General features: G+C 42.8%; 3 protein-coding genes across 4 annotated transcripts in view; 2 read left to right on the forward strand and 1 right to left on the reverse strand.

Annotated features, from left to right (window-relative positions):
- Positions 1-15,775, forward strand: part of NBEAL1 (neurobeachin like 1) — a 127,924-nt gene extending 112,149 nt beyond the window's left edge. For both annotated transcript variants that reach the window (XM_019553749.1, XM_019553750.1), the window contains 8 exons: positions 1,011-1,120; positions 4,308-4,480; positions 5,026-5,120; positions 8,225-8,341; positions 8,640-8,801; positions 9,324-9,472; positions 11,923-12,058; positions 14,262-15,775. In XM_019553749.1, coding sequence (XP_019409294.1) covers positions 1,011-1,120; positions 4,308-4,480; positions 5,026-5,120; positions 8,225-8,341; positions 8,640-8,801; positions 9,324-9,472; positions 11,923-12,058; positions 14,262-14,363 — 1,044 coding nt within the window. In that variant the 3' untranslated portion in view covers positions 14,364-15,775. The remainder of the gene's footprint in view (positions 1-1,010; positions 1,121-4,307; positions 4,481-5,025; positions 5,121-8,224; positions 8,342-8,639; positions 8,802-9,323; positions 9,473-11,922; positions 12,059-14,261) is intronic.
- A 6,807-nt stretch (positions 15,776-22,582) lies between these two features.
- Positions 22,583-34,898, reverse strand: LOC109322672 (alpha-aspartyl dipeptidase-like). The gene is made up of 8 exons (XM_019553753.1): positions 34,798-34,898; positions 34,171-34,259; positions 32,767-32,841; positions 30,710-30,789; positions 25,905-26,078; positions 25,165-25,224; positions 23,475-23,557; positions 22,583-22,792 (listed from the first exon to the last, which is right to left on the reverse strand). Exons 1-8 carry the CDS (start codon positions 34,896-34,898, stop codon positions 22,714-22,716), a joined length of 741 nt encoding a protein of 246 aa, XP_019409298.1. The 3' UTR covers positions 22,583-22,713.
- A 63-nt stretch (positions 34,899-34,961) lies between these two features.
- LOC109322671 (cytochrome P450 20A1) lies at positions 34,962-53,719 on the forward strand. The gene is made up of 13 exons (XM_019553752.1): positions 34,962-35,068; positions 36,939-36,988; positions 37,078-37,244; positions 41,669-41,814; positions 43,586-43,753; positions 44,709-44,787; positions 45,832-45,947; positions 46,288-46,342; positions 48,362-48,482; positions 49,627-49,738; positions 51,252-51,316; positions 52,760-52,849; positions 53,016-53,719. The coding sequence occupies exons 1-13, from the start codon at positions 34,997-34,999 to the stop codon at positions 53,176-53,178; spliced, it is 1,404 nt and encodes a 467-aa protein (XP_019409297.1). The 5' UTR covers positions 34,962-34,996; the 3' UTR covers positions 53,179-53,719.
- Positions 53,720-57,640: the final 3,921 nt, after the last annotated feature.

Genomic DNA, 57,640 nt, shown 5'->3' on the forward strand with positions numbered 1-57,640 from the left:
GATGATCTACTCAGGTCCCTTCCGACCCTAGAAACTATGGAACTATGACAACTCTCTTGTTTTTCTGAACTGTTATATTGGAGTATTAATAGCTGCAGTGCATTCTTTACTCCTGTAAGAGCCTTTGAGTGGGGGGGTTGGATTAGATGACCTCCTGAGGTTCCTTCAAGCCCTAATTTTCTATGATCCTTAATTTTTATCATTGAAAATCTATTCTGATTTATGTGCATTACACATGACTGCATTGTTCCTAAAATTAAATTTTGTATTGATAAAAGTATGGGTACAGTAATGGTCCTGATCCTAATGATGTTGGGAGTAAATAATTTGTTACTTTCTGTATTTAGGTTTTTGCAACTACTCTCCTTCCTGTAGCATCTGAGCATTTTCCGATTGTCTTGTCTTCCTTCACTTACATTTGCATAGACCAAATTAAGTACGCACATATATGACCTGTGCTTATGTTAGTTAGAATTTGTACATGTGCATCTAAACACTTGGTTCCGTTTCTTTCAGGTTGCTGAAAAAGTACTGCAGTGCATTCAAATGAGATTACTTTCACACTGACTCAGGAACAAAAATGTTATTCGGAGTATCTTAAATTTGTCATAACTTTAAATGTTAGTTATTACAACTGATTTTCAAAGAAAAGAAAACACAAGAATTAAATGGCTGTGAAATACATATGTAAATCATAAGCCTTCTTTCAAGGCTGCATCTCATGTGCTAATCTAGAACATATACTGTTCTATGTCAGCAGTATATGCAGCATAAATCAGAATTGCAAGACACTGATTGCTGAGAAGAAAGGGAAAAAATACAAAAAGATAAATGGTAATGCTTCATCCTACCATCGTGCTATCCACAGCTGTGAGCTTCATTAATTTGGTGGTGAACTCTCAAGGGGCCTATGTTAGCTCATATGTAAGCTCTCTTATTGAGATAGATGCACCAAGAAGAATGTTTTTCACAAATACAGAACTTAATTTATTTCTTTCAAACTTTTTTAGGTAACCGTAAGCCTGAATTGCATTGTTGGAACCCATGGGTGGCTACCTTATGATAGAAATATCTCTAACTATTTTACATTTCTCAAAGATACAACCGTGACAAACCCTAAGTAAGTAAAGAGGACAAAATGTGCTGTAGTGGTCATCCACTATAACAAAATATTTTGACGATAGATACTAGAATAATAGTTTGATAGTAATTTGGTAGCACCCCTTTGATTTCTTGAAATGTTATTTAACAAGTTAGCTCCTAGAGTGTATTGTATATATTTTTTTAAGAATTGTACATTCCCTAATATTAATTCACAGTCCTGTTCTAAAAACAGAGCAAATGACATTGCAAGATGTCATACAGTTCCGCCTTTGTTCTCAGTCAGGTTTGCCATTAAAATATTTTTTTCCCTAATTGCCAGCCTTGCAAAGTCTCCCTGAACTGTGAGTTAAGCTGGGCTCATTCCTTGCCATGCATTATGATCCATAATAAAGATTCTGCAAACCTGCCCTTAGTTATGTATGTGCCTTCCATTGGTGCCTTATGTTCTTATCTAACGCATTGGGTACTTGCTGCCACCGGAGACGGGATGCTAGGCTAGATGGATCTCCGGTCTGTTCAGGGTGCCAGCTCTTATACTTTTATGTTCAGCGATGCCTTTAGTGTGCCTTTAATGACTTGTGTGCAGCTTCTATTGCACTTACCAGTTCTGCACAAGATACGTGACTGGAATTTAACAAAGTAATTTGTTGGCATTGGGTCAAGGATGAGAGTGACCACTATTTTTTTCTCTTAGGCCCTTTCTACACATGCAGATAAAGGCACAATGGGAATTTAATACATGATTCATACAGTCACGCCTGCTGCCAAACCACTCATGCATAGCAGGAAGCAGTTGTGGGTTTGTGCATTAGATCCCGTCATACCTGTGGCAGGGCACCTTTTGAGCACTTTAAGGGCTGAGGCAGGCAGCTGCTAGGTGCCTGATGAGGGTGGCCATTCTCAAACACAGTCCAGCCAGGCAGGGCCAGCAGTTATCTGCTTACAGCTGAGGGAGGATCACCATCCAGCTCCACTGTGGTGTGCAGCATTCTGGAGGTAAGAGCAGGAGCTAGGAGGATGGCTTGGAGGCTTCTCATTCTGGGAGACCTAAAACTGCACCCTGTTGGGGATGGGTGGCTTGGTGGGGCTCCTGGTGACATGGGAGCACCCAGGAAATGCCAGGCCAGTTACCGCCCTGGTGAAAGGTGAGTATGGGATGCCTCCTAACCCCAGCCCCACATCCATGGTGGAACTAAGACTGGACAGGGGGAGCCCAGACTCCAGGTGAGCTCCGAGGCAGGGCATGGGCAGCACTCAGGCTCATCATAGAGTCCTATGGTTGCAGAGGGGGAGCCAGAAGGAAGTTCCCAAGAGTAGTGGTCTGGAGAGGGGGCGTAGTGGCCTGGAGAGAGGCGAGAGTAGTGGCTCTGGTGAAGGGGCTGAGAGAGAGAAGTGAGAGAACCCAGTGTGGGGTTGCTGGGACTACAAGCTCTGGTGGGGAATGAGAGTCCTATGTGAGGCTCCAGAGCTCGGGTCCCTGGGTCAACTGCTGAAGAAATATCTGCAAGGCATGGGACACGTAAAGGGGAGGCCAGAATGTGTACTAAGGCCCTGGTGATCAGGAGGGCGAAGAAAATGGGTAGCCTCCCACCTTTGTAACAATTTTCATATTTTTTCTATCAAGGTGTGGCAGGTGAACAAGGCAAGAGGTTACGCCAGAGGCAGGTGGGCAGTTGGCATAGACCTGGTGAAGATGCTACCCTGTTACAGTGCCTTAGTGTCAATGCAAGGGAAGCCTGATCTCAGGTTTCTGCTGCATTGACAAGAAGCAGGCTTCCAAAACTGGGAACCCTATGCACCCCAGTTGAGGGGCTCCAAGCCATGGGGTTGCCCCCCCCCAGGGCTGGAGGAACCCCATTGCAGCAATTTCCCTGCCCTAGGGGTACAGGGAGGGAAAATGCCGGGGCTGGAAGATTGCTACAGAAGTAATCTCCCTACCCAAAGGTGCAGGGAAACTCCCTGAACTAGAGGATCACTGCAGAGGCAATCCTTTCACCCTGAGGATGAGAGTAAACTCCTACTTTGCAGATATAGCTGATCTCCAGGTAATTGTGCAGTTAACTAGTCAGTTGTGCAATACCTGTAACATGTAGAGAGGGCCTCAGCTTTATAGTGCTAACAAGAGTGAAGGGTAATTAAAGTTGTTGTCTTTTAAATAACCAAAATGACTGAACACGCAAAAGAAACAGACTTCTTGAATAAGTAATTGCCTTTTTAGTATTTTTTTCACAGGAGAAGAACTCCTTAAAGGAAAAAAAAAAAAAGAAAATAGAATGGCTTTTTTTCTATGAAAGGAAGATGTTTGTCTTTTTACACACATTTGATAACTTTGCTCCTTTTTTCAGTAAATCGCACTATATGCTGTGTACACATTATATAAATCACAGTTATCTCAATTCAGAACCTTAATTCAGGTAAAATATCATGAAAAGGATCAGGGTCTGGGGGAACACCTGTTCACCAGAGCATCCCCAAGAGACAACAAAGTCAAATGGTCATAAACTCCTCCAAGACCGTTTCAGGCTGGAGGTAAGGAAGAACTTCTTTACTGCCCGAGCCCCCAAGGCCTAGAACAAACTGTCTCCAGAGGTGGTGCAAGCACCTACTCTAGACTCCTTTAAGAGACATTTGGATGTTTATCTTGCTGGGATTCTTTGACCCCAGCTGACTTCCTGCCCCTGGGGCAGGGGGCTGGACTCGATGATCTTCTGAGATCCCCTTCAGCCCTAATGTCTATGAAATCTATGAAAAGAAAGATAGTAAATTCATGCCCTCCATGAAAGGAATTAGAATTTTGCTATTGAAATCAGTGGGTGCATTTATACATGATGCTTTACTGCACAGCAGACTAATTTCCTATGAAGTAAAGCACCAGTGTCTGCACGTGTGAGACAATTAGGGCCCAGTAGACTAATTTACTGTGCTGCCAGATAGTCCTGTCAGATACAAGTAGTATCTAGCAATGCAGTAAATTACTGCACTTAAATGCATACATTGACAATGTTATTGGGATTAGTTTACCCAGGTTCAAATTGAGCCAGAGTGTGTTCAGTCCCATTAATTGCATGTGTAGACTTGCCCAGTGGCATCATGTTTTCAGTTTGTGTGTTGGTTATTTACTGGTTGCTTTTGTTCATTTATAAGCATGTGACAGATCGTAATATTATCAGAGGGTACATCTTAACTGTAAAATTTATTTGTAGAACCCAGCGTAGCATGAGTGGCCCTTTTGCTCCAGGGCTAGAGATCACCTCCAAACTATTTGCAGTGTCCCATGATGCGAAGTTGCTGCTTAGTGGAGGACATTGGGACAATAGTATCAGAGTGACATCACTTACAAAAGGCAAACTGATAGGACAGCATATCAGACACATGGGTAAGTTAGGTCTTAGTTTTAATTTATGAAATTAAAACTTGTATAAAAGTTTTGTAGTGAGTAGGTTTAATGCTTTGAGCATTACAAGGCTCATTTAGGTATAAGAAATACTAGGCCAGTGTGTTTGGACAAGGCAGGTTGGACACAAAGGAATTACAAGATATGTTATATATAAGAATTTGCTAATTTCTTTTATTTTTACAACTGCCTTTTGTAGGTTCAGTTAGGACTAATGGAAATACTGTACAAATATTGATAGGACCATTTCAATTAAAAACAAACTGTTGGATAGGTTAATGATGATTATATTTAATGTTTTTTTTATTCCAGGCTGGAGCTCTTTTACAAAGCCCAATATACATCTTTTTCAGTTGTCAGAATTTATGCAGTGCTCATGCTGTGGTGGAGTTTGCAGTTTTGTTTCTATTTGCCCACTGCTGGCACAGTGTACAGCAGCTCATGGCTACTATATGTAAAACTAGTCTTAAATGCTGATAAAACCTTTACCTTCATTTTGCATTTCAACTTTTTCCTTTCCTTTGTAGATATTGTGACCTGCTTGACTATAGATTTCTGTGGGATCCACTTAATTTCTGGTTCCAGAGACACTACATGTATGATATGGCAAATAATTCAACAGGTGGGTTGCTCCTAAATACTACCAGAAGCTACCTTTTGACAGACAGCTTTCTTCCCTAGTGCTTACTTTACCACCATACCGGTTCTGTAAATTCACAGGTATAGTAGCATTCCATTAAGGCTGATCATTTATTTGCTGTCTCTGTCATGCTTTAGGGAGTCCACTACAGATTATAAATTCAGTGATTCTATTCACGTCATACAACAACCCTGCAAGTAAGAAAATATTATTGCTATTTTACAGATAGGAAAACTGAAGAAGGTGACATGTCGAGACCCATACTGTTTGTGTCAGAGAGGATTAGAATGTGGTAGTTTCTGATTTGTTAATCTACTGATCACACAATGCAGATATCCATATTTTCATTTACTCAGTGGGAAATTCTGTCTTCTCAAGAATTATCAATAAGAGCAGCAGCATCCTTTCTCCTTGACACTAAACAAGTATCTTACTTTAATAACTGATTTGTGATTTTAAAAATGGCAAGCCAACTTAAGCTACTATGTTTGCATTATATGGCCGTGCATTATACACTTAAACACAGAAAGAGACAGCAGGTTCTTATTTAAACGGTTGAACCTGCAAAGGAGTAATGTAGGAAAGACTGAACACAGGTTGTAAGCTAAAGTAAAACACAGCTAAAACCACAGGTTAACTTTGATGTACCTATAAGGTAGGAGTGTATTAGTGGGTAGTTACCATGGAACAGCTGATGCATGATAAATCTGTGCACCCTTGCACCTTATAGTTAGAGGTTCTTGCTCCTCTGCTCAGATTGATTGCCATGTTTGGGATCAGGGAGGAATTTCACCCCATGGTCAGACTGACTGGGGATTTTTGCCTTCTTTGGAGCAGGGTCATGCTCTTCTTCTGTTGATCTCTAGGGTCTATTTTAACAAACTATTCCTGTGTTTGCAATGGCAGGACATAAACACCTTTCCCCCCCTCCCCCCCACTTTATCTGTGGCAAATTAGAGTGGTCTTGATGTTTTGCGGCATTCTGTCTGGTAGTTGTACAAGAAAGATGTTTGTCCTAAAAACTTTGCAAACAATTGACTGGGGTGGTTTAGATAGGGATGATCCTCCTTGAGCAGATGGTTGGACAAGATCAGCATTTCTCAACCCACGGGTTGCAACCCAGAAGTAGGTCACAAGAAGGTTTCAGAGGGTTGCAACTCATGGATTGAGAAATGCTAGTCCTGGGAAAGCGCAGAGACTGTAGCAGGGCAGAGTGGCGGGGGAAGAGGGCAGGAGAGAGCTGTGAGGCATGGCTGGATGCTTATGAGGGCAGGGTGCTGGGAGACGCTGCACAGTGGGTGGAATGAGCTGTGATCTGGCTGCCTGGTGCAGCATGGCAGCCCCAGGGGCTGCCACAGTCCTCCCCTCCTCCTTCCTCCAGCTTGCTGCACTATCATCTGCATGAGCTGGAACTGCCACAGCCACCATGCTGAGGCCTGAGCAGGACGGGGGCAGCTGGGGACCCCTTCGGCAGGGATGGGTGGGGCAAGGAGCTGCAGGTTGGGAGTGAGGGGCACTGGCAGGGCTGGGGAGGGGCAGGGGCTGTGGGATATGAGCAAGGGGAACCAGCAGGGCTAAGGGAAGAGGGGGCTTCAGGTTGGAAGTAAAGGGCACCAGTAGAGGGGGCAGGGGCTGCGGGTCAGGAGTGAGAGGCCCAAGCATGGGCAGTGGGGTGGGGACTGTGGGTGGTGCACTGGCAGGGCCAGCAGGGTATAGGTTGGGACAGGCCATGAACCTTTGGACGTGGGTCCTGGTAGGAAAAAGGTTGAGAACCACTGGACTAGATGACCTACTGATGTCCTTTCCAGCCCTGCTTCTATGGCTCTATGATAACCAGACAGTCTTGACAGATGAGTGAATTGAAAAATGAATTCTGTTCTTTCTGAGCAGGATTTCTCATGTGTGATACGCTGTACATTGTAAGAACATTGTTTGCAGTTTTCAGGAGCAAAGTGTTTTGTGTCAAAGTTGCCAAGGCCAGAAAGGAAAAGATTAAGTTCTCACTTGTAGAAATCTTTATTCCTAGAGCTGAATAAAATGAGCAATTTCTGTTCCATAGGAAATCCCAAACTTTCAACAGTTATTTTTGTCCCAAATCGGGTTACAACATTGAAATTACAAATTATTTTGTAAAATCAGAACTGTAAAAATTTAGTTCAGAAATGGTAACATTTTTAAAATTAAAATGAAACTTTTTAAAGTTCCTGAAATCAAAATATTTAATGTCAATTCACTGCATTGAACTGTATCTTCCCTGAGTGGTGCATAGGAGATGGTGAGCATCTTCCCCTCACTATACCGCCCAGCCCATTCCCAAGGTTTAATACTCTAATTCTTCTGTATTGGCGGGCTCCTTCCCTGCCTGTACTAGATATCTGATAATGCACCCAGAGTCATGTGAATCCCTGAGGCAGGGGTGGGCAATTTTGGGGGCCTGAGGGCCACAAAGGGAGTTTTGGTGAGCTGTTGCAGGCTGGGTCAGCACCACCCTCACCTCACCCTGCACAACAACTCAACAAAACTCCCTAAGTTGTTCTGCTCTCCACTTAGCTGGGCAGCTGAGATGGGGCTGTGGGGGGACAGGGAGTGGCACCTGGGAACAAGACAGGCAGGCAGGAATGGGGTTGAGATCATGGGGTGATGACAGTGTGGGGCTGGTTGTGCAGGCAAGGGCATGTGGGGAGCAGATTGCTGCTTCAGCCCCACACTTTTACCACCCCACAATATTCATGGAGACTGGCCCAGACCCACAAGGGCAGGGGCAGGAAATGGAAGCCAATGGCAGGAAAGGGAGCCTGGAGATACCAGCTGCTGATGCCACCAGAGGAATAGGAGGAACAGTGGTTGGGTGGGAGCCCAGTGACTGCAAATGAACCCTTCACAGACTGCATGCAGTCCACAGGCCATTGGTTAGACAGCTGTGATTCAGTCATTCGAGGTACAAACAGAGCTGCTAATTTAGTAGAAAGAAAATGAGATAACTTAGAGAGTAGCACAAAGTGCTACATCAGCTGTGTTGAAGATACCTAGTATGTGTCCCTCAGCTATAAGAGAATCTGTAATTGTATTATTTATGCTTGTATCAGGGAGGAGTTCCTATAGGCCTGGCACCTAAACCCTTACAGATTCTCTACGGACATACAGATGAGGTACTGAGTGTTGGCATCAGCACTGAACTGGACGTGGTGGTGTCAGGAGGCAGGGTAAGTTGCTTCAGGTTTTTTCATTTTTTGGAAGTAATGATTTTTATTATTGGGATCAGTGTGATACCAAAAAATGTTGCTCTTCCCTGATTTTTTTTTCTTTTAACCTTTTGTATAAAGAAGAAATTGCGTATTGTGTCAGCATGTTGCTGCTTCATTCTGGTAATTTCAAACTGTGCTGCCTGCAGTGTAACGACCTTATGTAAAGTCTGTGTGCTGCCTACAGTGTAACAACAAATAATGATCTTACATAAGTATTGCTATCAAGAAATAGATCCTAAGTTTTTTGTTTTTACAGGATGGCACTGTGATTATCCATACCGTTCGCAAGGGTCAATACATGAGAACCCTGCGACCACCTTGTGAGAGTTCCCTCCTCCTGACTGTTCCCAACTTGGCAGTGTCCTGGGAAGGACACATAGTCGTCCACACCAGTATAGAAGGAAAGACCACTCTCAAGGTACTTAGCAAGTTACAACCCAAAGTTATAGAATGTTTTTGCTATTTTCTTTTAAGCATTCTACATAAATGTGCCTGTTGTTCTTGCAGCAGAGCCTCATGCAAGCTGTCCCATACGTTTTCTCAGCCCTAACCTAGAGAGACCGGTAGCTTTAGGATTCGCAGTATAATGCATTCTCATTGCTTATTCAGTATTTGTGTGTAGTCTACCTTCTGTGACTAAAACTAGGGAGGCCTGCTGTGGTGATGGCTTCTGTAATTATACCAGGGATTGGAAAGGGGCTTCTGACTAATAATAATAGTCTGAGTACATTAGCCTTCAGAATACATTGAACAGCCCATTTCTTCTCCTTGTTCTGTGGGGAGCCTGAAGTATTTGGGTTATGGCAGAGTAGAAGGATTCTGTTTTGTAACAAACTTCAGGACCCTGAAGTTTGTAATCCTGCCAGTGAGCTGATGGTATAACTAGTAAACTTCTAACCCAGTCAGTCCTCCAGGACAAATTTCTTCTTAATCTCCTCAGGATAAGAATGCATTACATCTCTATTCTGTGAATGGGAAGTATTTGGGCTCAGAGAGTCTAAAGGAGGAGCTATCAGACATGTGTGTGACTGGCGAGTACATTGTGACTGGCAGCCTACAGGGATTCCTCTCCATCCGAGATCTGTACAGGTAATGGGCTGGTGACTGTATGGGATCACTGAGATGCCAGTACAGTGGCTTAATTAAACCTGACTAAGCTAAGCTAGTTTGTAACTGTACAGACATCCCAGAAATGCAGGCACATGGCTGCATTGACTCAGGCTAGAAGCCAGGGGGGCGCTAGAGGAGCCCTCCCTTCTCTTCTATAGTGCTGAGCCAGGGAGGTGTGGCCAGAAGCATGCTCTGATTAGGGAGAGGTGTCGTGTTCCTCCACCCCTTCCTCCCCACCCCACCCCCCCAGCTCAGCCCAGCAGGGAATTGATAAGTGTTTATCACCCCATTAAGAAAACAACAGAGGCACATTACCAACTACCTGTTGATTCTGCCTTTGTCCCATTTTCCGCAGCATGGACTATAGCCAGCATGTGGTATGCTAGCTAATGCTGAGAACTGTCAGTAAGGCAGAGGGGATAGGGGAAATTCTTGTTTATTGGGAAGGGTGGGGGAGCAAGGGGAAGCCAGGCAGATGCCTGCAGTCTGTGCTGGAGCAGAGCCCAGCCCAGCCCAGCCCAAAGACCATACTGGGATGCTGGGGGATTCTGGTTTAACTTAACCAGCAGAGGGTCTGGGACAGACATTGCACAAACCTGTTTGACACAGATTATAGATTCATAGAAGTAGGGTTGGAAGGGACCTTGTAGATCATCAGGTCTGACACCCCCCCACACCCCCGCCTGGGCAGGAGAGAAAACCGGGCTCAAATGACCCCAGCAAGGTAGACATCAAGCCTCCTCTTAAAGACCTCCAGGGTAGGAGCCAGCACCACTTCCCTTGGAAGTTGGTTCCAGATCCTAGCCGCCCTGACTGTGAAGTAGTGCCTACGGATGCCTAGTCTAAATCTACTCTCTAAGTTATTCATTGTTACCCCGGGGGGCACTAGGGAAAACAAGTTCTCTTCCAAACCTTGCCGGTCCCCCCTAGTGAGTTTATAGACAGCCAGCAGGTCCCCCCTCAGCCTTCTCTTGCGAAGGCTGAACAGGTTAAGGTCCTGTAGCCTCTCTTTGTAGGGCCTGCCCTGCTGTCCCCGGATCATGCGGGTGGTCCTCCTCTGGACCCCCTCAATGCTTTCCACATCCCTCGTGAAGTGCAGTGCCCAGAACTGGATGCAGTACTCCAGCTGCGGCCTGACCAGTGTCACATAGAGGGGGAGAATCACCTCCTTGGTCCTGCTTGAAATACATCTGTGGATGCATGACAAAGTATGGTTAGCCCTACTGACCATGTTCTCATATTGTCGGCCCATGTTCATCTTGGAGTCAGTAATGACTTCAAGATCTTTTTCTGCCACGATGCTCTCGAGAAGGGAGTTCCCGAGCTTATAAGTGTGCTGCTGGTTCCTACTGCCCGAGTGCAGCACCCTGCACTTGTCAGTCTTGAAATGCGTCCTATTTTCATTAGCTCACCCCTGTAACCTGTCCAGGTCCTGCTGTAATCTGTCCTTCCCTACTAGCGTGCCCACGTCAACCCAAATCTTGGTATCATCAGCAAATTTAAATAGGCTGATTTTCAGTTAAGTCTAATACTACATTCAACCAGGTTTATCTCAGACTGGTTCAAGCCATTTTTAAACTGGTTTATGTGCACTGAACATCTGTTCTGTTACAGGTTGAAACCAATTTATAACCACTTAAATAGGTTTATGTGTAATGTCTGTCCGTAGCCTTAGAGAGCATGGTACGTTATTGGGCTGTTACTTGAAATGGGAAAATCCATTTGTATAAAAAATTAAAAATGCAACCCAAACCTTGGGCTTTCTGGTCCTGTTTGGATTTTTCTGGATTTGGGGTCCAACAGACCTATTAGTCACCTGGGAAGTTCGCCTATCATTTATTATTTGCATTAGTGTGGCACTGAGGAGTTGTGTACAAGGAAAGACTCTCATTTTGCTAAGCGCTTTATAGACATAGAACAGAAATGTATTTCTTGCTCTGTTAGTATTTTAGAAGGGACAGGATTGGACAGCAGACTGGGGACTCAGTCCTGTTAAGTGTTAGTCCTTTATTTTTCACTCTGAGTTGATGGGAGTTGAGGGCTTAGCACCTTGCAGGACCAATCCCATGGCATGCTGTTGTGATTTTGGTTTAAAACGCTGTCTTCCCCTCTCTATAGAAACCATTAGCCAATAAGAGGCAATTGCCAGATTGTCTGCTGTTTTTTTTTTCCTTTAGTAAATTATTTAGTAAATTACTAACCTGTTATTAAAGTGCTCCTCTAGAGATGAGACATGACCTCTGAGTGGAGGTTCACTGTGCCTGGAATTACAGTGCATTTAAACAAATTGGGCCTCAGTGACACTCTAGTTTATGCATCTGAGCTCACTCAATGCGAGTTCAGCTTTATTGTGGTTCTACCTATTATGCATAATGTATAGCAGTTAAATATTTTATGTATTTCTCTGTGGGTTTTTTTGTTCATTTTAGCCTGAATCTCAGCATCTCCCCCTTAGCCATGAGACTGCCAATTCACTGCATTTCAGTTACCAAAGAATACAGCCACATCCTTGTGGGCTTGGAGGATGGAAAGTTGATTATCATTGGTGTTGGCAAGCCAGCTGAGGTAAAACCCACCATCAAGAACTTTATCTATCGCACAGTGGGCACTTCCCTTATTTCTGCTTTCCGGTTGAGCAAGAAGTCTCCTCTGTGGCAGGGCAAATTTAAGAGCAGGGTTCAATGGGGAATAAATAATTGTTGAGATGACACAGTTTATAGAGATTTCTCTGTAAGAAGTAAGAGTGTATAGGGAATGCTAATGGGAAAAGTCAGAATCAGTTGGACCTACAGACTTTCATTACTGACATCCGAATAAGAAAGAGGTTATAAATAAGTAACATTTTTGGAATGTGCTAATTTGTAAGCCTCTTCTTGGTGAAGCAATATCTGTGAAGAAAATTCGAAGCAAAAATGAATGAGCTATTTAAGTTTTGTATATGCCAGATACGCTTTGCTGTATACTGACTTCCTTTTTAAATATTGCAATGCTTCACTGTTCAGAATCTCTAATAGTAAATGTACAGAGAGAGCCTGTGTAGTCTCCTGACATGCTCTGTACTTTCTGTATGGTGGATGTGCATTTGCCAGTACTGCATACGTAATATCAAATACAGAGCATCTATCTATAGCTATATCTACTTAGTCATGTGTAAAGCAGAGGTCTTGCTGTTGGTACTTCTTGTAACAACTCTGTCAAAGTACTTCAGTTGTATTATGAATAGAACCAGGTTTTCTGAATCTCTGAAACACTGAAGTAGATTTGAACTGAAACTGTTGGTATTCCTAGTTATAATCAGAGCAAATTTTAAATTAAAGAAACCTTGTGACTTTTGGATTCATGCTAAACTATAAATTAAATTAATTTAATTAAGTGTTAGAAATATTTCTAGTTAGGGGATTATAGTGTTCATTTACCTGAAACAGACTGCTTAGGCTTGTGATAAAGTGAGAGCCAGATCCTGCTTCAGTTGAAATCAGTGATGAAACTTCCACTGACTTTTGAATTAGACAACTTTTTTCTATTATAGAATTCATTAATAGCTGCTGGTGTTATAATTAGCATGCCTTTATGATAGCCATTTAGACAATCACCAGCTTTTAAACGATTTTTCCAGTCTTAAGAAAGCTCTTTGTTAAGCTGGAATTTGGGTAGTTAATTGTTTTGGATTTACGCTTAGAACAGTGAATTTTATCACATCTGACTTCCACTGTGCATTTTTTTTACAGAACTGGTTCCTCCTATAGGTGGGGAGACTTTTCTACTTTTTTTCCAAATTATGGTTCAACTTATTTGCAGGATTAATATCATGTAAGCAGATTTTTTTTAAAAAATGTGTTGGGGACAACACATTTCTCCTGCATTTCCCCATTTTCTAAAATATGTGAATCAGTTTATTGTGCCCAAAAGATTTTTTTTTTTTTTCCATTTTGCATTTGATGGGCTTTTTAAACAAAGTGCTAGACTGGGAAATACAAACTCATTCATAGCACTTAAGTATCAGAAACTTTTTTTCAACCTTGTGCAATCAAGGGATGTTTTATTTAACCATATGGGATCTCCAGAATAGAATTGCCACTAGCTAATCTCAGCTCTGGGAGCTGAGTAGTTAGTTAATTTTTTTACAAAATACCATTTGATTTTCAAATAAAATAGAAATTCAAATTAACATTGCCTTTAGCTGCTTGTTACTTGTCTTTCCTTATGGAATAGTCACTGTAGACTATACTTTTTTAATGGTTCTTGCATTGAGCACTTCAACTCTATCTCCATGTTGCCACAGGAACTCCTCTCTCCCCCTGCACAATCAGCCATCACTTAAAGGACATTGTCAAGTATTCTTTTTTAAATGCCTTTTACTCTTCAGTTCTAATAATTCTCTTTTGAAATAGAATGCACTTTTCATGAACTTGAACATTTTTTTTTATTTAGAATTGACTTTTACTCTTTAGTAGTAAATTAGTTTCCATACATAGACAGTTTCCCACAAAATCAGAACATTTTTAAGGTGTATTAAATACTGGATTTAAATTGCTTGACAATGTCTCTCAGTTATCCACAAGTGGAAAAGACAGTGATCAGTGTTTATCTTTGTTTTGTGTCAGTCCCCAGAATCATCCCAAATTTTTAATGTTGTTGTTCTAATTTTGTGTTTATGCAGTGCCTTTTGTTGTTTGGTCTTTTCCAGAATTGGTGTCTGAAGTTCCTTTTTAATTTATCCACCTTATCCCTTCCCCCTCCTTTTGTTTCTCTGGATTACTTTGAACAGATGCGCTCAGGTCAGCTTTCCCGAAAGTTGTGGGGATCAAGCAAACGGCTCAGCCAGATTTCATCAGGGGAGACTGAATATAACACTCAAGATTCCAAGTGATTGCTGCTTCTGTCTTCTCTCGTGGATCCCAGAAACTTAAAAAAAAAAAAAATTAGGTCACTTTATGCATATGTCTCAACTTCCTAATGAGTGTTTCAGGGATTTTTGATCCTTGATAGTCAGTTAATGAACAAGCTGTGGTAGAGGTACAATAATTTACTTATCTATATACATGCAAATTCACCTACAACATCTTGCATAATTTTCTTTCTTTATCATTTTAATTTGGTAACAAAGAGTCTCTAGAATTTTTTTTTCAGAAAACCACCTCCAATTGGATATAAAAGACAGATGACATCAGATACTGGTGATAAATGCCAGATGCTCTCCACTTGCTTGGAAAATATTAACTAACATAGAAGGAAAATCTTTGGTCTTACTTTGGCTTTGTAATTTCAGGATAGTGAAGTTAAAGTTCCTTCAATTACACATGTTCTAACAAAATTGGGACAGTTGAGAGTGTATGACTTTGAATATGCTCTTTAGACCAATCACCTTGCAGTTTATTGCTGTAAATTTATTATTATCTTCTATTGTGTGCCTCCTGAAGAAATCCATTTTAAACTTTTCTGTAAGGAGCACCTTTATTGCACTACTTGATTTTCAGCAATTGCTTAATTATAGAAATGAATGATAATCTCATAGGAACTGGGAAATATTTTCTTCATAACACTTATACTGGTCAGCACAGCTTTTTCTTGTTATTTTTGGGATTTTCAGAAAGTACATGTTAATGAAAAGTGTTGCAGTAGTTACTGTTGGGAAAGCCTGATTTTTAGGGAAAAGGCTTAATGTTTGTTAGGCAGGGAAGAGGTGAGTGACCTCAAAAATATCATTCCTGTACATCTTTTCAGAAAGGAGGAGGAATAGTTTAGTTTAAAAGGAAGATGCAAAATTGACTCTTAGTTATTTTCTTTTCTCAGAGAACCTTTCTTCAGCTCCTGCCACGGCTTTCCTTCTTTTATTTATGGAAATGCATTTGCATCTCTTCTAAATATTGTCAGCTTTCCCTCCATGAGTGGGGAGTTGTTGAGTCACCTGAGGGGTCCTATGATGGATAATTTCATTTAATTCATTTTTAGTACCATGTTTGTTGTTATAAATGCAAAGTAGCAGCAATCCTTTTTCCACCAAGGAGATATTTAGAAGATACATTGGTCTCCTTAAGTCTGCAACTTCTTATTCTTAATTTCTTAAAGCAAGTAAAGGTCTTATCTTGCTTTTAAAGACTTTTTAATGGTCTTATTATGGAATATTCTAACACTAATTTTATATTGTTCTGCTTAACCTTTAGTGAAGGGAATAAGAAGGAGGCTGAACATTATGGATCCTGTAGTTTTAACCCATACATAACTAACTAGTGTAGCAGATCAAATCATCTGGAAAGTTCTAGGAAACATTTCTTTGGGGCACTTAACAGTTCAGTTCTTAATTCCTAAAAATAATTTAAAGTAGCCTGTTTTGCATATGGTTAGACGATTTAGAAATTTATGTTGTAACTTTTTTAGAAGGGGGAGGTTTATCAGTCACTCTAACTTATGCACATACCCACCAGTATGTTTTGAAATGAGCTATAGATGTAAAGAAAGTCTAAATGAAAAATGTTAATATGGATTAATCTAGTCACTGATTCAGCAACAATGCCAAGGATACTCTGGAAGTATTAAGCACGTATGTGAATGTGAAATAGGTTTGTCTTTGTAATTTTTATGAACAAGGGATTTTTGAAGAGTTATGTAGACAGAGAAGTGTAAAAGAATCACAGTTTTGAATGTGTGATTTATTGTAAACTGGGGTTGTGTGTTCCAAAAAAACTTGTTTTGGGGCATTGTGTTGATGTTTTTTCTAAATGTATATTTAAGAGGTTAAATATGTATATTTGGATTAAAAAATAGAAAGGCTAATTCAGAATAGCAGAAACAAAATGGAAAAATGAAGTCATTGGTTTGTATGATGCTTAGCCAGAAAACAAGTCTTCATTGTCATTTGTGTAAAGGGGGGGTGTGCATGTGGGTTTGATACATCTGTGTTTGTTTGAGGCATGTTATTTATAAATTACAATTTTTGAGTTGATACCAGATTTTTAGCATTTTAACCAAACAAATGGGGAAACTAGAGCCAGTTAAAAAAATAACATAGATATGCAAACCCAGATGCAGGCATGTATATCATAATGATAATTTAAATACAGAACACTAATTAATTGATTGTGGTGCTTCACAAGCATTTCTTAACTTGCAAACATTAGCTGCAACTTGCTAGATGGCCAACCCTGTACAAAGCGGCAGGAGGATAACAGGAACGTAAAGGTGAGCTTAAGCCACTTTTGCATATACCAGTGACAAGTACTTTGTATAGATTGGCCATAGCTGAAGATCTGGCCCCTTGAAAATAGGGGGTGATTATGAATACAAATTTGTGTGTTCTTATCATGCCCCACCAGCAGCCGGATTTCTCAGTCTCTAACCAGTGTCTGTCTGGAAGCATTATGCTTTTGTCTTAAACAGTCAACACCTTCCCTAAAATTTGGCTGTTAATAAAGATGTGGTTTATGACTCTAGTTCAGACTTTAGCTGATATTTAATTTATTTTCTTGTATTTTTTCTAGATTTAAGTAGAACACTACTTTTCCCCTTTGTTGCATTGTGGCTGATTTCCTGCCTAGACTAAATGGTGGATAGTGGATTAGTGAACTGCACTTTTTTCCTTTGGTTTCTCATTTTTTTTTCACTCTTGAATAGCATTTTCAGATTCTACCAGATAGACTTTTTGGGGTATAGTAGACATGTCAGGACTCAGGTTCTCCTTAGCTTTTTTCTGAGATTTATTTATTTAATTTTAGGAAGAGTAATGCTGTCGTGAAGCAATTCTGACCTGTAATTTAGATCAGACATACCTGAATGCACAGCTGTTTCATAACACTAAGACCAGTTCCAAACCCTTTTTTGTCTTTTTTAATTCTTTGGAAACCATGGTTATATCTATAGAAGTCTAAAAAATATTATGCTTACGTATGAAGTGGACTTGAAATTAGCAATATAAAGATACATATTTAAACAAAGTGGAAATTTGTCTTATTTATTCTTAACAATTTATAAATGGAATCGAGCAATTGGTGATGTTTTATCTATAACTTTTATTTAACATAGTCTGAACTTACAAAAATATGGTGCTTAGAAAAAAATTCCGTTTATTTCTAATACAGTACAGTGCATTTGTTAAAGTTCTCTCTCATTATCAATTTGTTATAAGTCTTGGTGGTGGTAATTTTTGTGTGTTAGTCTTATGTACTGTGGAGAATCTGTCATCTGGTCATCTTAAGTGTGTGTTTGGAAGATGACAGCATTCAGCGTTAAGCCCTCAGTGTCAAAGCTAAGATATGTGTGGGTTATTATGTCAGAGTATTGTTCATTTTCAGTGTATAATCCTCATTTTGTGCAACACTTAAGAACTTTATCCCTTTCATTATTCACCTATATTTCCATCACCAGCACCAAAAAATATCCCGTTTTAAACTCTTATTTCTCTTCACATGTAAAATGTTTTGCAAAGGGAAGTGCTTAGAAGCCCATTTAATTCACAAAGTATCATCTTAAATATTTCTTTCTGTAGTTGTCTAGACATTCACTTAAACCTTTTTATCATGGCCTACTTAGGTAAAAACACTAAAACTAGTTATTTCAAAACTGACTTTTTTTTAATTGCACAAGGGGTATTAAGAATTGACTATTTTTGTAAGAAGCCTCTTTTGGAAGCTAGATTTTGTCTTAAAATAGAGTGCAGAGAGTTGAAACAAAAATGTCCCTACTGTGAAATATCAGTCTTTGAAGGAACAGGCAATAACCTCTGATTTCATTTGTTTTAAGATGGTTCTGTTGAAACTTTGATTTTTTTTTTTTTTTTTTTAAATGCACAAAAGGAAGTTAGGTGTGTGACTTCTGCTGGAAGTTAATGGGAGCTCATTACTTGACTCCCTTAGACTCCGAAGAATATTCCTCCCATTGAATGTATATGTCCTTACTTGAGTTTGCAAGAAATAAAATTGTACCTATCATTCAACTGAAGATTTTTTTTATTGTGTAGATTTTTTAGTTTAAGAAGTATATGTATATATGACAACAATACTGTAGAGAGCTTTAGGGATTAGGTTACATTTTATTTTTCAGGGACTCTTAAAAATTCTGGGGGTTTTTTACTATTAAATATACTATTATATGAACATAAGGCCGGATCTGATTAATACGGTCAGGCAAAGGCTCTAATTTTTAGAATGCATTTAAGGATGTGTATAATTTTAGTGGGAATTAAACATGTACTTAAGTGCTGCCTTCACTAGGTATGACTTTTTTTTGAACCAGTCGATAGTGCTTATTATTGTGACACCAGCTTAGCATTTATAACCATGAACAGCTACACGTGCTAGTGTTCATGTGATTGAGCATGCAGATTCTGTAAACATAAATCTAAATGGTCTAAAATCAGGCATCTTGAACAAATATATAATCTCAGATTTGATTAACAAAAGGTACTAAGTACACTAAAATCATTCAAAATAACCATGAGTTAAAAGGGGAGTGAAGAAATTTGTGAGAGTTGGTGCCCAGATAATTTGTACTTCAAAATACTGCTGTGCAGTAATAGTGCGAACTGGGCTGTTCTTAACACTCTACAGCATTCTTTTTGAAAAGGCAGTTTCAGGCGGCTGTGCAATGTAACACTTTACAGATGAAGACTGAGCAAATACCAGTTGCTGATAAGGGGTTTGAGGGGTGGGTTTTATGGGTTTGTATGTTTAGCTTTAAATTCACCTACAGTTTGAGGCTCATGAGTTGTGTTCACTATTACATGAAGTTCTCCCTTCTTTTTGATGGTAGTGGTTGCTCGGTAACTGATTGTATGCCTATGGGGTAACTGTATGCCCACATCTGACTCCAGTGGAGGTGGAGAAGGACCTCCCTTCTTCCATTGTGAGGGACCAAATTAAAATTGCTGCATTTCTCACCTCCTCTAAATAAAACTTGTAAGTGCCCACTCCAAATATGGGAGCGTTGTCCCTTGGAAAGCAAGTATGCTGTGTATTGTTGCAAACTATGGTTGTCCCCCAAACCAAGCACATTTCCTACTAAGCACCTGATAGACCTCAGGAGATGAGAGTATGGAAATGCCAGTTGGACCCATTAACTGACGGTGCAGAATATCAGCTTAAATGGGGAGAGTGTTTTGTGCAGTTTAAATTTTAATGAATCAGGGGTCAGGGTTTCCACTTACTATTATGGAAAATTATTCCACAGTCTGAACCTTGTGGTTGTGGAATTATTTCTGATACTTAATTTAAAGTTTTATTTATTCAATTTCATCTCATCTCTCCTGGTTGTACCCCGTTGAAATAGTGGAGACCTTTTCTCTTTGTGTTTTGGCATAAGTTGTTCAGAGATGGTATTTTATCACCATTTAGGCAAGCTGCTCATGTATATTTCAGTCTCTCTTCATAATCTAGTTCCTCCAGCTCTGTTAGTCATTGCTGCTTCTCTTAAACATTTCTGGAGCTCAGATGTTATGTTCTGGTTGTAGCACTACTTCTAGCATTGTAGAAAGATATTGCCTTCCTGATGCCAGCAAGTCTTATTGGCTCTTAGTACTGCAATTCCATACCTTACCTGCTATCCACTATTACTTGCCAGGCAATATGACAAAAGAGAGGGTAGTCTTCTGCTCCATTACTCTGTAGTATTTAAGATAATATACACTGTGCAGCTTCCATTTTTAAACTAAGAAACTATTACAGCAAAAATGCAACATGAAATATCCAACATCTGCTAGGCAGGCAGGGTGGTCAGAAGCCAATCATGTATGTAACTGGGGTATCTAAATGACTTCCTATATATTTTTTTTTTTACTTTTCAAAGCAGCCATAATTTGTCTAGAAACAAACATTTGAGACCAGGTTGCCCACAAACATCTAAATAGCAGTATTGTTTTTAATGGTTAACAGCCAGGCACGATCAGTGGTGAGCAAGGCTAAAGGAAGTAGTTTAAAAACACCTGAGCAATGGAGATTTGGTTCATAGGTTCTGACCTTGCAAGAAGCCTGGTGAAACCAGGCAGAGCTTGCTATGGGATTTGGACTACAGTGGGTGCATCTACACATTCATTAATGCACCTTAGATACTGTGCATTTAGTTTATAGTTTCATAGTTTCTAGGGTCGGAAGGGACCTGAGCAGATCATCTAGTCTGACCCCCTGCCATGGCAGGAAAGAATACTGGGGTCAAAACCCAGTTTAGTACTTCCTTAATAGAATACTAACTAAATGCGCAGTACCTAGTTACTACACAGTAGTGCTGGTGCATGGTTATATAGTGATGCTTACTGTGCATTAGCCTAATACCACTGTGCAGTAGGCTATTAGCACAGTTTTGGCCATGACATGCTACTTACTGCACAGTGTTATTAGGCTAATGTGCAGTAAGTGTCTTGTGTAGACATGCCCAGTTCCTACAAAACTATCGCTTTCTTTAATCGAATGCTTCAAGATTGTGCTGCTGCTTCCTAAAACAAAGCTGTCTTAATGGTTTTAGGGTAAGAAGTGAGACTCTTTAAATTATGCCTCAGTACTTGTTCAAATCACAAACTTACAGTGGAAACAGAATACTAAGCCTTATTTATAGTGTGATAATTAACTACATCTTACAGTAATTCTTATAATTGTGCAATTATGTGATTACAAATGGATTTCATGCCAAAAATGCCTTTATATATAAAGTCCGACATATTTTAGTTATGAGTGTTGAATACATCTAGTTTCAAGTAAGAGCCTTCAAGCACTGTTAGTTATTTGCTGTTAGTCCTCTGTGCAATAACTTCTTCCCTTCTGGGTGCTTTAAAGATTGAGTATATATTGTTTGTCTTTCTTGAATGTTTGTTTTGTTCAGCTGGATGAGTTCTAATAATTTTAAGTGTGTATATATATTGGCTAATGATGGTTTTGTTTCTGTACAGCATGACAGAAGATGTTTTAAAATTTTGCACTTTTTTCTAGTATTTGCAAGTTTGTAATCTAACGATTTTTAAAAGCACACTTTTGTACATAATTATTAAATTAGCTTTGTATATAACTTGGGTCTGGAGCCAATAAAAGAAAGGATTGGATGTGTGTTCTTTCTTCACAGTGGTACATGCAGGTTAAGTATCTATGACAAAATGTTGTTTATGGTGTGGACTTCAGGAATTGCTAAGACGTTGGCTCCTTTTCATTAAAGTGTTTACTGTAGGTTGTGGGACAACTGAAAATAACTTGGCCAGGCCTCCTGACCTGCTAATGCCAAGGATAATTTTATGTTGGAGGGGTTGAGAGAAGAAAGGAGAGGTGTTAAAAAGAGAAAAAAATCCCTTTTCTCTTTCTGAGTAAAGAAGAGAGCCAGATCCCTGTATATGGATGAGCTGAATTTCTTGCATTTCCCAGTAATGTAATGAGGGAATGGCTAGAGAACCAGGAACTTTTCAGGTGGCACGTTAGGTTCCTCATACCCTTACTTCACATGCCCCTACATAATAAATCCTCATTTTAGCTACCACAGAGAACTTGCTTTCTTATATGCTCCCATTATAACTATACACAATAAAGTAGTGCCACATCAAACTCAGGAATGCTTTCCTGACTAGAAAAGTATTGAGATGAACTATTTGCTAAAGAGTGGCTGCATCTACACATGTGCTTAACTGCAGAGTAGACTAATTAGCTGTGGAGTAAAGCATTACTGTCTGTATGAGCGCTGATATTAGGCCACAGTAAACTAATTTATATTGATTGAAAATAGTACTGTAGGGGACAGTACTATCTTATGGCTGGGTAACTGACTGCAATTAAACACATGTAGATGCTGACTGGGTGCAAATTGTGTCCAGTCAGCCTAGCCAGCTGGGAGCCAAACTCCTGCCTGCTGCCTAGCCACACAGCTCTGCACTTTCAGCACCCTCATGCCCCAGCCAACCCTGATGCCACTACCTGGAGCTCAGGATTGTGCCCCTTTCCCAACACCAACCCTCCTGCTTCATGTCAGCTTGGGCCTGCTCCGCCTTAGCTCAAATTGCTGCTGTCTTGGGTACACCTGTATACGTTGTGCCTGGGAGTAGCTTACTCTGGCCCAAACTGCTCCAGAGTTGATTGCTTCACAATAATTGCATGTGTAGACACACCCAGTAAGAGCTGAGGTAATGTGTACATTTAAATCCAGCTTTATTTATAGAAGTAAGTCTGTTTTCCCCCTCCTTCCCAAGAACTGGAAGCTTCTTTTTCATCTCTTTCCATCTGGATAATGTAGTGCTGCATCTTGTTTCACTTTAAGAAAGATTATGGTGCTTGGAGGTTACCAGCCATCAGCAGGAAACTGAAATCTGTACCAGGCTCATGTTCAGTTGGTGGCTTACCCCTGCAGTCAAAACAGATTGTGCTATAAGCTTACATTTCTCCTTTAACTGCTAACAGAGAACTTTTAGGATCCAGTCCCAATAAAAGAAGAAAACACATTTTCTTACGTCAAAAGCAGCAGTGAGTGCCCAGTGAAGGTAGCTGGCTAGTTTTATAGACATTTATTTATTGGTCCATAGTACTACTCATGAAACTAGACTAGAAATGTATAGCTATTAGAACTCAGTCTTGCAGTTACTCAAATCTGATGGCACTGGTCCCTTTTATTAATATCCTATGAAATCAACACCTTGGCTAATGAGGCTGTTATATCCCAGGAGATAACTGTAGTCATAAGTAACAGAGAACGCTATAAAACAGTAAGGACAAGTAGAATGGCAGCCCTATAAAGTTGCCCAGATAAAGGCAATGTTGTCATCTCTTACAATCCTTCACCATGTTGTCACCATTTTCTTTAATGCTGAAAAGTAAGGAAGTAGTCCTATGTCACAGCTGGGAAGTGGAGATGAGCAAGTAAGAGACTTCCCAGCAGTACAGGATACAACAAAATTTGAGCTGCTAAATGAACTGTGATCTCAGAGGCCCAGTCCATGCCTTAAAATCATGAGCATCTTGCTCCTGACTGAAGAACAAAATTCATTCCAAGTCTAAAAAGGATGCACAGTGTTGAATGCAACCAGTACCTTAAAAACAGTCGAGCTCCAGTTACTCCTTGCAGAGTGGCTTTATCTCCTTCCACTAGTAACATTGATCCTTCACGTAAGCCCTTAATTGGAGAAAAGCAGAAATGTTAGTTGTGACATTTCAAAAACAGGTGAGTTGATTTAAACTGGATTTGAATGTTTAAAATAAGCCTTTAATGACAATTTACTTTTAGTTATTTTAGGTGGCATCCTTCATCTCTGGCAGTCCAGTGTTTGTTTAAACTGTTTCCAGATGTTTTGAGATCGAGACAAAACTGTCTGCAGATGACACGTCTAACACCGCACCCTATTGAGGATGATTCCCTTTAAGATGAAAGTACAAGGCAAAGCAAACAAGTCCTACATAGTGTTAAGAGGAAGGTGACCTCTCTTTTAGGCGATTGAGCCTAACCATGCTTTTTAAAATACACAACAGTGCACCACACATAGCACCCAAAGGACAAGGGAAGGAAAGTGGTCCCTGGGATCTCTTCTGCAATTGACCTCAAATCTAGTTTGTGTCATGAAGCAACCAGAGCAGAGGACAGCAACCTTTTCAAGCCACGGGATGGAAGGACAGCAACCTTTTCAAGCCAGGGGATGGAACAACCCAGCTTCAGTCCAAGTGGCTTCAGTGGTGCATCAGCAGCAGACAGGTTTTCCTGTGTCTGTGCCATAGCCAGGCAGCTGGGAGCTGCCACTGCTTCTCAGCCCCTACTCCCCAGCTGAATGGGAGCATAGGTTCCAGCCAGATTGGAGTTGTGCCAGAGCCAGGCAGCTAGGAGCTGCCTCTATGCTGCTGCTTCTCTGTTCACCTGTCCCCTTCCCCCTGCTACCCACCTGTGGCATGGACTCAGGTGGAGGCAGAAGCTGCCTGGCCTCTGCAGCTGCCCACCAGCTGGAAACTGTGCCCATGCTGCAGCTCTAGGGAGATGGGGTGAGGAGAAATGGCAGTGGCACAGGAGCAGCTTCCAGCCATGACCACACTGCATCTGGGTAGCAGGAGGGCAGGGGTGGGGAAAAGTGGCAGTAGCATGGATGCAACTTCCAAATGCCCAGTGCAGCTGCTTGTTGTTCAGTCCCAGCACAGGAAAAGCCCTCTGGCTCCACAGGTCAGATCTAGGGGTTAGTTCTAGCCTGCTGGCCATATGTTGTCAACCCCTGTGTTAGTGCACAACCATCCACCAAACAGGACATACTGGCTGTAAGGAAAGGCAACATCAATGCTGATTTTTCCATATAGCAGTGGGTTGTTATGATATACAAACCCAGTAAAAATGCATTGTAAAGTTTTAGTAGAGACTCAATAAGTGAGTTAACTTTTCACTTCTCTCTTTCTAAGGCATGATTAGGGAAAATGCATGAGAGGGGGCAAGGGGTGCTCAACAGGAGCTTCCTACTCAGCCGCCAGTTCTCTTTATGAATCTAATGGCACCAAAATCAGTGAAGGTCACAGCAAGATGAATGAGGCATACAACTGGTTAAGTTCAACCTTCAAACTCTCTTATAAAGGAACTTTGAGGACAGGAGGGGTTAGGAGGAAGGAAATGGCCCACATTATTATAAAGTGGAAAGAACCAGAAAGACAAATCCATCTAAAATTAGATGAATGGTTGGCAGAGGAGTGGGGGGTAAAGGTAGTATATATATACAGGAGATATGAACTTCTCAAGTAGCAAGTATCACTTACCAGTACTGGAGGGGTATTTGGTTCCTCATGGTATTGATGAATCCTTTCCTCGCGTGTCTCCTGGAACGGAAGGACCTTATGAGCATCAGCTTAAATAAACTGTTACTGTGTAAGTATCTAAAGACTACTAGTAAAGTGTTACAGAATACTTAAAACTAGATCAAGTTTTACATGCACTGAAGGAGGTATGCATTGTTCCCAGGCAAACTGCTTCTTGAGCCAAGCTTCAAGTTTTGTCACTGAAGCACTTGGTTCTGTTTGGGTCCATGGCAAGACTCTTGACTACTGGACCTAGGTTTCCCCTTAAATATCCAATACTACCCTTGGAGAAGAGGCCTTAAAGGAATGTAAGTTAAACAACCAACCTATGGCCTAAACTTGGGAATTCATAAAGTTCAATTGGAGGGACTTCCCCCCCAGTGTAAGTGATCAAATCATTCAGTTTAGGGACTGCTCCATCTCAATGTGCCTGCCCTCAAAACAAACACATTAATGGAGGTGATTTTAAAATTAATTTCTGCATGAGGTGTCCAAGGAGACTGCCTTGGATAGAGCAATGCAAAAGGGTTTTCCTTTTATAATTTTCCAGAGCATTTCAGGAAGAAAATATTGTAGTAAGTTCTCTGTACTTGCTAACATTTCAAACAGCTCCAAACTAGAGATTAGCTAGCAGAATGCATACATTCTAACCACACCTTTATTCATCCCGTTGCATAGCTAGTGCACAATAGTTTACTTACACCCATGTGAGTACTTGTTTGATCTGGGTCCAAGAAATGGGGGTTGATGTTAAAAGGAACCAATCCCAGGGCCTGCAAGGAAGGTGGGTACACAATTGGCATGTCATTGGTTGTGTTTATGCTGATAGTAGCTACATTAGTTCCTGCACTGGACCCCATGTATGGAACTCCATCCTGAAAGACAAAGAAACACTGTAGAAGGATGTATTGTTGAAGCCTGTCAATTTCTCGTCTCTGGCTGAAAAGACTCAACATTGTCAATTCTAGCCACTACCCCTTTCTAATGCAATTTTTATAGATCATAGGGGATGGAGAAACTGTGGAACTGACTTGTTCAATGTCCGTGACAAAGCTGGAGACAGAATTCAGCCAACAAACTTAGAAATTTGTTGCCAAGATGTTAGCTAGTCACTGCAGGAAACGTGGTGTAGAAGTTTCCTGAAAATTTGCTACTGGGAAAACAGGCAATATTCTAGAAAGAACATACAGCAGTTTTCAAGGATATTTAACTGGGTTGTTTCTACTTGCAGCGAAGTATAAAAGGGTATACATGTTTTGCATAGATAGGAACATATCAGTGTGTGGTCCCTTCCACCACTAGCAGACATGTAAGTGTTTGTTGAAACAAGTCCACAAGAAAACCCACTCCAGCCCCACCAGCAAGACTCACAACCCTACCCTTTACACCCACCAGCCATCCTTGCTAATTTGGCCTGTTGGAAAATCCATTCTTGTTCCTAAAATATGGCTCTATATGAATCCCATGTGCATGGGCAAAACCCACCAGTCAGAGAGGTTTCTCAGTGCACCTCAGCTCAGAGAAAGGTGGAAAGAATGCAAATATGTGCTTCTTCTGGGCCTTGCTGGCAACCACCAGAAGCTCTGAAGCTTGGGTTTAGAGCAGTGTAAGCTTACTTGAAATCTGAGAACCCCCAGCAGATGAACAAGGGAAGGAAAACTAATCTTGAAAGGGCCATCAAAATTACTCAGCCTAGCCTTCCCTGCAATGATGCATGTGTAAATGCACACACACTCGCACACACTCACACACACACACACCCCTACAGATCTGATGTGATCTAGAACTAAAGCACATCTTCTAAACTTGTAGGGTATTACAGGCCTACTCCTGCAATGCTCAACCTCCTACTGCCAGGAATAAAACTACTTTCTATAGCTCCAGCCTTGTGCCTTCAAAAAACATCACTCAATAAGGGCAGCATTCATTTCATTTCCCTCTTGGGGACACCAAAACACTTCAATGTTAATTCATATTTGTTCTCTGTAGTGTTCCTTAAACTTTTGGAGCTGCTGACCACCTTGGGAAGTCCATGCCCTTTGTTTAGGGTCAAAAGTCCTAGGGAATAGAAAGGCCACAGGCTCATGTGACACAAGTTTGCCTAGCTCTATTGATGTCGCTGTAGCTATACCATTTTAAGCCAACTAAGAATCTAAGTCAGAGTTACAGTTATAACAATGCCAAAGTACAGAGAATAAATTCACAATTCAAGGTACTAAGCAGGTCCTTCTTGCTGGAAGAATGTTCTGTGCTAGTCTGAATGGGGGAAAATTTGCTTTTGACAGATAACTGGTTGCTGTATATTAGTTTTAAAAAAATCACCATAAGTTCATGGCTATACTGCATCACAGCACTCAGTCACATCACTGAGGCAATAAACTCCATCCACCCACTCCTCTGCAAAAGTCTGCCAGAAATGAGGTCAGACTTGGTTCAGCCTTAAGGGCATCCTGTACTCAAGACTTGGGTTTTCAGCCAACTCAAAGAGTGCATCCAGGACATCCTCAACACTTCATTACTAGGCCTAATGTGTGTGCAGATGAAAGAAGTGGGCAGGGCTTTCTCCAGCAGCATAACAGAGCTCTCTGCTGCCACAGGGCACACCTAAGATACCCTAAGATACTGGATTCACAAATACGGGAGTACAATTGTATAACATTATGTTCTTTTGAGAAAGAGAGCGCCAAAAGGTCTGTGGTGTAACAAGTAGAGTTCGTGCCCCCAACTAAATCCTAGAAGGGGAAGAGAGAAGCACAGTTCCAAGAGCTGGTGGGGAGAAGTGTGGCACCACCACACCACATATTCTGCCCTACTCAGCTGTTGCTCTTAAAGTGGTGGCAGCAAGAACAGCAGCTAGGACTGTTTTGGAGTTCCCAGCATGGGTGGGGTAGAGGCGATTCTAGCACCTCTCCTAATTTGGTGCCCCTCTCACCCACCCTAGTTATACTACTTCAAAAGGTATATCTGTACCATGGTTACAGGAGTGAATTCACCCTCATGAAGAGAGCAAGTTTAAAAAACTAGCTGCTCAGGGTGAGCTACTCCATACTGAGTGCCATGCTGTCACACTGCTGCCAATAGTTGAGCTAGCTAGTTTAAAGCTGGCTGGGATCTCGCTATGTCAAGCTAGTCACCTCTGGCTGCATTATCTGTATAGCTGAAGGCTATTGTGTTTCTGAATATCAGCTACAGTCTTATCACAAGTCACATCTATCATTTTATTGCATTTCAGTCAGTTTTGTCAAATCAAAAGCAGCTCTTTCCTTTGGGTTGGGTCCATAGCTGGGCCTGAAGTTCTCTCTAACAGCAACTCTGGCTTCTAAGTGGCTTTTCATTTCCTTCCAACTCCAAGGCAAGAGGAAATAAGGAAATGACACTACATATCTCTCTGGGCATCAGAAGAGCAAAATCTGTTTCCTGATCAATGTTTCTATGCTTTGTAGGGTCAGAACACTTATAATTCACCCCTGAAGGGTAGAAACCAGTTGTTTGTGCCCAGACATCAGCTAAGGTTGACTAAGTGCATCCACAAGATGGACTGCTTGAAGGTGTCAGCTTGGGGGGAAAGGAGTGCAGAAACAAAGTTCTGGAACAAGTCAAGCTAGCACTTCACCCTGAAATGAAGAGACGTGAGGTGATGAGAAGTGAAGAGAAACAGTTTTAGGGGAACTTATGCTATCACAGAGCTGTACAAGTGGTTGGAATTAAGTTAAAGATCTTTTAAAATAATGCCTTAGTCTAAGGTGCACGTTACACAGGTTGTCAGGAGTTTTTCATAGCTATTGGAGCTTGATGGTGCTGGCAGCATTCAGATGGGACTATCTGGATTTGCTTGGTGAGATCACTGTTCTCAAGTGCCACCCCCTCAACTCCTTCTCTGTGGACTGCAATCCACCACTCCAAAAAGCATGAAAATATTTGGCTGCTTGTTGATGTTCTGTTATGCTGTCTCCTCACGAATCTCTTTTGTGGCACATCTTCAATAGACTTGTCAAGTGCACCTCAAAGCATATAAGATACCATGCTGCATGAGATCAATTTGTTTTTATCCTGTGCATTTTCTAAGTAGCTTTCTTCTTCACACTGGGGTGAATGTAACTTCTCTAGTTACTAGATACATTACTAATCAAAACCCATCATCTCAGGTCATGTAACAGCCCTTTTAGATATCAGTACTGGTTTTAGACTTTACCCTCTGAAACACTTATCATACAAGTAATGATAAGATTTTTTCTGCAATGCTGTGTATGCAAAGGTTGTGGCAGAGGTGCAGCAAGCTCTTTCGGTGCCTGGGCAGGGGAGGGGAACTGGAGTCTTACTTGCCCTGACTCTTGTCAGTGGAGCAACAGCTGCTATGGCTGCAGCTGTTGACAGCTGCCACTGGGGGACAGGCAGAGGAATGGGCTCCTTGGGGCTACTCCTGGTACCCTGCTCACTCCTCCTCCCCCACTCCAGACACAGGGTTGTGCCTCCCATGACAAATGCTCCTGGGGTGGAAAGGGGGTCGTCATTCCACACACATAACCTCGATACTCTACTGGGCAGGGGCTGCACCTGCCTGGTTCCTAAAGCCAGGCCGAGCAGAGCTGTGCCTTCTGTGGCAAAGACTCCTGTGGAGAGGGGCCATCCTGGCACCCCCTCTAGGTTAGCACCCAAGACTGGTGTCCTCCTTGCACACCCTCCTCCCCTCTCTTATGCTACTGGGTTGTGGAGCAAACTGTGGAGATAATACACAGCGTATCTGAAGAGGCTTAGTGTTGGCATTGCCAAGCTACGTAATTAAATCTTACTGATTATTTCAAAGCTTCTCTAGAAGAAAAAAATCCTCAGGTTTCCTTTTTCAATAGTGGATGTTTGTTTTCTAAATACTAGAGCAGCTCTGAAGGCTTTCACTTCTGGCAGGGGGCATTTTTAAGTACAAGCCATGTGGCATTTATCTCATTTTAGTATTGTTATTTTAGCTTATTTCTATTCTTTTAAATTAAGGGTTACCCTATGTGACTCACTCAGCCACGCTAGGCTAGAAGTGATTAACTCCATTAATGCTGTTGGCTCTTGGCAATACTTCATGTATCCCAAGTCAATACCATGTTACAGGAAGGGCCAGGTATGCAAGCTGTATATAATCTTGTTCGATGGAGTTTGTCCTATTCTGTATCAAGGCACATATGGGTAAAAGTCTAATACTGTTATGTTGGCAAAAGCTCCAGCTGCCTGCTCCATACATTTACAATCTTTATTAGTCTTAAAGGAGCTTCATGCTGGTTTTCTCAGGCTACAAAACAGGGGGTTAAGAGGGACCTATCATCCCACAATTTAAGTTGGATGTGGAACAGTGTGTCCAGTTATTTTTTAATCAAGGCTTTTTTAACAAACAATCCCCTGCACCCTAGGAGGTGACAGCCCAGTTTGGGAAGTCCCGAATTAAAAGAATACTCCACAGTGATTAGATATTCTCAGCCCATAAGACTGACTTGGCTCTGAGAAAGTCATGTGGCAAAGTTACCTCAAGAACTCTCTTCCTGATCTCCAGTAGCAAACTGTTGTCATAAAGAGCTTTCAAGAGACGAAATGTGTTTCCACCCCCTGCAGGAAAAGAGTCAATGTTACTCGATGTGTTTTCCACTTGCTTTAATTGAGACCATCAGCAGAACTGCCAGACACCTATAGATCATTTCAGCTGTAAGCAAAGCCAGATGCTTTAAAAGAACGCCAACCTCAAATGTCAATCAGCTGATCCCCTAGAGATCCCTTCTCAGCTTTACACTATCTTCACATAACAAATATGCTGTTCTAACATGTAAGTATGTAATATATTCTTAACATGATCGTAATAATACGCCGATAGAGGAATAATGTCTCATTAGAATGTATTTTTCAAACGACTGGATGAAATGGAGGATTTGTCGAAGAAAAAGGAGGATTCCAGAGCTCAGGCTGTTTCCTCAGGCTTGAGAAAGTAATAATATCTTCCTGAAGACAAATAAGGGGGCAAGAGTTAGACTCTCTAAAGCCTAACTGCTAGGGATTCTGTGCACTGAAAAGTTGTTATTATTAAAATTATGGCTTAGTTGGTTTGTTGGGTCCAGTGTATCGTTACTAGAACTAGATTCCAGCCCAGACATTGTGCTTATTATTCTGGACAGTCTTTATTATAAGTTTATTGAGGTTTGTATAAGAAGTAGACAAGAGCCTTTGGAAGACAGGTTTGACTTTGCCTTGTTCAGCTTCTTTTTTTCCTTTTTTTGAAGTGTTACATGTAAGTTGAAACAACTAGGCCTAGAGCTGTGTTCAGCAAGAAATTGTTTAGGGCAGGGGTGTCAAAGAACCAGCCTGTTACGAGAGCTGTACCACCTAGCCCCCGGGTGCTGCCTATAGGTCTTAAAAGTGACCCACAAGACAGCATGCAGGGTGCGCATTTGGTCCTGTACGCCACAGTCAGTGCCTGCTCCAGCTCATGTCCTGGAGTGGTAGAGCAGCCGCTGGGTGCAGCACAGCACTATAGCAAACACATGTCACTCTTAGGTTGTGTAGCACAACCCTGCAGCGACTGGAAGAGGACTGTGCCACATGTGACACCCACTCCAGATCCCGAATGCAGAGAGTCTGTGGGTCTAGCTTGGCCTGGCCTGTCAGACCAGCCCCACAACAATCACCCAGCCCTCAGGGCCAGAAGGGTTTGACACCCCTGGAATGGAGCTTGGGAAAATGTCTTATTTCTGCGAGAGCACAAGCCACTGTGGAGACATGAATAAAAATAATAGCCTTGGGTCCCTTGGTTCTGACGCTACAGTTTTAAAGAGATTTATTTTTATCCTTTTTGTTTTGATTTTGTATTTCGCATATTTTTGGCTTGTATATCTAGACCAAGCTAAGCAGTGTGCTGCTAGGCATGCTAGTGTAGCTCACGCCTAAATCATAGGGTTTTCAAAAAAAAGTTAATGACTTATCTTCAAAGGGGAGAGAGATGGAGTTGGAGAGCAGGCTTTCTGCAGCCCAAACACTTAGTGCAGGGCAATCTAAAATGGACTAGGCCAGGGTAGTCAACTGCTGGCATGGGTGCCAGAGTGTGGCATATGAAGGCATTTTGCTTGACACATGCACCTTGAAGTGGACTCGGGGAAGGGGCCAGGGCTGTGCTGCAACAAGGATCAGGCCCCTTGTAGCTCCCCCACCATCTGCCCCTGGTACACAACATCTTACAAGTTGAGATTGCAGGTGGTTTTGGCACTCTGTCCAGAAACGTTGCCAACCCCTGGACTAGACAGTTTTCATTGTTTGGAGAGTGATATAAAATGTATATAAGCCATAAAATTTTAAGCTTTGGCCATGCACATGTTGAACATGTATGGCATGTGTTTCTACATATAACTAGCACAAGAAACTCTTAATCGCTACTGGAACCTATAAACAGCAATTTCAATCTTATTTTTTTCTAATGAATAACTGTGTTAAACAGGGTCAGCTCCTTCATTTCCCTTTCTGCTGTATCTGTATGAAGTGTGACTGCAATAATTAATCTACATGAATCATAAGTGGAAAGAGATAGAATTAAACACTTACCTATAAATATTGCTTCAGATTTCCTTACAGATTCTATGGGATCAGAAGATTCATGTATGCTGTCTAGACCATAGCCTAAAAAAAGGGGAGGGGGAGAAATATATAGCTGTTTAAAGAGAGAACACGGGATAAATCTTACCTGTTTTTGGAACTCTTACCAGAAGCTATTAAGGAAATGTCTTACTTACGTAGTGAGAAATAACACTGCACACTGACTAAGAGATCAAAGAGGGAATGATTTTCATTGTGGCAAATGGCTCACATGGACATTTCAGGATTGCTACAGGAATGGTGGTGCATGTTAGCAAGTAATCTAAAGGTGATTATGACAAAGGTAGCAGTTTGAAGATGGCTAGACAAAGCTGTCAAGGTTAGGCTTGGGAAAAAGTGTAGAAGAATGTTAGAGGACCCCAGAAGACTGGGCACTGTCCTGACCGATGCTATTTGTTGGAGACAACTGGTAGATAAGGAATAACTTGTGTTACTAATCAAATTCACATTGGAATGAATAACTGAATTACTCAAATTACATTGCTAAGTTTTAAGTTATCTGGAACCAACCAGGCCATTAGGCAGGGGGCATCACTGTTGACAGTTCAAGGAAGATCTCTGCTTTTCTAGTACTGTAATACATTCAGCAAACAATATTGTACATGGTATGAAAAAGACTGGAGCAAGGTGATAACCACATCACCTTTCTTGCTCCAAGGGTAAAGAAACAGTGGAGCCCTGTCTCTACTGCCAATGGGCCACAGTGGCCTGTAAACAGGACACCTCTACCTTTATGAGGAATAGCTTGATAATTCAGGCTTTCGTTCTATTACTTCAATAGTAGATCTTTTTAAAAAGAGCTTTAAATAAGTGTGTGAAAATATCCATTATATGGTTAGAGAGGGTATGAAAGATTCGGATACAAAGAGAGATTATTCCTAACGTGTAAAGGCTAACCCATCATACCATCCATTACTTGATTTGTTGCCTGTTCTCTGAAGTGCTGCCCAGATACAAAAAAAGCTTACCCACCAGAGAAGCGGTCTAACAATTCCTGTATTTCTGTTGATGGCAGCTTATGATCTAATGAAAATATTGTAACAGAATAAGCAGAACTCTGTGAGGGAGATGTGCAAAAACACCCCCAACCAACTGCATGAAGATCCTGGGAAACTTGTACATATAAAGAAAGCAACAAAAAGGTGGTTTGACTAGGTGTATATCCATGGCGTAAGCAGCACGCAACAAGTCACGCACCGGTCTCACAATCCTAAATTGTGGACAGGTGAAAGAGCAAGCCTGTTTTCTTTATCAGAGAAACTCCACCTGGCCAAAAGCTCACAGAAAATATTTTAACATCACGCCACTTTTATTACATCCTTCAAAGGCTGTATAACTAGTCTGTCACCTTACCCAAACTTTCAAATTTCTCTCTTGCGGTCTTGGCATAGGCATCTTGGTCATGAAGCGCATATGGAATGAACAAGATCCTCTTGACTTTTCTGGAAAAGATGACAGTGGGGACTCAAGTTTGGGCTCTGCCAACTCTTCTCTTTGTGGGGGCTTAAGCGCAACTGATCCAGGAACCTGCTGGATGCCCTCCCTGCCCTGCTCTTCTCCAGCAGCCCTGCCCCGCCGGCCTGATGAACAAGCACTGACAGGCCAGAGACGGGCCCAGGCAGCAGTGGACACTGTGGCTTCGTGGGTGGAAAGGAAGCGGAAAGTGGAGCTCTAAGTAACAGGAGGCTTTTAAAGGCCTTTAGTGCTTCAACCCTCCTACCGGCTGCGTTTTATTTAGAAGAGGTCATGCCTTTCCCTGCTCTCTCCCCCCCGGGGACTGCCTGACCCCTGGAGCTGCAGGGGCCTCCGCAGTGATGCTGGGGGCCGGCAGCAGGGGGGGCAGGAGCGCAGCTCTTACTCAGGCCCCGGCCCCGGCCCCGGCCCCGGCCCCTTGGAGGCGCAGCCAGGTCCGCCCGGCTCTGGCCTAGGAGCCCTCAGGAGCAAGGGCCGCGGGCTGCACAGCCGACCGCAGGCACTTACTCCCCGAAGAAAGCGGCGACCTGCTGCTGGCAGTGGCCCAGGTACCCGCCGCCGTGCAGCGTGGAGTTGGAGACCAGCAGGAGCCGCCGCGAGCCGCCCATTGCCGCCGCCAGCAGCGCCGGGGCGGGGCGGGGCCGGGGCGGGGCCGGGCGAGCAGTGTAACCGGGCCAGGGCGGACGTGGAGAGCCTCGGCCCAGCCATGCTGGACTTCGCCATCTTCGCCATCACCTTCGTGCTGCTGCTGGTGGGCGCCGTGCTCTACCTCTACCCGGTGAGCGCCGCCGCCTCCCCCCGCCCGGCCCGGGGTTGCGGCCCGCAGCGCGCTGCAGGAGCCCGGCCTGGGGGGTGGGGCACGCGGAGGCCCAAGTAGCCCCTCAGGCAGGACCTTTGCAGGGGAAAAGCCACCAGTTACCACATGTTTTTCCTTTAAAGGAGAACCCGTCCTTTAAAGTTTGTCGATACGTGTTTAAAGTTTGTTGGCGATCCTGTCATACGTTCTTGCCGCCCACTTTTGGGTTGCGGTGCACAGTTTGAGAAACACTGATCCAGCCTCAAAGCAGAACCGTCCCCACCTGTTCCTGGGGGGCGATTTCCATCATCCAGCAGCTCTTTTATCAACTTGTAGTGAGCCTTGTGTGTGGATGCCCACGGTTGGAACAGAGCCCCATGTCCAGGTGTCCGCAGTGAGAGTGCTGACCCTGCACAACCGCACAGGTGCTTTTCTTCAAAGCGGTGATCCTCAGCCAGGCTGCCGCCACACCCCAGGATGGCTTGAGATCATGTCAAGGCTGCTGTGGGGTGCCACACAGTGTTAGTACTGTTCGGGGCTCAAACGTGCGTCACAAGGTCACGCCAGAGGTTGCAAATAGAAAGTCATAATATGGTAAACTTGCTGAACTGTTGTGGTCTTGCCCAAGTTCTTTGCAAGAGGAGAATAGCTTTATTATTTTTCCTGAAGCCAACAAGCAGGGACCAAGAACTGGCGTTTTCCAAGAGGGCCAGGAGCCTGATAGTTGGGAATCACTGCTTTAAAGAGATGAGTAATCCTAGCTAATTCTGCGGGACTGGACCCATGCTGGGAGTTAAGCACCATCCCCATGTCTGGGGATGGTGCATCCTGCCTAGTTTTGTATAGAAATACATAAATATTGTTTTATAATATTATATAGTATACAACAATGTCATGCATTGATGGTGAGCTGCACTTTTGATCATGGGTGACTGATGCCTCCTGATCCTGGAGGGTCACCAACAGCCCATCACCGACTGGGAGGGTTCACCAGGGGCCGATCACCAACAGGGGGTCCCCCTGTGGCCAATCAGCGCTGGCAGAAGTGCCAGCAGCAGACCCGGAAGTGCCACTGGCGCTTCTCTTGATGCCCCCACATTCTCCAGGAGGGGTGGCAACAGCCATTGCTGCTCCACTCCCCGGCTGGCGAGGGCCAATCTCAGGGGGGCACATTCCCCCCCCATGCATTGCCTAATCTTGAGGCAAAGAGAAGAAGATTTTCACTACAAATGTGGCTTTACTGGTCATGTCTACATGAGCAGTGGACTGCATAGTTGTTACTGCATGGTACTATACCCGTAGTTTTTTTTAGATGCTACTGCACAGTAGCTCATCACTTCTTCCCAGTAGCATCGAGTCACAGCACCTGCTAGTGCTACTGTACAGTAGCGTCTCGTGTAGATGCACCCACTGTGTGGCAAATACTACCATCTCTTTTCTGGCAGCTACAGTTAAAAATGTGTAAATCAAACTTTGCTGTCCTTTGCTGAAAACTCATACTTCTTAACTAGTTTTAAGTAAGTAAAACTGACCCTAAAATTAGTATAGATGGGAAAGCAAATGAACCCCTGATAAGTTAAATGTAATTCCCTCTGCTCCTTAGCTCACAGTGGTAGAAACTAAGTATAATAATAGGGAAGGAGAGCTCCAATTGCTGACGTATACGCATGGACTCTTATGAGAAGAAACAATTATGGCTTATTGTAAGATTTGTTCAGCGCAAGCTTGGAAGTTTATACAACAATCTTTTAAACTACTGTAAAAAGTTTGGAGCAGCAGGCCAACAGGTGCTAAAATGTGAGTCTTACAAGGTTCATGCAAAACTCTGAGGAGTGTTTTTCTTTTTCCTTAGGCTTCTAGGCAAGCTTTGGATATCCCGGGAATGGCTCCAACAGATGAGAAGTAAGTGGCTTCCTGCTTCATTTTCCTTATATTTTGCCTTTGCTGTTGATTCTGCTCATAAAAGTAAATTTTGGTTTTTGTTCCTTCAGAGATGGCAACCTGCCAGACATCATAACCAGTGGCAGCCTGCATGAGTTCTTGGTGATTTTGCATGAGAAGTATGGCCCAATTGTTTCTTTTTGGTTTGGAAGACGCCTTGTGGTCAGTCTGGGATCAGCTGATCTCTTGAAGCAGCACATTAACCCCAATAGGATATGTAAGTTTAATTTGCTTTCTCTTAGTTGCATTTCTGTTCACTGTGGTCCAGCTAAAATCAGTGAGAGCTTTGGCACAACCATCCATTGGAGTCAAAATTCACTCTCAGTGTTTATGAGGATAAGAGTAAGTTGGAACTATAATAGTGGTTTAAGCTTCTGGTACTGTTCGTAGATGAAAATGGTTGTCACTGAAAAATCACTCTTATTGACTGGCTCTTACAAAATGAGGGAGATGCTGAAAGGGGAACTCTGGGGCTGGTAGGGATCACTCATGGAGTTTGCAAGGACCAGTCTTACAGCTAATCTGAATCAAAATTAAAGAATGACTTTGGTACACAAAGAAACACCTTACTGAAATTTGCTGAGGTCTCAAAGTTGAAAGGTATGAATAATGCAGAAAAGGTTTAGAATATGAGAGAAATAATTGGACCTAAAGGAGTGGAGTAATACAATTGAAACAGAGGAGGAGAAAGACTTGGTTATGTTTGATAATCAACATTATGTCTATGAACTCTTACTAAGATGCAGCCATGAAAATGCAAATGTTATCACAGGATTTATCAGGGGAGTGTATTTGTAGTAGGGAAAGGGAAGTATTAGTGCCATTGTACAGGACCCTTGAGAGAGTTCACCTAGAATGTTGTGTATGGTTCCAATTACCAAGTTCAGGAAAAATTAATTAAAATTGGAACAGGTGGAGAGGAGAACTACTAGGATAATCAAGGGCATGGAGATCTAGTCTTTAAGAGACTAGAAGGATTTGGTTATAAATGCAGCAGAACTATGAAGACCAGCAAAGGCAAATACCTATTTAAATTGAAGAAGGTTGTTGGTACAAAAGCAAATATGTATAAATTGGCCATAAATAAGTTTGGGCTGGAAATGGAAAGATTTCCAGTCATCCAAGTGGTGAGGTTCTGGAGCAGCTTTCCAATCAGAGTAGTGGGAGCAAAAAGCCTTTAACTAATTTTAAGTTTAGGGAAGGTGATTAAGTGATGCAGTTGCTTCCACCAGCAGGGGACAGTACTTGATTACCCAGGATGTCCTGTGTTCCTTGGAACATTTTTTTTTTTTATCTTTTCTCCCCAATTTTGAAATGAAAGTTTGGATTCTAGATCAAGATTCTGCAGCTAATCCCCTTACCCCTGGCCTGTGAAATGCACAGGGCCTAGAGCTAGTTGAAAAACCCATACCGGCACCTGAATGTGATTGTCTGGGCTACAACCTAGAGCAGACATGGGGTAAGGTGGAGGAGCTTTGTGCCACCTGTGCTGAACTCCCCCTGAAGCAAGGTGAAGAAAGTCAGTCAGTTGCACATGCCTCTCCCTAATGCTAAGACATCTCCAGAAATTTAAATTTGCTTGAAAAATATGACCTGTTCCCTAATTTTTTAAATCCTGTAGTCACATCTTAGACAGAAATGGAACCTGTCATTTGAATAATTACAAGACCATTTGTGTACCTTTTCTTGCAGTTGAGAATAAAGGACAGGGTAGCCTTAAACTGTTGGTTGATCACTTAATAAAAGATTGGCTTGTAGTTTTAGTCCAGGCTTGATGCTAGTGGTGTCTCATAGGGCAATTCTCTGGGGCAGTGAGGCAATCCTAGTCCACACTGAGGTTGCTAAGGGTGTCAAACACACAAATCCTATTGACGTGCAATGGAAGTGAGGTGTTTTTAGCTCCCTTATGCTCCTTTGGAAATCCCAGCCCCAGTGCTGTGCTGTGAGGTAGAGGCAGGATCTGTTTCCATTTCCCTGTGTCATGCTTGTTTGCATGGGGCTGGGAGCAAATGTCACAGACCATTGTTGAGCATTTTATGGCTAGCAGCTGTTATGATGATGGTGAACTCAGGCTCGCTTCAGTGAGGAGGCCTGCTGGTATCCTGATGTGGTGTATGTCCTGTTGCTGCCAGTCCCATCCAACGTTTATAGTCCACTGCAAAGCTTTCCTATTTGCATGAGTGTCAGGAGAGGATGCAGGCAGGTGAGGCTTTTAGGACCCTTTTGGAGGGCATGAGTTTAGATTTGGTTCCTGGATGCTGTTCTGCTCTGTGTTTGGTTTACAGTCAGTGACAGTGGGTGATTTCCTGCTCCTGGATAATCTTTTCTGTCAACTTTGTTTATAATTACTTTGCCGGATACGTAGTGCATGAGAGAGTGTTCACTCATGTGCTGCCTCTCTGCTGCCTGCGTTCAAATTGAATTATGTTGATGTAAGTCAATAGTGGGAGCTCTGACCCGCTGAAGCCCCAGTTGAGGCTGGCTTACAGAGAGAGAGAGAGAGTAGGAGAGCTCAATACTTATAGTTTGGCCAGGCAGTTATAATGGGTGCTGACAAGATGCTGTAGAGATATCTTTAAGATACACTCCTTCCATCTTTGTAAGTGGTTATGTTTGTCTGCAGGTAACAGCTAGGAACAGTGGATTAAAAAGCCGATCCCAAATCCATTGAAACCTGTAAAAAGGCTCCCTATAAATTTCAGTGGCCTTTAGACATGGCAAAAGAAAATATAGGTGGGGTAAAAGCAAAGATTTCTTGAGACCTCCAGGGAAACATCAGAAGTTATGTCAACTGAGCTTTTACAAGCGAAAGGTGATGAGGTATGGAGAGTGTGCTACAGGGACCAATCTTGCTAGAGCAGGAAGTTTGACAGAGTGCTTAAATGGGTCCTTTCTATCTCTAGCCTCTAGAATTCAAAGAATCCTTGATGTCAGGGATTTAATCATTTTCATATATAAATGGTACCCAGGATTGCTGACATTTTGGGGTCTTTTGCTTGTGGGTATGTGAACAAGGCAGGCACTTTAACATGTTTAACTGAGAGTTCTGTGCAAGATTAAGGCAGAATAAAAGCTCATCAATGACAGTGGTGGTGCATATTACCAGGTCAAGGACTTACCAACCTCACTGCTGTGAAGAATATCAAAAATACTTGGTGAGAGGGTATAGCGTGCCAAAATTAAACTTATAGCAGCACATGCACGCACCCTGGGCTGATTTTTACTAAAATGGGAAAGAAAGACAAACTTGGATGTAGTACACTGCCTGTGACCTGATAATACTTTTTTTTGGAGGGTTTTGTTTTCTTTACTGTTTCGATTACACCTATTAAAAATGTCAAACTCCAAATATAATGGTATAGTCCAGGTTTTCTTCTTCAAAATGCTTATGTCTGATTAAATCTGCAGTAACATCTTGGCCACATTCCATGAACCCATCTATCATTCTAATTGGTTAGTAGTGTGCTGGTTGTTTAAACACTATTTGACCCATCAGTAGAGCATCATGGAGTGATTGACAGTAGCAAAAGCCACACCATGGCAAAACACTTTGCAAGAGAGATTCAGCAGAGAAATAATGACTTTTCTGCTTTCTATATGTGTAGAGTTTATTTGCTTCTGTATATCTGATCGTCCAAGTTTGTTCATGGTACCCAGTATTTGAGATGCAGGGCAAGAGAGACTTTCAAAATATATTGCCGAGATGTGCCGGAGAGAGAGAAGAAGAAACGTCATGGTCCAGTAAATAAGGTCTTGCCCTGGGATTTGAGAGATTCTATTCCTGGCTCTGCTGCTGCCTTGCTACATGATCATGCCCAAATCCCATCACTTCAATGTGTCTGTTTTTTCCTTCCACCATTTCTGTCTTGTCTGCTTACATTATAAGCTCTTTGGGGGCAGGGACTGTCCTGTGCTATGTGCATATTTCCAGCACACCCCCATAACTTTAGTTAAAAACTCCAGACACTATTAAGGCCTGGTACACTAATAGAGCATTGTACTCTCATTGACAATTTTGGGGGGTCTGAACTATGTGGAACAGCAGAGGCTTGGAGATCTGTGGAAGCCTCATATTTCTACTCAAACAATGTTGTCTAAGTATAGAGGAGTCCTAGGATGCACTAGAAATGATTTTGGGAGCAGGAGCAGTAGAAGTGTTAAGAGGGTAGTACTTGTAACTGCCCCTCTTCCCTACTCCTCGCATCTTCCCAAGGATTGGGAGGGTCCCAGGCTAGAGAAGGTGTGGGCTGTTCCCATCCTTCCATTCCCTCAAGGACTCCAGCACATGGGGCAAAGACCCCTGTCCAATTCACACTCTAGAGATCGTAGAGTGAGAGGAGCCAGTGGGAAGCAGCTAATGGCTGCTTCTTCCTTTCCTACTGTCTGTGGGAGGGGCAGGAGCAGCTGCTCCCCTTGCCTTCCCCAGACCTGGTAACCTTGGTTTCTGGAAAGCATGGAAGCCTTTCCCCACATCTCTGCTCCTCCTGATCCCTGGGATCTGTTAAGCTGGAGGAAAGTATACAAGAATTTATTCTCCCAGGAGAAACTCTTCTGAGACTGACTTCTGCTCCTCCCCACATCTGTTCTGGTTACACATATTCCAGACTCTTTTTTTGATTTCTTTTTTCCCCTTGATTGCAGCGGATCCTTTTGAAATGATACTCAAATCCTTGTTGAGATACCAGTCCGGCCTGAGTGGTGATGCAGGAGAGAGCCACCTGAGGAAAAAGCTGTATGAAAATGGTGTGACTAAGTCCTTGCAGAGTAACTTTGCTGTAATCCAAAAGGTGAAGGACTGAATCTGAGGGTCTGCAAGTCCCACTTGCCCTAGGAGAGTGGCAATTAGTGGATTGTAGTGGAAACTTGAAGAGGGGTGGTATTGGGGTGAAGTAGCAGAGTAAGGGTTGGTGGTGGAACCATAACCATGTCCAAATTTTTAGGTTTTGGGGTTTTTTTTTAATTACAGAGTTTTCACTTTCTGAGGTTTTTTTTTTTGTTGTGTAGAGGCAGTGGATTTCACTTATAAGCTTGATTTCTGTCTTCTCTCCCTCAGTTCTCAAAAAATACCATTTTTGCTTCACAATATGCCCATTCTTTATGAAACAGGGGTGTTTGTTTTGTTTACTCTAAAGTTATTTGGATAAATCACTATTAAAAGAAGTCTTTCAGAGATGAGGGCGAGGAAGGGTAGAAGGAGGTATTAATATTTCACTGGGTAATGCTTATAGGCCACATCATATTTAAAGTGGCTTCTCCCAGAGTGTTGTTAGCAAAATGGCTTTTTTAGAGTGTAATTACTAGACATTCCTGAGCAGGCCTGACATGCCCTAAAAGTCACTGGAATCTGGATTGTTTGTGAAGGGACAGACACACAGGTGCATCTCACCTTTCCATTTTAAGTTAGAATAGGGGAATAGTTGAACACACTTCTATAAAAATGCTTTCAAGTGTTCAGAGTTAGAAAACTGAAGAAATCCTGCTTTTCCTTCATCTTTCAGTTACGGTTGTCTTTGTTACTATAGCAATGGAAGGTAACACCTTTTAAAGCGAAGCAGTGGCAGTGTCTGCCAATCTGTTTAAATATAGTACAAAAATATCTTTTTGGTGGCATTGGCTCATTGCATTCAGGGTAAGGCAAGGCATGTGGCTAAAATAATTTCAGGACCTCAGAGGCAACCAGGGATACTGGAACATGTGATTTCTAGTAGCTCTGGAGTGCAACAGAGATCATCCACAGATGCAGAGCTTTTCTGTTGACTTGCCATGGCAGCCCAGTAAGGCGGCATCCCCACGAGCAGGAATGTGCAGTTTGTGGTGCTTCAAAGGATTTTGAGGTGCCACAAAAACGTATGTGGCACACGTGAATTGGTTCCCCAAAATTAGATACCGGGAATTCCTGGTACCAAAAAAACAAAGACAAAAAAAAACACCAAAAAAAAAACCGGGGCAGAAAACAGCAGTGTGGTACATGTGGTGGCAGCATGCATTGCCTGAAACCAGAACCTGGCCAGCGAGAGCCACCCTCCAGCTGCCAACCAGGCTCCATGTACACGGAACACCACTGCTGTAGCCCCAGGAGGTTCTCACCCCAGGTAAGGCTGCTGGGACCAGCCCAGGTGCTGGCCTCAAGCTCCCCTACCCCTCCTGGGGAAATCTGCCACAGAGTAGAGTGCGTGTGCAGGAGCATGGCTGAGGACAACTAAATATGCACCACTGCTATTTGTCCCTGAGGAAATGCATGTTCCTGCTTGTGGGGATGTGCCCTAATAGTGCATGTTATTAACACCAGACCAGAAGTATCAAATGGCTTAAGAGTTCCTGGCCAGTTAGAAAGGGAACAAGAGTCAAAGAAAGAAAAATCTGTAAGGGAAAAAACTTGCAACAGCCAAGGAATCTTGGGCTGAAATTTATTTTAGTTTGAGTTAATAAAAGAAAGCCCCAGGAAGAAAGTAAGTTTGAGTTGCATCTGGTATGTGTGAACTGGGTGGGAACACCTCCTCTTGCAGCTTTATTTGGATTGTGGAGACCCACGCACTTTTATGATTTCTTTCCTTTCAGCTGTCAGAAGAGTTGCTAGCAAAATGGTTGTCCTTTCCGGAGTCTCAACACGTGCCTCTTTGCCAGCACATGCTGGGTTTTGCCATGAAATCTGTTACACAGACAGCAATGGGCAGTTACTTTGAAGATGATCAGGAAGTAATTCAGTTCCGCAGGAACCATGATGCGGTAAGTCTGGGGAAAAGCCAAGGATCTCTTCCTAAGCCCTGTTCCCATTCCTCTTGTAAGTTGATAGTCAGTGCATAGCCATCATCACCATGCAAGAGTATGAGATGCTGGAACAGAAGCCTTCATCTTGCATGTTCAAGTTATGAGGTTCAGATTAGAGCAGGTATACTCTTTTTCTTGTTCTAACTGTTTTTGTCAGGAAAAAAAGAAACAGGTAATAAATGCAATAAAATTTGCATATGGCAGAGGTTCTCTTAAGGCTGGGGTTTCCTAAAGAGCCTGCAGGAATTAGGCAGTCAAATCCCATTGATATTAAGTGACATCTGTTTTTTCTGAATGCCGTTAAACTCCCTTGAAACCTCCATGTTAACTAACATGGCTAGTTGCTTTGGCCAGAAAGCAGATGGTTCCCCAGAGGGAAATTCAGTGGGAGAATAATGGTGACCCTTTTAAAACAAACATTTGCAGCTCATCTTTAAAATTGGTCTTGTGCCCTGGTGTGCTTTATATGAAAGGCTAGATAGATAAACAAGGCCTAAAATAATGGTTTTTTTCTTCTTTTTTTTTTTATATCATAAATATTAGGAATGTTGACAGGTTCCTGTAGTAGTGCTTCAGTCACTTGGACTGGGGCTGTGAGTTAAGCTATTCAGATCCCAGCCAGTGACTTAAAGGTTTCCCACTTAGAGTTTGCATGTTCTCATCTCCTCCAGCTCCCTCCTCATTGTGGGAGAGCTCAGTGACCTGTTTCATCTTAGCTCAGTATTAGCAGCACTCAGCAAAACTGTTGCAAACATAGTAGCCCATGTGACTCTGTCTGTACTTACAAATTAAGTTTCCTGTTTAGACCTACTTTGAAGAAGTAGAATTTTATTTATTTTATGTATGTGAAAAAATAAGTTAGGCAGGACTTCATGTAGTCTGACTAGAAAGAGTAACTCTGTCCCTCTTTCAGATTTGGGCTGAAATTGGGAAGGGTTTCTTGGATGGGTCACTTGACAAAAGCGCTACCAGAAAAAAGCAGTATGAAAATGGTAAGTTGTTCCACCCCTTGCATGTCAACGCTTCAATAGTTAGCATGGTGAGATTCCCAGTATCCAAAAATATCTCCCTGCATGCTTCTCCTGCAAATGGAGGTGTACAAGGTAAGTGGAACTGTCCTATGTGTCTCTGTTTCCAAGAGGAGAGGGTGTAGCCAGACTGGGAAGAGCTACAGCAAAGTCAGTTGCTCCTGCCTGTGTTCAGTTAATCAAATAACTTTATTGAAGGCAGGAACATATGCTTCTGCCACAGCCACTTCCTGATCTGGCTCCACAAGAGTCGCATAGGGCAGTTCCACCTAGTTGTCATGGTTGTGGCATCACCTTGTTTGAGAATCACTGAGGTAAGCTGTAGCAGTACAGAAGGGGGTCTACCAGGGTGCCACCAAATTCAAAAACGTTGTGGAGGGATGCTTTGAATTAGGGATACACTGATAGAGAACTTTTGGGCTGATACTGATGGCCAATTTTTAAGGAGCCATATTGGCCGATACTGATCCGTTTCCAATATGCAGCTGGGTAGCATGGAGAGCAGTGTCGGGCTCGTAAGTCTGTTGTGGGGGGAGGGGGGCCCCTGTGGTGAGGGAGGAAGTAGGGCTGGGGCAGGGCATGGGATGGAGCTCTGAGCAGCTCATCCCGGGGGGGCAGCTTTTGCCTCTGTGTGCACTCCAAGAGGGCATGGGGGGGTATACCCCCAGAACTGCACAGGGTGGGGTGAGCAGGCTGCCTCTGCAGGCTGGGTCAGGGTGGCACCAGGCTCTTCTTGGCAGGGCGCTGGGCAGGGCTGCACTTGGGGCAGGCAGTGGCAGCAGCACTGGGAGGCGGCTATGTGGGGGGCTGAAGCCATCCCAAAATTCACCATAGCCCCCCCACCAGTAAGAGACCAGTGCTGCCCCAGCCTTCCCTCTCCCCATGCACAGATCTGGGGACACCCCACCACCTCCTTTGTCTGGGCTCTGGGCCGCCATCCAGGTCACCTGTGTCTGGGTCTGTGAGAGCCCCAGGTTCTGTAATAGAATCTTACTTGTGTTTTTGAAGCTTTAATGGAGATGGAATTGGTCTTAAAGAAAGTCATAAAGGAGCGGCGGGACAGGAGCTTCCACCGGCATATCTTCATTGACTCCTTACTGCAAGGGAACCTGAGTGACAAGCAGGTCTGAACAGCTGTTGTGTAATTAAATACTGATGGAGTTTTGCTAGATCAGTTGCTAATTGCATCTTAGCATTTGATTAATTTAATTGGCTATCTTGCATCTCATTCCATCTAGCCTCTACTAACATTATATTTTTGGTAGCTTTCCATTCTGCTGCTTTAGTATTAATCATCTGCCTTCGCTTAAGAAATGTTGTAGTGGCAGTACTGTAGAGAGTTTTGTTCTTTTTTCCCATGCTGCATTTCATGCTCCCTGGGTTAGGGTGGTTTTGAATGGAGGATGTGATTTTACATTCTGTAACGTTTTCTCTGACTTGTCTGAATCAGATTTTATTTCCTAGATCCTAGAAGACACAATGATATTCTCCCTGGCAGGATGCGTAATCACTGCTAATTGTAAGTAAAAAACATGGATAGCCCTCTACTCTTTCCAAAGCAGGTTTAGGGGCTGAGCTGTATCAAAAATAGGACAGCCAGATGAATGTTTTTCTGTGCTAAAGAAAAGCAACATTTCTCCTACCTTTACTTCTCTACTGGAAATGTATTTAGGCAGGTATTTTTATAGCAGTGTTGATGACACTGCTGTATGAGGGGCATTTTTTTAGAAGAGTACTGACACAGCTTTGCAGTAAGTAGATTGAAGCTAATCTGTTATTGACAGCCCTCCCAGTAATACAGTGAGCGTTAAAATTTCCTGCTGCCATTTTTCACTTAGACTCTAAGCTTATCCAGCTAATTCTAAATTCAGTGAAACACACCAAAAGATGAAGCCCACAAAGATCATGACCAGAAATAGACTTCATTGCTCTGTGTGGATTTATAGCTGCTTGCTGATGTTTGACTGGATGCTTCAGATTCCCCTCTGGGGTACATGTGTTAACACTTTTTTAAAAGAGTTACTTGGTATTCAGATAAGGATTACGAGGAAAGCAAACATAAATAGAAACCAAATGGAAAGCTTCTATTTGTGCATAATGTCAATTCATAGGGGAATTATTCTAAACTAAAGCTATGGAACTATGAAAACCAAAGTCATCTGCTTAGCAAATCATAAAATCATGGGAAAAATAGGACTGGATGGCACCTCAGGAGGTCATCTAAGTTAGTCCGTTGCTCAAAATACAAAAATATCCTAGATAAATATTGATGTAAACTATACTTAAACTTCTAATGACAGAGATTCCTCAGCCTCTCTACATAATCTGTTCCAGTACTTAACCACTCTCGCAATTAGGAAGTTCTTCCTAATATCCAACTTGGAATCTTGAAAGAAAGTGTCTTGTGTTCGAGGGTACTAAAGCAAAACTCACCTGAAGAGAATGTCTTGACATGGTGATATGGAAAGACAGGATTTTTTCCAGAGTTTTTAGCTGTTTGTTTTTTCTCAAAGGATCTCCATACAACTCAGTGAACGGACAAGTTGGAACAATAGAGTGTCTGCTAGTTGTTTACTTTGACTTGGGAAAAACCACATTGTGTGTGCATATTTCATATTTGGATTATTTTTTCCTAATTACATTATTGAAGAAGTCTGCAACACATCATAAATAATCTATTAACTGATACATGAAGAACCCAATCCAGAGTAACTGAGAGAAGGAGTTATACACATTTTTTTTTCTCCTGTCCCATCCTTTGTCATCTGATTCCCTTTTTTAACATTAAGATTCACTTGGAAAAGGAATTGCCTTGTTGCTGTTGCTGTCTGCTTTCCCTCAGACCTGCATCAGGGAACGTAACTTAAATTCCTTCCTTGACTGGTAATAAGATTTCTGCTGAGGGAAGTACTAAACTGGTGACTGTTCAGCCACTCTGGCCACATCGCTTCCTAGCCAGCATTTCTCAGCTGTGCTCTGAGCCCTCTGTACCAGAGGTTGCTCCCTTCATCTCTGCTACAGGCTCCTTAGGGGCCTTTTAACAGCCTGTCTATTTTACGCTGAGGGCTGGCCCTCATATTGAATGATGGTATGGTGTAGTTGAGCCAGGTTCCTAAGACTGGGGAAAGAGCAGCTGTAGGGAGTATCTGACCCTTCCTAAGAGCACCTGGTTCCTTTCCTGTCTGTTAAACTGCACTCCAGGCCCTTCAGATGACTGTTCCCTTCTTGATTGGCTGTTGTCTCATCACAACAGGAAAAGGAATATTCAACGGGTATCCCTTGTTAGCAGGAACTGTCTGAAATAATTCTATTTGTCATGGAATAGTTAAAGCTTGCAAGGCAAATTTGATGCCATTACATCTTATATTTCATAAGGATGTTACCCTTTCATGTTTGTGTTTTGTGTATTTTCCTTGTGACTCTTCACTGTCTTAGCTGATTAAAACTGGAGTTACAGAGATAAGGAATACTGGACTTGATTTGTCTCCCTTAAAGAGTGATGTCTGCTGAGTCAGCACTTCCATTATTTCTTTCCTAGTGTGCACCTGGGCAGTTTATTTCCTGACTACCTCAGAAGAAATCCAGAAGAACCTCTATAAGGAGATAGACCAAGTTTTGGGGAAGGGCCCAGTTACACTTGAGAAAATTGAGCAGCTCAGGTATGTTCATTTTAAGAGTGGGAGAGGCACCTGAGCTGATCAAGGTGTTGCTATGGCAGTGGTTCTCAGCCTTTTTAGACTTAAGGCACCCCACAATAGACTCAAGGCACCCTTTAGAAAATGCAGCTCTTAGCTTTCACTCATTTTTTACTACAGAAAAAATAAGAGAGCAAAACAAACTCTGAAAGACCACAGCTGGCCAGAATGTTTTTAATGCTATGGATTCTTATTTGAAATATCTGGGTTTATCTTGTGAATCATGTTTGTGCACCTAACGGTACCAACATTAAGTGGCATCCTTGACCTGAACTGAAGGCACCCCGTGTGCTGCTGCACCATGGTTGAGAATTACTGGAGTATGGTCCCACATGCTGTAAGATGATTCCCAGGCTGGCCGATGAACTGAGGCCAATGATGAGTGTGTTTTCTAATGACCTCTAGGGACCTTGTCAATATTTGCTCAAGAAAACTGACTGGAGTAAATAAGTACATTTCCCTTTACTTCATTTCAATCTGGATTGGGTCCCATGACAAGACTCCTTGTGGTGGTCTTGGAACAGAAAGCTGTGGACAGCATACATGACCAGAAAGTTCAGGGCAAGTGATTAGGCGATGATACCTTTTTCTGTAGGCATTGGACTCATCCTGTGGAATGCTGTAGAGGATATGTTCCTGTGGGGGATTCAAAACACCTATGTCGGAACCTGAGTGTTTAGATAATTCCCCTAGAAACTTCTGTCTTTCAACATTGACTGTGTGTTTGTTATTTGTGATGCAGGAGCGCTGCAAGTCCTCTGCCCTAGTGTGCTCAGTGCAGCATACCTGCATGGGACTCTGACTAATTCTTACTGAGCCAGTGCATTGCTGAGCTGAAACTGCTGGTGCCTTCCAAAGTGTGTGTGGTTGGGAGTACAACTGAAGCCCTCCCTCCACAGCCCTTCCTCCTCCCCCAGTGCCTCTTGCTTTCTCTGCATAGATCCTGGGACTTCTCATAGATAAGGGAAAGTGTCTGATGTATGCTGGAAGCAATTTGGGACCAGACCATAATCCTGGATGCACAGGGTTCACCAGTTGATGTAGCCTTCCTCAGAGCAGCACTGCCTATTTTTGAAAAAGGGTTATTGGTATAGCCTTGTGCTTGCAGGTACTGCCGACAGGTGCTGTGTGAGACTGTGCGGACAGCAAAGCTTACTCCAGTTGCTGCACGGCTGCAGGAGCTGGAGGGAAGAGTTGACCAACATGTTATCCCCAAAGAGGTATGACATAGCTATGAGCTCACACCCAGACTCCTTGGTTGATTTTTGTCCTTTTCACGTCCAAAGGGGGACCAGTTACAGTAAGTAGTGATTACTGTCACAGTGATTATTATTCTAGCAAAGTTTACTCAGAGCTGGCTCTAATATCTGTCTAGTTAAGCTGGGAGCCTAGAATGTGCTTTTCCCTTTTCCTCAATGCGAGGGCCATTACAGAGCCCTGTGTGAACTTGCATGTGGTAGTTAGTTATAATGCTCCTCCATGCTGATATTTGGAGGGATCCCAGGGTTCAGGTATGTGTAGAAGATTGGAATTTAGGCCTGGCCTCTCATGCAGAGTAGCATCTTACTGTGCATAGTCATACATGAGTTCCAGTGAGATTTAATTACTTACCAAGTAAGGGCCTGAGCTGAAGCCCACAGAAGTGGATAGGAGTGGGGCAATGAAGCATGCTCCATGGTATTACTGAGGATGAATAAGGGTAGCAGAACTGGGCCCTTAAGTTATAAAATGCTAGTTTGCAAGCATTGCTGCATTCCTAACTGGCAGTAGAGTCCAACTGAAGTCAGGGGCAGCAGAATAAGGCCTGGTGCTGTTCCATTGACTTCACTGAAGTTGCATGAGCTAATAAGAAGTGTAACTTGATCTAGGAAGACTAACCCACATAAAGGAATAGGATTTGCCCTGTGGACTGTAAGCCTTGAGGTCAGGGATGCCAGTTTATATTGGTCAGTAAAATATCATTTACAACCAGGTAATGAATAAATAATAACAAAAAGCCCCAACGTCATTTGGAATCCACAAATGGCTGACATGCGCAAAGGCAGATTCTGCTTTTGAGTAGTCATCTGTCCTTGAGACCTGTATTTATAAGTGGTTGGATTAAACGGGGCTGGCAAAGGGTTCCATTTCATTTATACTGAGCTGCCCCCTGCTCCTTAATTTTAAGATGGTTTTGAGTAGGTTCATTATAAAATGGAAATATGCTGGCTTGTATTTATATTGAGAGGCCCTTTGGAATTGGCTTTGTCCTGATCTTTAAATCTCTTCATATGATTGAAACCTGACTGTTTTATAACATGGAGGAAAGAGAAGATATAGATGAAGCAGGTTTCATCTGCACATTCTGAACATAGGACTTACCAAGAAGAGTGGAGCCAAATAGTTCCTCTGTCCCCTAAAGCCCACAAAAAAGGCAGCTGGAGTTTGGGCTTGGCATTTAATGTGTCAGGATTAAAACACGTGGGGACAGTTAAAGTCCCTCTGAAAACGTATGCAATTTATTGGAGATTGAGAGCCTTAATATAAGTTGTGCTGCCTTTTTTAACAATCCTGTAGGGGATATCTTTGTCTGTCAGGGACAGGGTTTGCTAGTAAATGTAAAAACACATTGAATAATTTATCCTTTTTATATTAAGTTAGTTTGGACTTTTCTGTAAGGGTTGCCCATTGTGTAAAGGTAACTTTCTGGAATATTAAATACAAACACTGACTTGGGTGCCTCTTCTGTTTCAGACTCTTGTGCTCTATGCACTAGGGGTGGTGCTCCAGGACAGCTCAGCTTGGCCATCACCTTACAAGTATGCAACCCCAGGAACATTTATTACTGTTTGCTTTCTTTCTTTTCTTCCTTCCCCTTTTGGGTCCTGCTTGGATGAGCATCTGAGTAGGCTTTCAGACCTGCCTTAAGCAGCCTATTGTAGTGAAATAGAGGCCTCCAGAAGATCTCTTCAGGTCTTTGTGTTTGTCTCCAAGCACAGGATTTTGGTTAATTCCAAATATAATCTGACCAGGCTACACACTTGTGTTCACCGTGGGTGTTGAGGAGGTGGAAAGCAGATTTCCCCCCATATCTCTATCTGCAAATTCACAGACTTTCGACAGCAAATGCTGTGTGATTTTATTTTTCAGGTTTGCTGTGAAAGGGAAGCCATGATTAAAATGGAATTGGAATCGCTATTCATTACTATAAAACAATGGCTCACAGGACGAAATGTCAGTCAAAGATTTCTGTCTTTAAGAGGAAGGAAACTATCTCATTATTTCCACCCAGGAACACTAAAGAGAGGATTCTGCTCTGAAAAAACTGAATTCCAGAAGGGGGGAAATTGCTGTAGTTTGCTTTGGCCCCCCGTTGGTAGTTTTTAATGCTGGTCTAATGTCGCCTGGGCAGGAGAGAATGTAGGTCAGCTATTCTATTTGGAAGGGAAAGACAGTAAAGCTTGTGGGAGAACAAATTACACTAAGGGATCCATTCTGCCTCTTAGCCATCCGTATTGCTTCAGGAGAAAGGGGACCATGCAGAGGCCTTCTGTTTTAGCAGCATCATGCTAGCTATGGCCCCTAAGAGCTGGAGGGGATCACACACCAGAATGGGAGCTAGGAAATAGTAAAGAGTGCATTAGGATCTGGGGATTCATGTAGAAGAAGGAGGACAAGGCCTACTGCCAGATATTCAATGGCTGCAGTTATGGCTAGAGACCTACCAAAATTGCAATTTTTGCAGAAATCATAAGATCCAGCATTGCCTGTGAAGGCTTAGGCCTGGAGCCAAGCTTTGAAGTGTAATGGAAAGATTCTAATATGCAGTAAAACAGGACTGCCTTCAAGTCACAGAATGGCACATTTTCTGTAATATAATCACTCATGTTTTAAACTGCCGTACATTTTATTAGTCTCCTTTCAGTTAGTTGATTATGAGAATTTCATTTTAACTAAAGCCTGTACATGTGAGTTGTTCCCTGAGAGGCTCTGACAACCCAATGCTGAAGCAAGCTCTTCTCATTTAAATGAATCATCAGTTCTGACACCCACACACACACACACACACACACCCACACACACACACACACACCAGCTGCTGGCAATGGAAAGTGAGGGGCAATGAAAGCAGCGGAGAAGGAAGGATGAGGGAGAAATTAAACTGTGTGTACTTCCTGAAAACTGGATTAGCCTCAGTTTGTCTTAAGTGTATGTATACACATACACACAGGAAGTATCAATGCTTGTTTTGCCTTTTATAGATTTGATCCAGACAGATTTCATGATGAATCCGCCATGAAAAACCTTTCCCTGCTGGGTTTCTCAGGAAGTCAAGAATGCCCAGAGCTGAGGTAGATAAAAGAAAAATGTGCATGTGTGGTGGTGAAAAGGAGGGAAGAGCCATGTCAGCCTGTTCCTGTTAAATTCTGCCATCCCTGCTGATCCAATCTGTCAGGGCTGGCAATGATGACTTGACAGATTTATCTCATGGTGTGTTTTGTTACTCCTTCCCCCTAGGTTTGCTTATATGGTGGCTACAGTGTTGCTGAGTGTGCTGGTCAGGAAACTGTACCTGCATCCTGTGAAAGAGCAAGTCACAGAGTCCAAATATGAGCTGGTCACCTCACCAAAGGAGGAGGCATGGATAATTGTGTCCAAGAGGAAGCAAGGCAAGGAGTAGGAAAGATTGTGCTTCAGAAAGACACCCTCCAGCATCATGTCACCATTTTAATGTCATTATTTTGTTACCTTCCATTTTCTAACTCAGCAGCCCCTTGTTATTTTTTTCTAACTCAGAAAACTGTCACATTAAAGTAGAAATCATTTTTATGCCTTTTGGAGATGTAATTTTTTAAGAATGGATCTCTAGCCATTTTCTGTGGAGGAAGCAGCATAAACTTCCTGAGTTATCTATAAGAACTGCCCTTTGCATCAGATTTGTGCTTCAGCTTAGTCCAGTCTCTGCTGGATAGTACCAAAACTGGATGCCTCAGAGGAAGTGTAAAGCTTTCTAATGTAATACTACTATGGGGAACTTTTAATCCTGATCTCAGCTTCAGGCCCTAAAGGCATGAAGATTGAGCCTTTCTCTTCCATATTTTATTCAAATTAGCATTTTCCCTTTCTGTGAGTTACAGTTATAACAATATCTCTTGGCCTTTTGATAGGTTTTGGGAGAGTGTGACTATGGGTGTGAGCAATAAAATGAGAGAGGTATTTCATACCACTGTTACATCCCTTACTGTGCAATCCTGCTGGCGTGGGGCATAAATGAATGGACAGTGTAGATGTGTGCTTGTCAAACTGGAGTAAGGAAACTGGTATGGATCTAACAAAATAGCTATGGCATTTTTAATGAACTTAAGACAGGGAATGTCCATCTGGCAGATGTTGAAATCAGTGTCCAATTTAATCGGTATCAGGAATGATGTAAGATGTGCGACGAGTATACGGAGTTAGGTCACTGTGAGACTGGCAGAGCCAAGCGGGGAAGTGGAAAGTGCTGATTTTATAGTGCTGGGATTGATGCTCTACTTAACTGGAGAAGCCATTAAACCATCTTCCTCCTCCCAAACATTGGCAGCCAAGACAGCACCAAGCATAGCAAGATCATGCGGTCTCTCCACTCCTTCATTTCTCATTGTCTGAATACAGTGGTTCCCAGCATTTCTCTCTCTTAGAGCCCTTTGAGGTAACATTCAGTTTCTTTCTTGATTGTCTAAGTGTGCAGATTTGGTCATCTGTGTAGTTGCCCAAGTGCCAAAAATGTCACTTATGAACCCAGACTAGAAATATATACTGGTAGGACAATGACAGCACATTCCTGCTCTTTGCCCCCAACAGCTCAGTGACTAGGGTACTCATCTGGGAAGCTGGAGGTCTGGGGTTTTTGGCCCTTCGCTTTTACCTGGGGAGGGAGGAGTTTGAACCTTGGTGTCTCTGACTTTGCAGCACAACATTCTAACGACTGTACTGCAGGTTAGTTATTATCCAGTCCATGCTCTATTCCTTTTGAAGCTGGCCTTTTGGGAAGCTGTGGGGTGGAGAGAGAGGCAGCCAGAGGGTCTGTGGATCAATATGGTGGCTGCTGGCCTGGAAGAGAAGGGATTCTGGGTATTACCTGGGGTCCTTGCTCCCAGTGAGGTAAAAGCTTATACCTGCCACTGTCCTCCATCCATTTTCTTCCAATAACTATGTTAGCAACTCATTTTCAGAAGGAGTTCCAAAGGAGGGCCTAACGACTGACCTATGGCATGGTGGCTAGAGTACTGTCCTGGGAAGTCAGGGAAACTCGGGTCCAAAGTCCTTCTGGGCAAAGGGAGCCCAAGAGCTCCAGGTTCCCAGGTGACTACCCTAGCCGCTGAGCTATGGGGACAAAAGAGGAACACTCACCTCCTTTTCTGTTCCTGAGTCTCAGTTTGGTAGTCATGGATTTTGGCACCTGGGGGCATCTGAGGCTGCACCCACAAAGAACACACATGTGTGTAATGCTTACTTTGGTGTGCTCCCAGTCCATACAAACATGTAGGTGCACAGTCATCCCACATGCACACAGGAATGCTGACCTGTGGGTATGTGGCATTTTTGGCACGTAGACAACCAAAATTGCCATGTAGACTAAATCTGGACACTTGTCCAACCAAGAAGGGAATAGAATGTCACCCTTGGTATATGTTTCCAGAAGGGCACACCTCACCCTCTGCTGGATGCAGCTATTGTCATTTCTTCTTATTTTATGTTGAACTATAGGGTTGCTGCACCATGAACAGAGAGAGGCCTGGGCTCTTGTTACCCCAGTTATAAGTAACCATGTGGGTTGGCTGCTGATAATAGGCAGAAACAGGTCTACAGCCTTAGCTTTTATTTGCTTGCACTTCAGAAAACAAAAATAAGATAAATAAAAATTTATCTTCAAGTCTGTCTGGCTACCTGTGACAGCACAACATAGATTCTCACCTGTACCAGCTAGGTAGGCTCTAGAGGTAGAGGATGGTGGCGCACAGATTGGCAGCAGGTCTTCTTGAATTTGCCAAGTTCTCTGAATTTCCCCCTCAGCCTATACTCAATATTTATAGATGGCTGATTCTAATAAATTACCTCTGATGTGGTTTTATTTCAGCTTTTTTGCATCACAAACATTTGGAACTCAACTGAATCAGATCTCTTGTGGACTTGGGAAGTGTCAATTAGTTGGGATTTGTATCCTTAGGAAAGTAAAACAGAGAGGTTATTATCTCCTTTTTTTCCCCATCGTGGAATGCTGAAGGTTGTTTTGTTTTTACAAATTAAATAAGCATCTTAACAAAAATATATCTATTATAGCAAAATAGTATCTAATACATCTGGTTATATCACTTGCTACTACTATTACTTTAAGATAAAGCTATGATACAGTATGTTTGGATTATTTACTGTAAGGTCTTCCCTTATAATGTCTCCTTTCAGACCTTGTGCTTTATTTAATTTAGGGGTGCACCGATAAAGATTTTTCTCGGCTGATACCAGTAACTGATTATACATAGATGAAACCATATCAGCCAATACAGATCTGATAACTTAATTTACAGGAATGTAGCCAGGCGGCATGGAGACCAGCTCCCTGCAGGTAAGCCTGTGGAGGGAAAGGACAGATTGAGGCCCCCATGGTGAGGGAGGGAATGGGACGGGCTGGGAGCACTGCCCAGCCGGGGTGGTGAATGGGCCTGGGGCAGGGAGTAGGATAGAGCTATGGGTTGCTAATCTAGGGAATCAGTGCCCTGGCACTTAAAAATGGAGGTGGTGGTGCTTGAACTAAAGCTTGTCAAATGAGTTTTAGTTCAAGCGCCATCACCGCTATTATTTTTAAGAACAGGGATGCTTTTAACTTGAGCTGACCAGAGTGAGGGTGGATGTGTGCTGCCCACTCTGGGCTCAAGGTTTTCCATCCTGCTGTCTTTGCCCCGGGGGCCCCATGTCAGCCATGCATCCCCAGCCTGCCCAGCAACAGGAAGCGCAAGTCGCCACCCTGACTGATGCTGGGCGGGCAGGGGATGCACAGCCAGTGTGGGGCTGCTGAGGGAAAGATAGCAGATCAGAGAGCCCACAGCGGGCAGCCTGCATCTGCCCTGTGCACAAATCTGGGGGGCCACATGCCCCCTCATGCCGCCTCCTCCTCAGGGGTGCACACAGCAGTGGGGAGCGCCCCCCTCCCCAGCCGTCCTCGCAGCTCTGTCCCACCTCCCTGCCCTGTCCCTAGGTTCCATTCACTGTTCTGGCTACACAGCCCCTCCAGTCCCTGCCCCACTCCCTCCCTTACTGTGGGGGTCTCGATCTGCACCCCACTACACTCCTTTCCTCCCCCACACCCTTTGCTTTCCACAGGCATACCTGCAGGGTGCTACTCCATGCTGCTCAACTGCATTCCTAGCCACATGCGTATGCAACTGCACACATGCAAGTGGTGTCTGGGGGCCATGGCCAGAAGGCATATTGTATTTATCAGTGACTTTATCAGCTACACCAGCCCAAAAAAACCTGATAGCTGATAATGTTAATTTTCCTTTTATTAGTGCTGATCCAATATGCAATTGATATATTGGTGCATCTCTAACTTAATTGTATCTCTACTGGTTTAGTTAGACATGTTGATGGCTTCCTTTACGTTGCAGGCAAAGCTAGTTGTCACACCTGCAAAGGTTCACCTTACAGCCACTTGGAAACAGGCTTTGGGGCCTTTTACTTAGCCACACTTCTGGAGCTTGGCCTAGGCCCCTTGAAAATGGCCAAGGCTGGCAACAGCTTTCAAACTGTGACCTTGGCCTGTAGTTACATATCCAAGCTGCATCTTGCAGTCAGTCCTTTGAAGAGCCAGAAGGGAAGAGAGGTGACGTCTACAGAGCCACCTCAACAGCGGGGACAGCTAGGTTGATGGAGCTGGATCTGGGTATCTTCCATTCTCTCCCCTCCCCGCCTCAGACAGTTCCCTTCCTCTCATAGGTTCCAAGTCAGGAAATGCTGCTTGTCTAAAGGGAATATATATATTTTTTTTATTGATGAATGCACAGTCACATGGGTGGCAAACTGGCTCGAGGGGCGCACCCAGAGGGTGGTGGTGGACGGGTCAATGTTGACCGGGGCGGGTGTGGGCAGTGGAGTCCCCCAGG

This window comes from Crocodylus porosus, unplaced genomic scaffold, assembly GCF_001723895.1.
Source record: "Crocodylus porosus isolate Cpor-Errol unplaced genomic scaffold, CroPor_comp1, whole genome shotgun sequence".
Lineage (NCBI taxonomy): Eukaryota > Metazoa > Chordata > Crocodylia > Crocodylidae > Crocodylus > Crocodylus porosus.

Coding starts and splice junctions, on each gene's coding strand:
- LOC109322672 (XM_019553753.1), bottom strand. CDS start 34,898: ATGGGCGGCTCGCGGCGGCTCCTGCTGGTCTCCAACTCCACGCTGCAC. Junction 34,260..34,797: donor GTCGCCGCTTTCTTCGGGGA/GTAAGTGCCTGC, acceptor CATCTTTTCCAG/AAAAGTCAAGAGGATCTTGT. Junction 32,842..34,170: donor AGAGAAATTTGAAAGTTTGG/GTAAGGTGACAG, acceptor CCCTTTTTTTAG/GCTATGGTCTAGACAGCATA.
- LOC109322671 (XM_019553752.1), top strand. CDS start 34,997: ATGCTGGACTTCGCCATCTTCGCCATCACCTTCGTGCTGCTGCTGGTG. Junction 37,245..41,668: donor CATTAACCCCAATAGGATAT/GTAAGTTTAATT, acceptor CCTTGATTGCAG/CGGATCCTTTTGAAATGATA. Junction 46,343..48,361: donor ATGCGTAATCACTGCTAATT/GTAAGTAAAAAA, acceptor TTTCTTTCCTAG/TGTGCACCTGGGCAGTTTAT.